This window comes from Myotis myotis, unplaced genomic scaffold (assembly GCF_014108235.1).
Source record: "Myotis myotis isolate mMyoMyo1 unplaced genomic scaffold, mMyoMyo1.p scaffold_m19_p_9, whole genome shotgun sequence".
NCBI lineage: Eukaryota > Metazoa > Chordata > Mammalia > Chiroptera > Vespertilionidae > Myotis > Myotis myotis.
This window is the reverse complement of record NW_023416401.1, coordinates 35,556,277-35,628,365: the sequence shown is the minus strand read 5'-3', so window position 1 is coordinate 35,628,365 and position 72,089 is coordinate 35,556,277. Positions and strand designations below refer to the sequence as shown.

Sequence of the window (72,089 nt, the reverse complement as noted above, 5' to 3'; positions counted from 1 at the left end):
TCCTATCTAATAATAGACAAACATGGTAATTAACCGTACCTCCAACACGCTTCCCATTGGCTAATCAGGGCAATATGCAAATTAACTGCCAGCCAAGATGGCGGCCGGCAGCCAGGCAGCTGAAGGGAACAGGAGGCTTGCTTGCTCCAGTGATGGAGGAAGCCAAGGTTCCCGCCTGCCGCTGCTGGGCTCTGAGCTTGCACTCTAAGAAACAATGTTGCAATTAAAGAAGCTAAACAAACCCCATGCTTTCAGCCAGCCAGCCGAGCTGGAGTTGCAACAGTGTTTCAATTATAGAAGCCAAACAAACCAAATACCTGCTTTCAGCAGCCGAGGTCTCAGAGCTGGAGCCGAGCCTCAGAGCTAAAGCCGGCTCTCAGTTCCAGTGACAGCCATAGAAAGTAAATAAATCCCAGAATAAAAAGAAAAAAAGGAGAGGTTGGGAGCTTCATTCACCTGCCAGCCTGAAAACAGCCCACAGCCCCTCACCCAGACTGGCCAGGCACCCCAGTGGGGACCCCCAACCTGAAGGGGGTGTGACCAGCTGCCAACAGCCATCATCCCCTCATCCAGGCTGGCCAGGCACCCCAGTGGGGACCCCCACCCTGAAGGGGGTGTGACCAGCTGCAAACAGCTATCATCCCCTCATCCAGGCTGGCCAGGCATCCAAGCGGAACCCCCACCCTGATCCAGGACACCCTTCAGGGCAAACCAGCCGGCCCCCACCTGTGCACCAGGCCTCTATCCTATATAGTAAAAGGGTAATATGCCTCCCAAACCCAGGATCAGCGGAGCCGCGAGGCCTCATGCACCGGGATCAGCGGAGCCTCCCAGCACCAGGATCAGCAGAGCAGCGAGGTCTCCCAGCACCAGAATTAGCAGAGCAGCGAGGCCTCCTGGCCCCTGGAGAAGTGTGACAGGGGGCAGCGCCCAAACCCCCTGATTGCCCTGCGGCTCTGGTGTGACAGGGTGTGGTGCCCCAACCCCCCCATCAGCCCTGCCCTGAGTGTGACAGGGGGTGGCGCCCCAACCCCCCAATCGGCCCTACCCTGAACATGACTGGGGGTGGCATCACAACCTCCGATCCGCCCTGCTCTGGGCATGACAGGGGGCGGTGCTCCAACTCCCCTATTGGCCCTGCTCTGAGCCCGACCAGGGGCTGCACCTAGGGATTGGGCCTGCCCTCTGCCACCCGGGAGCAGGCCTAAGCCAGCAGGTCGTTATATCCTGAGGGGTCCCGGACTGTGAGAGGGCACAAGTGGGGCTGAGGGACAACCCCCGCCCCCGCCAGTGCACAAATTTTTGTGCACTGGGCCTCTAGTATATATATAAAAGGCTAAGCAACTGGCCGACCAGCCAGTAGGTATGATGCATACTGACTATGAGGGTGTAGATGCTCAATGCAAGAGCTGCCAAGCTGTGGCGACTTGGCAGTGGCAGCTCTCAGGTGACATACCCTGGAACCACAGAGGAGGATGCCTGATTCCCACAGGACCACACGATTCTACCTTCAGCCATGGGTTATGTTGTTGCTAGGGTACTATCGGCCCCAAATCTGGTTTACTGCCGAGCTGTGGTGACTACAGATGCCCTTTGAGCCCTGATGCTTCCCCAGGTGTGGCTGGCCAGGGAGGGACCTTGGGAGGTTGGCTCCAGGGAGTGTTGTGCCCGTCTGGCCCAGTCCCGTCCCGCCACCCACCTTCTATTTAATTTCCTTTCAATGTGCATGAATCCACGTGCTAGGCCACTAGTTGAATATAATAAGGTAAGTTGCAAAAAAAGAGATCTCATTTTCTCTGAAAGGAAGATGATCCCATAAATCTGCAATGAAAGAGGAAAATACTTCAAATGTCTCTAAAATGATCATGTCTTGAGTAAACTATAACTAAATTAAAAGGCTATCATGGGAGAACAAATTTACAGCTCATCTCCATTAAGATTCAGTTGATCTGTTTCAAAATCAATTTAGTAATATGTGTTAAGATCTTTAAAATTGTGTATAACTTTTGACCTGATAATTCCATTCATAAGACTTTATCCTCAGGAAATAAGTTGAAGTAGAATAGAATAAAATTTAAGCACAAAGACACTCATTTCCCTGAGCAATTGGATTTAATCTTGTCCCAACAAGAGAGGCAAGCAAGCTGGTTGGGAAATGAGTACACCCATCAATGTCAAACTTAACCTAACCAATACAGCTCAACTTCCAATGATCTGGGCATGTACTAATCCTGACAAGCTCAAGGGAGGCCTGCATAGTGGGCCTTACAAACTCAGAAACTGAAAATAACCCCACAGGATGATCTGAACATAAAAATTCCTAACTAATCATGGTGGGTAATCAGCCTGAGGCCTGTAGCTTCCTTGACAAAGGTCAATCTTTAAATAAGCCACCTATTGTCTTCTTGAATCTACACTAATAAAAGAGAAACATGCAAATTGGTGTCACTCCACTACGCCCACCAGCCAATCAGAGCGACTATTCAAATTAACCCAACAAAGATGATGGTTAATTTGCATACACAGGCACAGAGCAAAGACTGAAGGCTCTGGCCCAAGTGAAGACTGAAGACTGAAAAGGCTTGGCTTCTCCGCTGTGGGTACAGCGGAGAAGCCAAGCCTTGATGCAGCCACAGCGGAAAAGCCAAGCCTCACTGCGGCCGGAGGGGAGAAGCCTAGCCTCGAGACTTGGCTTCTCAGCTGCAGCCAGACCAAAGGCCTGGGTCCTGGGTGCCAGAGTAAAACCGGTGCCAGCAGCCAGGGGAAGGAAGGCCTATTGCACGAATCTTCGTGCAACGTGCTTCTAGTCTATAATAATAGTCCCTTGAAATGTCAGAGTAACCCCCTTTTTCTAGGCACCTCAGGGGACAACTTATCACACCAGAACACGAGACCACAGGGCCCCTCATTATTATCTTGTTCCCCAAATACCATCCCTATGTGCTATGTTACTTGCTAACTGTCCTATACCCACCAATGTAAAAGAAGTATGTGTTTCCTCATTTTACTTTTATCCAATCTCAGAGATTTTCCCAGTTTTGCTTTCTCCCACCTCCTTAATCTGCCACCAATGAATTTCATGTAATTCTCCTTACATCTTCTTTGATTTCAATGTATAAAATAAGCTGTCAAATTGCTATTCTCCAGGGCATTTTCTCAATCCACTGAGATTTTGCTTTCTGGCAATAGTTGTCAGTTTGGCTCAGATAAACTCATACAAATTCCCCACAGATTTGGACGTTTCTTACATTTAATATCGACAGCCCTTTTGTACAGGAGACTCAACACCATCATTCTAATCATCTGATAGCCCAAGAAATCAATCACTTGTAGCAATCAACAGGGGATTCATGTAGCATGTGCCTTCTTATTGTGACCCTGAAGAAAGCTCTCTTCTCCGTAGATACAAACACACACCCTGAGAGAGAGGGCAGTACTTAACAAATAAAGACAAAGCAGTTGAACTTGGATTCAACCCTGCCCCACAAATCATCAAAATCATTCATAAGCGTGATTTTTGGAACTTCATGTTCATTATTTAATAGAAAACTAAAAGAACGTTTTGCTTATTTATTTATGCTGGGTGTTACAACTGAATTGAGACTTCTTAAACTTACGATACTATAGTACTTTCAGTTCAGGTTTTTTGGTTCCTTTGGTTGGTTAATTGGTTAGTTTCTCTTTGTTTATTTTGGTGTTTTGGGTTTGGGGGGGTTCTTTGTTTCCTAGTTTTAAATAATAAAGCAAGAGGGAACAAAAAATTAATATTTCAGAGGTTTTCTTTTTTTAAAAAAGTAGGCAAAACAGGACAGAAAGGTATTTATCTGGTTAAACCGGCCTAGTGGTGCTGTTACAGTGTAGTCATGGAGGAGGAAAAAAGAAGAAAGAATATAAGTATTCATCACTGAAGAGATTAGGCAGAAATTAAGCCTAAATGTCTATGCTGAAGAAGTTCCGTTTCTGAAGATGGCCTAATACTGCTTTCCAACAGCTAAAGTGACACCTAGTGTTGAGCAGGAGAAGTGAGTCGGTTCTCAAGTTTTAGTCACCGGACATTTCTTCACTTGCTTCACATCCTCTGTCAAAGGTTAGTTAGAACGGACCCTCTTTGGCTCCTTTCATCTTAGAAACATTAACAGGAAGTTGTAGGTAGAGCTGTACAAGTCACCAGCATTAATGACAACATAAAATTGGGTAAGAAAAAATACAGATAAATACCAAATGTATAAAATGTCACATTTCCTACTCATATATTCATCATCTCACTGCAATGGATCTATTTAAACATTCCCTTCTCTCCTCTTTGCAGTAAATTCTGGCTCTAAGTTGCCAGCTCACATCTTAGGGGATAGGAGCATATTGAAAATGGGTGAATCATATCACAGCAGGAAGTTATGAGGGCTGTGGGCTCTGAGAAAGGCATGCTCATTAGAAGGCATGAAAATCAAGTGCTTTAATATCCTTCCACTCCTGTTCATATGCATTGAAGGTAGGTGCCTCAGGCGTTAGACTGAGACCTCCCTAAAGTATTATGTTTAACTCACTATAGCCCTAGTGCTTAGTACCAGACCTTGCAGTGCAGAACACAGTTGCAGAGTGCATATTTGTCAAATGTTTCTACTGCTGTACTCCTTCCGCTTAGATATGCTGGGCAGCCATGGTCAACTGCTCACCTGGCCACATTTATGTGTTGACAGTACAGCCAGCACCTGGCTAAGTCTCTGGAACCTGGAGGCAACAGACTCAGACCTAGATACCAGCCCTGCCACTTTCTAGGGTCGTCTACAAATTTCTTAATTTGTTAAGCTTTAGCTTTCAACACTGTACAATGAGGATAATGATAATATTTAACTTGGTGGTGCTGAGGATTAAACAAAATTACACTTTGAAAATACCTGGAATAGCAGAAGCTTGGGAAATGAATGTTATTCCCTGTTATGTGGCTATACCTGGAGTTGGTGCTATGCCTTGTGTCATGTCTCCTACTAAGTAGGTTCACAAATGATTCCTGGTTAAAACTTGGGTCTGTATCCCACACCTCTGACTTCCCCACTTTCCCACCTGCTCCTTTCTCAGGTGTACCAGTCTCCTTCACTTCTATGCCTCGTCACTTCACACAGAACAGAACCCTCCAGGATAACAAGCTTCTAAATGTTCTGAAAGGAAAGTTTTCTTGATGGGTGATCATCAATCAGTATTTAGTATAGTGATAGGCCCACTACTCGGGGGCAACATTCTGGATTTGCTATACATCATGAACCTACCCTAAGCTGCTGGCTCTGAACTGTATTCCTCCAGGCTTCAGGCTCTAGGCTTCTCACTAATAAATGCCACTGAAGGCTGGCCCCTCTGTGGATGCTCTCAGCTCTGGTGTCTTTAGAGAAGCTCTGTCTTAAGAATTCACAGGTATCCTGGGTATGAACCTACTACCATTTATACAGGATATTTTCTGTTTTTAAGCCAGGTAATATTCAGCATCATATTAATTCTCCTTTTTATTTGGGAGTGAGGACACTAGCATGTTAAAAGAATGGGAAATTAATCTAAATGTATAAATTAATTTTTCAGAATAAAGTCTAGAAATGCTGCAGGGTTAAATTCATATTATGGCCTATCATGAGCAAAAATATTTAATTATTCAATGTGTATCTAAAGCACCAAAAGCCAATATATAAGTATTATATATTAGATTAAATTTGACACCATAATATTGTTTTACAGAATTGGTAATAAGCAGAAATAAAACTAACATGCAATTTTTTCTTTAAGAAGGAAAAGTATTAGAAAAGGCAAAACAAAGGTAAAAGGGGGAGGAAATTTCAAGAAACCAAGATATAAAAGGTAATTGTACCAGAGTAGCTTGTTGCTTTCAAAGACTTTAAATATCTAAACCAGAAGAATCATATCCAGAGACTTGAATATATGTTTACAGAACCATGGTATCAACAATCTTTAAGAAACCAAAACAAATGAAAAAGCTCTCAGGATTAAAATTGGCAAATGTTTCAAGTTTCAAAAAGTAGTCATTACAGATTGATGAACTTGATATCAATAACCGGCAATATTTTAGAACAGTTTGTTAAAGAGATAGTTTGTAAACACTTTTTAAAAAGCAATCACTAATTATCAAGCATGTGTTTCCTAAAAATAGCCACAACAACCACATTTTCTTTTCTTTTTGGTGAGAGTATCAGCTGTAATTGATGGGGAATCAATATCCTTGAGTTTGTGTGGCTGTGGATAAGTCACTCGATCTGGGACTAAATAACCCAACGTATGTTCCCTACAAGTCACTAACAGCTGTTTGGCTAGAAAGGGTCCATGGTGACATATACCACAGAAACAGTTAAACAAAGGTCAAGAGGTTTCCTTGCAGAACTTCTCAGTCTTTAATAAGTCTGTGTATGCCCTGACCGGTTTGGCTCAGTGGATAGAGCATCGGCCTGCAGACTGAAGGGTCCCAGGTTCGATTCTGGTCAAGGGCATGTACCTTGGTTGCGGGCATATCCCCAGTGGGGAGTGTGTGGGAGGCAGCTGGTCAATGTTTCTAGCTCTCTATCCCTCTCCCTTCCTCTCTGTAAAAAAATCAATAAAATATATTTTTTTAAAAATAAGTCTGTGTGCGTTGTCCGTTTCTGAGCATGAACTATGGTGTACAGTGTTTCTCAACTTGATTGCACAGAGGTGGGGGTGTTTGTTTGTTTTGTTTCTTTGTTTCTCAGAGTATCTTACAGACTAGGCTTCTGCAGAACTCTGAGAAATACTATTTTGAGAGTTTCCTTCAGTTTCAGTATTTTATGACCATACCATGGTTAATTACAAACTATTAAAGTCAATATAGTCACTATTGTTACAAGTAAATCCCATAGTTTAAAAATGTATAAAATATTTACCAAATAACACAAAAACAATTAAAAGCAAAATACACCATAGTTTTGAACTCTGGAACTTATGTATTAAGTTAAAGTGACTCAAAGCCCAATTTCAGACTAAACTTTTTTTTTTTTTAATATATTTTTTATTGATTAAGATATTACATATGTGTCCTTGTCCCCACGTTACCCTCTACCCCCCACCCCCGCTCATGCCCTCACCCCCCCGTTGTCCATGTCCATTGGTTAGGCCTATATGCTTGCATATAAGTCCTTTGGTTGATCTTTCCCCTTTACCCCCACCCTCCCCTACCTTCCCTCCAAGTCCCAACAGTCCAATCAATGCCTCTCTGTCTCTGGATCAGTCCTTGTTCATCAGCTTATGTTGTTCATTATATTCCACAAATGAGTGAGATCCTGTGGTATTTATCCGCTCTCAAGTTCCATCCATGCTGTGGCAAATGGTAAGAGTTCCTTTTTCTTCTTCCTCTTCTTAAAGAATACCTTTCAGCATTTCATATAATGCTGGTTTGGTGGTGATGAACTCCTTTAGCTTTTTCTTATCCGTGAAGCTCTTTATCTGACGTTCTATTCTGAATGATAGCTTTGCTGGATAAAGTAATCTTGGTTGCAGGTTCTTGCTATTCATCACTTTGAATATTTCTTGCCAGTCTCTTCTGGCCTGCATGGTTTCTGTTGAGAAATCAGCTGACAGTCGTATGGGTACTCCCTTGTAGGTAACTGACTGTCTTTCTCTTGCTGCTTTTAAGATTCTCTCTTTATCTTTTGCTCTTGGCATTTTAATTATGATGTGTCTTGGTGTGGTCCTCCTTGGATTCCTTTTGTTTGGGGTTCTCTGCGCTTCCTGGACTTGTAAGTCCATTTCTTTCACCAGGTAGGGGAAGTTTTCTGTCATTATTTCTTCAAAAAGGTTTTCAATATCTTGCCCTCTCTCTCCTTCTGGTACCCCTATAATTCTGATGTTGGTACGCTTGAAGTTGTCCCAGAGGTTCCTTACACTATCTTCATATTTTTGGAATCTCTTTTCTTTTTTCTTTTTCGGTTGGGTATTTTTTGTTTCTTTGTATTTCAAATCTTTGACTTGATTCTTGGGATCCTCTTTTCTGCTGCTGGATCTCTGTAAATTATTCTTTATTTCAGTCAGTGTATGCTTAATTTCTAGTTGGTCCTTTTTCATGTCCTCCATGGTCTCCCTATACTTATTGAGGGATTCATTAAATTTATCGGCGGTTTCCATAAAATTCTTGAAAAACCTTATAACCGTGGCCTTAAACTCTATATCCAATCGTTTGCTTTCCTCCATTTCTGCCATTTGTGACCTGTTTCTTTGTCTCCGCATTTTGGCAGCTTCCCTGTGTTGATAGAGTGGCCCTGTGCGCCAGGTGTCCTGTAGGGCCCAGTAGCTCAGCCTCCCCAGTTACCTGGGGTGGACACTCTTGGTGCACTCTTGGTGCCTTGGTTGTTGTAGAATCACTGGGAGGAATTGACCTCCAGGCCAATTGGCTGTGAGAATCAGCTGTGTCTAAAGTGGGAGAACTTCTGTGCTGAAGACACCCTTCTGGGGCAAGACTTGCTTCAGTGGGGCTTTGGTGCTCACTGAGTCTGCTCCCTGAGTGTGTCCCTTATGGATCTGAGGAGTTGCAGTCTGGATGGACCCCCTCTGACCACTGGGTACAGTGGCTCCTGGATCTAAGGAGGTGCTAATTCAGCCTCTGCCTGAGGCCACACAGCAGGAGCCACGAAGAGGCTCAGCTGTGAAGCAATGCAAGCCGCTGCGGGGCCTTGGGCCTTCTCTTGGAAGTTCCAGGTCTGCCTGGTTCGGCTGCAGTTAGGTACATTCACATGCAAAAGCCTCTGCCGCAGCCTGGGTGGGGCGGGGTCTCAGGGAGTCAGAGGGCGGAGAAAGCGGCCATGGCCGATTCTCCGCCCGGAGTCGCGCGTCTCAGTGTTCCGGTAAGGGCTGCAAGCACCTCTGAGGGAAAGCCGCCCTCAAGTTCGCTCGCTGCCGGACAGACCAGCTTCTCCCCGTGTGAGACCTGGGTCCCCAGAGACTTCCCGGAACCGGAGTTCAGAGCCGTCGGGAGTTTGTGATTCAAAAAGACAGCCGCGTCCTCAGGCGCCACCCCCTTTCCTCGCGCGCGCGCGCGCCGCCGTACCTCTGCACTTCACCTCCGCAGCGCCTCTGGCTCTCAGCGTGCTTTTCTTTCCTTCTAGTTGTGGAATTCACACTCAGCCAGCCTTCCTGTTGTTCTGGATGATGTTTGCTCAGTCCTTTGCGGTAATTTTCAATTGTTGTGTGAGGCAATAATTTCCCGGTGTTTACCTATGCCGCCATCTTAGTTGCTCTCTTCAGACTAAACTTTAAGGCCAATTGAGATTCAGTTAAACTTATTCACCTTTTTATTCCAGGAGCTATTAAAGTATATCTCCTGATGGGCTATAATTCATTCCATTTAAATTGCATGTTAATTCGCTTATAAAAGAAGCAGAAGGATAAGGGGTAGGGGCTGGAGAGAGATCAGCTCCTTATAATTCAGTTAGGTAATCCTGCATCCTTAATTAGATGAGAGAAACCTTTTAACTTTATCCCACATTTGAAAGGAACCCTGAGATATGTTCCAGATATAGCACAAAAGGAATAAGCTTTAGAAGACAGGATCATTCTGTACCTTAAAACATCCTCTAATCACATTTAAAATTACTAATATGCATTTTAAGTATCATTAACAAAATACTTTAATAGTATTAATCAAGACCTTCTAAGGCGAGTTAACATTTATAGTCTATACAAGTTCAGTATTCAGATTCTGCATATACCAATTTCTCTATTTAAAAAAGCAAAGGATTCTCTTCTTCCCACACCCTACTCCTGGGCCCTTGACTCTGACCAAGACTTCCAGGGAAATGCGCAGTCCTCAGGTTCGTCAGTTCAGTCAGCTCTGAGAGAAGGAGTTTATCCTGAGTAAACTGCCAACACCCCCTTCTTCGTTTATCTAGCATTTCAAAAATACATTATTTGCCAGGTACTTTATAATCACGTTGGCCTAAATCTAATCCTGACAGTAATCTGGCAAAAAGACAGGAAAGGGGTTGTCACCCTCCACATTTACAGTGAGGACAGCAGGGGGGAGGGGGGAGATTCAGGACCCTGTTTTCTGACTACCCATGGTGCTCCCTACTCCACCACCAGGCTCCACAATAGGCTGTGGTCACAACTGGCAAACAGCAAGGCGTTTTTCTTTAGGTCCTGGTCTCCCCATTTATTTAGGATGGCTTTGGCAAGTTATATAACTGCCCTACATCTCAATTTCCCAAACTGAAAAATGGGCATATTATGACACATGCTTTACAGAAGGATAAGGGTTTGTTTCATGCATGTCAGAAATCAACCATGGATTTCAGTATATAATAAATACTAATTCATCAATTTACTAAAGGTTCTATTAATTAATTTGTTTATTCATCCACAAAATATATATTGAGTACCCACTCTGTGCCAGACAAAGGAGTCATGGTCACTGCTCTGGTGGATTCTGTAGCTATTTTATTATTATTATAATTACAAGTCACATGAGCAAATTATGTTAAAAGACCAAAAAGCCGAAGACTAAGGGATAAATTAGAAGCAAGAGAAGAACCCCATGATAGGGAGATGGAGTATATCTAGGTGGGCCTAAGTAATCTAAAATAATAATAAGACATCAGAAAAATTAAGCTTATTGGTACTTTTCTAATAGCATTCATACCTCTGTTTTCCAAAACCTCCATTCATCTCTTCAGACTGATTTCTTGGTAGCAGAATTTTCATCATGCCACTTAGGTTTAAAGAATAACTAATTTAAACCACTGTCTTAAGTTCTCAATTAGAGAAAACAATTCAAGGGATATCCAAAAGCTTGGAAAAATATTCTATAGAAATCATAAGTAGTTTTTAGTTCTTGGGTACGCAGATAGTTTTTCTGAAGGATCCAACATACTCATTTTAATTCAGCTGCTGCTTGGTTTCTATTCTGAGGGCGTCTTACTATAAATCACAATTGAGTCTCTCTCCTGAGCAGTTTTCGCTTCCTGCTCTCCTCTTTGGTTTGGTAATGTTTCCAGTACCCTGAGGGCCAATATTTATGATAGAGGAATAGATGGGTATAGGTCTGAGCAGTACAGAAAAGGCTGACATTACTGGAAATTATTTTTTTTTAAAAAGTAGAAAAACTGTCAGAGCTGAGGATCTCCTTAACCCTCTCTGTGTGGCTGCTAAAGAATTGGAGTCAAGTCACTCTCAGCCAAAACGCATAAAAGTGATTCGTTTCTTTACCACAGACATAAACAGTGGCATTCTGCCTGAGAGTTCTCCGATTCATTGAATACTCCTTTGACATAAGTAATTTCTGTCACAAGATAATGTAAATCTTAGTCCTCATATACCTCTGAGTAGCTTCCAAAGAATTTTATAATTAGAGGTAATAATATCCCCTCACTTATTACATCACATGTGCAAAATAAACAAAGGCCAGACAGCGGGATCTCCCTTCACCTGTGCCCCATCCCTAAAATACAGCACAGCTCAGAATACACGCCAGAAAGTCTAAAAGTACAACTCAGCTCCACATTTACTGAGAACACACCCTATTCAAGGCGCTGTACTATGTCATGGGAATATAAGAATGATGAAGATGTGCCCCCTCCCCTTGAAAGGTTTATAAACTAGCAGGGGAGATGTCAGTGACAACCGCAAAAATACGTGGTAGATACTAAGACAGCCAGGGAGCTTCAGGCGCAAAGAAGAATGTGTTTAGTTAGACCATGCTCATTGGTTGAAGGAATGAAAGAGCAGAGGTATAAGAAAAACTTTCAGGAAAATAAGATGTTAGAGCTGATTCTTAAGAGTAAACAAAAGATTCCAAGATAAAAGAAGAGGAAGTGTTCTAGGCAAAGAGAATGCATGATCACAGACACAGAAGTGTGACGTCGGAGAAACTACAAGTATTTTAGGACATTAAAGCATACAGTGTTAGGTAGAAAGTGGGAGAAGGTAAAGCTGAACAAACAAAAGAAGGCCATAATTTACAAAGTATTTTTGGTATATGAAAAGTGTATTTTTTGAAATTAAAAAAAAAATTATGGTTATTTACAAAGCTTATTTAAACAATACATTTCTTCCCTTTTCTCCCATGTCTCTGGTTCATGAAGATTTCCACTGAAATATTATTTCATCCATGGAATCATTCCTGCCCTCCTTCGCTGTTTTGTGCCTATCTTAATAAATCTGTTGGTTTCTACTTTATATTATATGCATTTGCATAAATATTTTACCTCCCTTCCTTTTCCTACACTTTAAAACCATCTTGCCTATTAGGACTTTCACACAGTGCCTAGTATCATAGTTTCTCAACTAAATGAATCTGTGTGATACTTGGGGCTTTTCTAACTAAGCATACTCATTCACAAATGTGCTGAACGCATCGCATCCTCTGAAGTAAGTTAATAGCACACTTTTCCCTCTAGAGGGAGTGCGAGGCATTTCCTTTCACTCCAGCTCTAAAGAATTCTTGTGGGTCAAGGACAAAAGGAAACCTCCTAGATATATAACTCAATCATTAACCTTGGGATATACTTTTTAAGAGACTGGGTGTAGCATTTATGGATAGTATAATTAGATTTGTATTGGAGAAATATTTTATTTACTTGGAATTCTTTTCTGCATGGACCAACCTTTTGATGGTTCTCACCTTTCCATGTACATGTGATATGAAATGACTTTGCCAAGGTTTACCCCTATCCATGAAAGCCAAAGAAGAATGAAGGAGGGCTTAAGAAAAAAAAGGCAGGTGTACAGCAGGATACTTAGGCCTCCTACTGGTCTCGGTAAAAATGCTTATCCGACCTGTTTCACCAGGTTATGAAACCACATAGTGGTCTTGGCACTGATGTCGAGCAAGTATTAAGGATGTACTTGCTTCAAGAGTTTTCCATTCATTTTGTTCTTGGGACCCCACAGGACTGAATTTAATATCACCAACATTTGGACACCAATCATATACCAACATGACTAATAATAAGTGGAACTGGTATAATAAATGTCTTTCTCAGAAATAATGAAAACAAGCATCAGAAAAATAAACTCATTTGCTTAAGGTCACAAATCTAATTAGTTTCGAACTAGTTTTGAACAAATAGTAGCAGTGGTTTATAATAGTTCAATAAGCATATTATTTCAACATAAACCCTAATTTTCAACAAACTTTTAATTTAATAAAAATAAGTTGAGACAAATTAGGATATTAGGCTACCCCATAAGGAAAACAATTTTACGAACAGTATGGAGAGTATTTTTGCTGTGTGGGGTTTTTGTTATGTTTTGTTTTGTTTTTCTAAAATAATATTAGAAAAAGAGTGAAAAGTATCTACTTTTATGCAAATCATTTCTGTTTAATAGTTATGTGAATTGTTGTTACAAAATAGAACCAAGACAAAAAATAACTAACTTCATTCTAAATGTACATGTTTGGATTTAGGACACTAATCCATGTTAACATACACAAACATACATGTGTGTTCAGGTGGACATGCACATGCATGCATATTTGCACACTGAACATAAAATTTACTCCTTTCCTGACTCATTTTAGCCTTCTGTCTTTTTCCTTCTCTTTCTCACCTCTTCTTTCATAGTCAGATTCAAAATTGTTAAGAAATAGTGATGAAGCAGAAACTTGGAGGAGGTAGAGAAGAGAATTTTATCGAGGAGTGCAGGGCGATTTGCAGAAAGTTGGACAAAAATAATGAGATTAAAAGAGTTGTCAGTGAATAGCACAGGGTTCCTTTATTAAGGTTAAGTTTAAGTGACTATAATCCTATCAAAATTTCCTCACTGCAAACCACTGTGTATCAGAAAGCACATCAGTAGAGTAAGTAGCTACTCAAGTTTTGTTCTTATATTTTATCCCAATATCATAAATGTGATTTATAATTGGTATGATATCACCAGTACCAACATGGTCTGGTTTAATAATTTATAGAATCAGAGGATTTCTATTTCTCAGAAGGATATAACCCAAATTCTCCCAGTGCAGCAACTAGAAAAAAGACTGGAAACAACCCAATATTAAAAAAAAGAAAGGAAAAGAATCCAGTGAAAAAAAGGGCAGAGGACCTGAACAGACATTTCTCCAAAGAAGACATTCAGATTTCCAACAAACATATAAAAAGATGCTCGACTTCATTAATCATCAAGGAAATACAAATCAAAACCACAATGAGATATCACGTCACACCTGTCAGAATAGCTATTATCAAAATGTCAACAAGTGTTGGTGAGGATATAGAGAAAAGGGAACCCTCCTGCACTCACTGTTGGTTGGATTGTAAACTGGTGCAGTCACTATGGAAAATAGTATGGAGGACCCTCAAAATTAAAAATAGAACTACCATACAACCCATCAATTCCACTTCTGCATATTTATCCAAAGAACACAAAAACACTAATTCACAAAGATATATGCATATGCACAACCCCATGTCCACTGCAGCATTATTTACAATAGCCAAGATGTGGAAGTAACCTAGGTTTCATTGATAGATGAACGGATAAAGAAGATATGATTTTATGTATGTGCTAGAGGCCCGGTGCACGAAATTTATGCACTGGGGGAAGGTCCCTCAGCCCAGCCTGCACCTCTCCAATCTGGGACCCCTCGAGAAATGTCCCTCTCACAATCCAGGACTGTTGGCTCCCAACCGCTCGCCTGCCTGCCTGCCTGATTGCCTCTAACCACTTCTGCCCACCAGCCTGATCACCCCCTAACCACTCCCCTGCCAGCCTTATCAACGCCTAACTGCTCCCCTACCAGCCCGATCGCCCCCAACTACCCTCCCCTGCTGGCCTGGTCACCCCTAACTGCCCTACCCTGCCGGCCCGGTCACCCCCAACTGCCCTCCCCTGCAGTCCCAGTTGCCCCCAACTGCCCTCCCCTATAGGCCTGGTCGCCCCTAACAGCCCTCCCCTGCCGGCCTGATCACCCACAACTGCCCTTCCCTGCAGGCTATCTTGTGGCCACATGGGGGCAGCCATCTTGTGTGTTGGAATGATGGTCAATTTGCATATCACCTCTTTATTATATAGGACGTGTGTATATAGTATGTACACATACACACAATGGGATATTATTCAGCAATAAAAAGGAATAAAACCTTGCCATTTACAACAACATAAACGGATCTAAGTAAAATAAGACAAATACTATATGATTTCACTTATATGTGGACTTTAAAAATAAAATATAAACAAACTCATAGATACAGAGAACAAACTGATGGTTACCAGAGGGACAGGAATGGGTAAAAAAGATGAGAGGGAATAAAAGAGCAACCCTCCAGTTATATTAAAAAAAAAGTCACAGGAATGTAATTAATGTACAGCAAAGGGAACATAGTCAATATTAGCGTAATAACTTTGTACGGTAACAGATAGTTACTAAGCTTTTTGTGGTGATCACACCATTAGGAATATAAATATCAAATCACTATGTTGTACACCTGAAACTCATATAATATTGTATATCATTGTACTTTAATACAAAATAAATTTAAAACACACAAACATACAAAAAAGAGGAGATACATTACAAAAAACATACTTTACATACAGCAAAGTAACATGGTTGCAATGGGAACTAAATTAACTGGAATTCCAGATTAGGGAAAGTCTTTCCAGGGTGAGCTTCCCATCATCAACTGTTATCTTATGAAAGGGGGAGAGGGGTCTTGGCTAATTTGGGGTGAGGACTGTAGAAAAATGAAATCAGCAAGGATTCTAGCAGCTAGATCGACAGAATAGAAACTTGAAGTACCCAAAATTAGGACAGGTTTCCCCCACAAGGACTCTTGCTGAATTCTGGTACTACAAGTACAAGGTGGGAGAAATAAGGAATTTCAAAGACAGAGTGAGATTTCCCATAATTTCTCAATGCTTACGAAACAACGTCCCTTTAGAAGGCTAGGGTCTGGCTCAAACATATGACACCACTGGAATCCTCATATATTACTAGTAGAAGGATAAGTCAGTACTACCACATTGGAAACCTCCTTGCCAGAATCCAGTAAATTAAATATGTATATACTGTGACCCAGCAATTCCACTCCTGGGTATTTACCCAAGGGAGGTGGCATATAGCTACCTAAAAGCAAGAATAGGTATAACAGCTTTATTTGTATTAGCCCAAATTGAGGGGAAACTCTAGCCCAATTGAAAAGTATTGACATATTTATACAATATAATACACAGCAAATAAATGAACAAGTTCTCACTATTTGCACCAACATGAGTAAATCTCACAGACAAGTTGAGAGCAAAAAGACCAAAAAAGACTGCCCTGCATCTTTCCAATTATATGTAGTTCAAAAATAAGCAAAACAAATATATGATTATAAAGGTCAGAATAGTGATTAGTTTTGGGAAGGTATCAACTGGTAGAGGCATAAGGAAATATACTATATGGGTCTGGTGGCGCTTACTTGGCTACATACTTACATAAAAATTCATCAAGCTGTCTACTTCTGTGAAAGCTCAACAAAAATACAGAGCATACAAAATCATCTAATTTTAGAATTAGAAAGAAGCTTAATGACCCCCCCTTTGCCAACTTCTGTTGTTTTACAGATGAGAAACCAAGGTTCAGAAAAAATTACGATGCTTGTTAATGTCATGCAGGTAATTTGTTTGTTAGTTCAATAAGTAATGACTGGGCGTTTGCTCTTTGCTGAGAACCTATTAGTTTACAGGTCAAACAAGACAGATACATTACCTGCTTTCATAAGCTTGCAGTTTAGCTGTAGAAACAGATGTTAAACAAATAACCCAAAAATGAAACACAGCATTCCATTTTGTGACAAACGTGAAGGGCCTGTGCGGGGAGTTTTTCGCAATTGCACCTGGAGCTGGAACTTAGCTCACCTGGCTAACAAAGTAGTGTTCTTTTGACTCCAAAATACTGTCTTTCCCATAAACTTTGAACTTTTTAGAAACTAGAAGCAAATCATAGCCCTTCATGAATTTATTTCCCAAGTTTTCAAAGGGCGACCTTCACTTGTGAAGTATAAGCAAAACTATAAATAAATTTTAAATGACTTCCCAAGACTTGCCAAAAGCATTTAATTTCAGCAAGAAAAGTATTGCTAAAATTATTTGACTTAAAATTTGTTTCCTGTTTACTAAATAGCAATGATTTAGATTTATAAATTGTCTGACCATGCAGTCGTTTCTCAACCACTTTCTGATAACGGAGCAGCCGCTGGTGCCTGCTTATGTGATATTTGTGTGCATCCAGTGGTTATAAATCAGCCAACTTAGTCAACAGAACTGAAATAAATCAATCTCAAACCAACATATCCGTAATAAAATTAAAACACACAACACGTCTGAATTTTAGGCAACTCACAGTCTGTTACTCTGGGGACTTTTAAAAGATGCGGCTACTGCTCAGGGTCTGGCTGGGGCCAACTGTCTGCAGAAAGGCCGGTCCAGTTTTCCTGTAACAAAGACGTCATTAGTAACCTTGGATTTCTATAAGAAGCAACCGTAATACTACTGTCTTCAGTTTGGTTGGCTGAGAAGCAGATCCTGAGACAAACATTTGAGTAAAAATATTCATTTGGGAGCTCACCGTAGGAAGCACAGGTGGGAAGATGGCCACGTGAGAGAGAGACAGGAAGGGGTGTGCACACCTGGGACTCATCAGGCTGGGCCTAAGCCTAATGATCAAAGGAATCACTTTCTCAATGGAAGATCACCAGGGGTCTTCGTGTGGTGCAAAGGTCGTCCTGGCCAGCTTTATCAGAAGAATAAGTGAGCAGTGGTCCTTTATGGCATATGGGATTATATATATAAAAATTACATAGAGATTATATATATGCTCCTTAATTTATTTTTAATTTAACACAAGAAAAAACTGAATCTAAGTAACAAAATAAAATGATGAACAGAGCAGATCCAGAGACATGGAAGCATGGAACAGAGTGTGGGATCTCAGAGGGAAGGCTAGGAAGGAGGTAATCAACCAAAGACCTTGTATGCATATATGCAAAACCCATGAACACAGACAATAGGGGTGAAGGCCTGGGGCGGGGGTGGGGGCAGGCTGGAGGGCGTCAATAGGGGGGAAAGGAGGTATATGTAATACTTTGAACAATAAAGAATTATTTTTTAAAAAGAAAGAAGATTTTTTAAAAGAAAGCTCCCAAAGATGGCAGCATAGGCAAATGCCTGTACTCGCTGCCTCCCACAACCACATCATAATTACAACTAAAATACAGAAAAACCATCATCCAGAACCACCTGAAAGCTGGCTGAATGAAGCCCTACAAATAGGGAAATAAAGAAGAAAGCACACTGAGACTGGTAGGAGGTGCCGAGGCTCACAACGGGCTGGGCTGGCACCCACACAGGCCGCTTTTTAAATTGGGAGGGAGATTGTTTCTGCAGAGGCCGCCCGGAGGAGCAAGGGGCCCCAGCCCCACTCCAGACTCCCAGCCCAGGGTCTCAGAGCTGGGAGAAGAAGTTGCTATGGGCGGTAAGAACTATGGGCTGTGAAAATCAGTGCTGATTGGGGCTCAGTGACACAGAGGCTGCTGGAGACCCAGCTGTTCCTCTTAAAAGGCCGGCACCATGAACTGATTTTACAAGCTCCCACTTCCTCTAAGCTCCAGTGCCAGGCAAAGCTCTGGGGGACATAGACACATACAAGGAGGAACTGGATTGTTTGGCATCAGGGTAGGAACTTGGGAGCAGCTTTCTCCCAGACAGAGATCATTGTTCCTATGCTGGGACCTCCCGGTTGTAGGGCTGACTGGCAGCCATTTCTGTTTGTTCCGCCATGGTGATTCCCTAAGACCCTGCCTCATCCAATTTACAACCCCACCCAAGCTGTGTGCAGCAGCTTTTGCATATGAATGGCCCATCCTTCCTTGCTCAGGCTAAAATCTCAACAAGCGCAGCTGGGTCAGGGAGCCCCAAACCTATCAATAAAAAGCTCAAGACCCAGCACCAGCACCAACCTGCCTTGCTTCATAGCAGGGCCTCATCTAGGGACTTCCAAACCCCATACAAAGAGGAAGAATATGCAGATCTCTCTGGAGCTTCTGCTGGGTGGCCCCAGGCAATGGCTGACTTTGCACCTCCCTGGAGACCCAAAAGCCAGTGGACCCAGTGGCCAGTGTCAGACCATACCAGATTACAACTCTACACATCCATAAGCGACACACTGAAGGGGCAGACTCAGTGAGCATCAAAGCCCCACTGAAACAAGTCCTGCTCCATAGGGGTGTCTCCTGTACAGCAGTTCTACCACTGTAGTCGCAGCTGGTCCTCACAGCCAATTGGCCTGGTGGTCAATTCCTCCCAGTGACACCAACAGCAATCAAGTCTCAACTACAACAAGACTGTGCTCACAGCCCACAAAGGGGTGCACCCAGAGTGCCCAGCTCAGGTGACTGGGGAGGCTGAGCCACTGGGCCCTATAGAACACCTACTACACAAGGCCACTCTACCAACTCAAGGAGACATGGCAGCTCTACCCAACACAAAGAAACAAACACAGGGAAGCAGCCAAAATACAGAGACAAAGAAACATGTCACAAATGAAAGAACTGGAAGAAAGCAAACTACTGGATATAGAGTTCAAAACCATGGTTATAAGGTTACTCAAGAATCTTCTAGAAACCTCCAAAAAAATGGAAAAGGACCAGTCAGAAATTAAATATACACTGACTGAAATAAAGAATAATATACAGGGATTCAACAATAGAGGAGATGATTCTGAGAATCAAATCAACTATTTGAAATATGAGGAAGCAAAAAATACCCAATCAGAAGAGTAAGAAGAAAAAAGAATCCAAAAATATGAAGATAGTGTAAGGAGCCTCTGGGACAACTTCAAGTGTACCAACATTCTCTTTCCTCTAACAGATGAAATCATTTGCATGTTATTTCCCTTACCCCACCTCCTGATTTTTGTTAGTTGTGTTTTTATATTGTCAAAATATAACAATTTACATTTTTTTACATTAGCCTATTTTTCACACTTATGTACTATTCACTTTATATTTAAGTGAAGGCAGTGCTCCTCACCAGTCATTTTATTGGAGCTCCCACATTCATACGTTCTTTATTTTATTTATGTTTAAGTGGTCAAGCAGTTTTTTTAAGAAAGTCTGTTAAGTACTGCTAACCTTTAAGAAATTTTTTTTAATGTTTGCCTTTATTCTTGAGTGACATCTTGGCTGGAAATAATACACTTACTTCACACTTTCCTTCCTTCAGAGCTACTTTGCAGCCTTTTCTTTCCTACGTTACAGTGTTGAATGTTGCCATGAAGTAGTCTGATGTCAGCCTGAAGTTTCACCTTTGTAAATGACTCACTCTCAGACTAGAAGTTTCAAAATTTTTTATTTTATTCTGGAAATATTGCTGTTGAACATTTTGTGTCCATTTTCCTAGAATACAACGAGGGGATTTTTTTAAAGATGTACTTCCTTTCCTTTCACTCTTAGTTTTCTTTTCTTATTTCTGTAAGATGAGCCTATTACTTCTGAGAGAAATTTCTTTCCTATTTCACTTATTTCTTCCCAAAAGTCATTTCCATTACACTGTAGCCAGAAGACAAATGATAAAGTCACCCCCTCATTCATCTCTCTTGATACCTCTGTCAGGATTCGGTGGACTTACCTCCATGGCTTCTGAGGAGAAGAAAGAGAAGTGGCTACCTGCTCTGTGGTCTTCCATTTCATTCCCTTTGGAGTTTCCTGTTTTTCCTTTGCACTCACTTTTTTCAGGTAATGGATTAAGCCTTTTCTATTGATAATTATTTTTAAGGGGGCTCTTTAATGCTTTTGTTACCTCCCTTACACACAAAGATATTCTGTAAGGCAGTTTTATTCTTCCATCTAAATATAGATATTCCTATAACTTATAATCTCAAGCTCCCCTGATAATTCATATACTCACAAAGTTCAAGATCAGTGATTCATGGCTTCTTGTGCACAACAGTACTCACTTCTTACTACCTAGGATCTACAGGGTGGGACAATTGGTTTACAGTTGTGAGTATATGAAACAGTTTATTCTTGTATTATTATTCATTATATTATTTTTCATACGAACTGTAAATCTCCTTTTGTCATGCCCTATACTTATTCTCTGACTCAATGTGACTTCATCTGCAACAAGAGAATAAGATCTTCCTGGCTGCACTATTGTAAGGTGGTAGCCATGAGACAAATGAGGTAATGTATCTATAATAATAAACGTGTAATATGCTAATTAGACCGGACAGCCGAATGACCTTACAGACGTCCTTCTGGATGTCCTCCTGGACAACCTTCCAGATGAAACCGGGGCTGCGAGGGCCAAGGCAAGCTGCCATAGCTGCGAGGGCTGAGCCCCTTGCATGAATTTCATGCATCGGACCTCTAGTAGTAATATATTTCAGAAAACATTTTCACCCTTGAGAGAGAGGTTATTGTAGCTTCCACTTTCTCCTTACATGAACTGAGTCATGTACTCAAGTATTTATTCTTTACTGTTTGGGTAACATAATGGCAAAACTAGTTACCAGATTTTTCAGATTTCATTCTCTAGGATTGTATATTACTAGAATACCTATTACAGTGGATAAATTAAAAATTCCTTCTTTTTTTGGTGTTGTTTCTGCACAGAGACCTGACCTGTTCAAAATACCCTGAATGACATATATTCAATGATTTTTTTTTAAATGGTTGATTTATTCACTTGTAACCTGAAATCCCACCATAAGGGAAGACTAAGTAGCTTAAAAACAAACAAACAAACAAACAAACAAACAAACAAAATAAAACACTGAAGCCCAGAAAGCAATAAGTTCCTTTGTATATATTTATAATACTGTTCACATGATTACAGAAAAGCAAAGTAACAGAAAAGATTTCTTTCTTCAGTTCTACCCCAGCTGCGTGGAAAGTGAAAAGTGAACAGAAACATACAGCAGAGGCCATATGTGCTTTACCATGTAATCAGGAAGATAAAGGACATGAATAAGTGTTACCTCTAATTCTTAAAACCAAAGGCTCTATGCTGGTTTATGATAATAATCAGGGAAGCCCACCTTAATCCTATGTCAAGTGACATTCTGCCAGCCCCTTCAGAGTCCAATAACTTTATACTGATATACAAGTAAACCTTTAACATATGTATTGATTTTTATGACTGAGCTCCTTAAGATTCTGCCAATATGGCACCTTCCTCTGGAGTCCAGGGGTTGCTTAACTTTCTTCTTCCAAGAACTTGCCCACATCTCTGTTTCTTGCTGTAGACTTTCCATCTCAGAAAGACCATGAAAGACACGCAACTTTGCAGATACACTTACCTTCACTTTCTGAGATCAAAGGCCACTTCTTAGCAAATGCCCTTTTTCTGTTCACGCCCAACTCTCCTCAGACAGTCACAGTGAAGGCCCATTGAAGAAGCACTTTTCCAGGTCATGATATTTAGGAACTTGAAACAGTGTTGGGACACCTCGTGGTGCCATATGAACGTAAGATTCATGTGCAAAATGAGCCATAACAGTAGGACATAGGAAACTTTTGTTTAAAATGACAACATATTTGAAAGTTGGGTGTATTTTATTTACAAGTAACATTTAGATACAGAGGTTAATCAGATGCTTCCAAAGATCCCCACTATATTAGCAAAGACACATCAGAGAGGGAATATAGCGAGTTCATGTGTTTCCGCCATGTGACAGCAAGATCCAAGGCTGGTTATATCCAGAAGGCTTAGTAGACATAGTGCCAGATTACTTGCAAACTACAAGCATTGGGGTTTATACTTGATTTATGAATACTCCTAAATAATGTTCCTTAGTACCTTCATTCCTACCATCTACACTGTAGTGCTGTCACATCAATGATATGCCTTCAGCTCAACTTAAACTCATTATTTGATTGTCATGAGTTCTGCTGAAAAAAGTTTATGAATAAACCTTATTTAAATTGTAACCCCTCTGCTTTCTCCAACAGCTATTCTCCTGTGAATTTATTCCAGGTGTGCATTGTGTGAGACAGTCTAGCAGAGCTTCTAAGAGATTGCTGTCATTCATGTACACTATCAATAGTATCCATTATGAAAAATGTTACACTGGAATTTTATAAATATATCTTAGTATCAGTCATACTTTATATGTAAATACTTGGCTTTTTTAAAAAATCACTACCAAATATAGCCATTGATACTCTGAAACCAAAAGGTTTTTTACACAGGTAAAATTCTTCCTCTTTTCCCAGAAAATAGAATTCTAAAACTCCAGGAAGATCTGAATTATCCACTTGGGGATGAAGCAGCAGTCATACTGTTGCAATAGAGAGCTTTATTCATATACACACGTGTTACTCATTCCTGATGTGCATGGTTTTCATTATCTCAAGAAAATGATTCTAATTTATGGATGGGAAAAGGGAAGTTCTTATTAGTAAGGAACTAGTGCAAATGCATAGCCTAATGGCAATGCCGCATTTATAGGCCCCAGAGATCCTTTCAAGAGCACTGCACCTAGAGTCAGACCCTAGGGTATGTCCAGGATGAAATCTACAATTCTAGTTGCTATTCATGGGGCTACTAAAGAACTGAGTCAATGACAACTTATGCATATAGATGTAATTGTCTTAATTTTGAAATGAAAAGAAGAGAAATCCACATTTCCAAAGGATTTCTGCACAGAGAATAAACACCAGCTATCAAACAACTGAAACCAAAAGACTGAGATCTTAAAAAGTTTACCTGCTCCTTTTATAAAATATATATATGTCTTCATAAGATCCTGAGGGACTCAGTCTTAGAATTTGCCTTTGCTCAATTTGACCTTCAATTCCATATTGAAGATTGAAACTCCAATCTTTCCCCTTTCCAGCAAGTCTTTTTAAACTATAATGAACACAGAAATTACTCAATATTACAGCAAAAGGACTATTGGTTAAGTTCACAGAAAGAATGCATAATAGACAGAATTATGTTTTTAAAAATAAATTGTGCTGCAAAACTACTTTTGCAATTACAATATCGGGTTTGGCCCCACAATGTTTAAGAGGCACTGCATTAATATAAACAGAATCATCTAATGCACTTTTTCAAAACAGTGCTTCTCAGCCAGGGCTCGTATGAATTCATTCTGCCGCTGGGTGCCAATGGCACTTTTGGTTTGCTTTACTGGCAACATGTTGGCAACGCATCCTATACTAAGAGAAAGGCTGAAAGACGAGCATATGACAAGAGCCAAATCCACCATGTTACTTCTTTTCATGCTTCTTGGTTAATTGCCCCACGCCCAGCTGGAAGCTGCCCCGGTTGTCACCGTCTCTCTCTTCCCTCTGCCGACTCTCCTGGGAGACTTGTCGCACAGCCTGCAGGATGGCATTCTGCACAATCTGTTTACTGGCATTCTGCAGCCTCACCTCTTCAGGCTCGTTTCCAGTTTTCTCGCCTAGACAAAAATATGAAAGGGAGGTGAAAACAACAAAATCAATTTCAGAAACTGTGACAGGAAGGAGCAGGTAGAAAAGGTGAAAGCGGAGGGGAGACTAAGAACATAATAGGGTGGCCCAGCTAATTGTGAGGAGCTCTCTGTAGCACATACCACTCTTGCCTCCCTTTCTCCCTTTCCAATAGAATCTGCATTTGTTTGCCCCAGCAATGCACCCAATTTATATTCTCACCATCCCAGAATCCTCTGCTGCTAGCAGGGTAATGAGTCATAGTCTTGGCCAAGGAAACACCTGGGAAAGTTTTTGGAAAGCGAGAGGCTCATAGCCCCTTTGGCCTTTGGCACCTCCCCTGGATGCAGACATACTGCTTGTAGGTGCTGTAACCATCTAACAATAAGCATGGAGAGGAAAGCCAACATTCTGGGCATCGTTGGGAGACAAAAGGAGCCAGTTCTGAAGGCATCAATGAGCATCTGCACCAGCCCTGGACCATGTACTTTAGGATGTGTTTACGTGTGAGATCAATAAACCCCTTTTTGTTAAGTCCGCCACTAGTCAGGTTTTATGTTGCTAGCACCCAAAAATATGCCTAATATATGTGAGCTCACTGGGGCTGAAAAATAGCTTGTGACTGAATTCATATTAAACACAACCCTGCTCCTGTAATAGCATCCCAAAGAATGAAGCTATTCATTCATCAGAATCTGTTCTCCATGATCTAGAACAGGGGTGGGCAAACTTTTTCTATAGAGGACCAGATAGGGAATATTTGGGGCTGCTGGCCATACCACCTCTCTAAAAACCATTCAACTCTACTACTGTATCATGAGATCAGCTATAGACAATACATCAGTGAATGCGTATGGCTTTGTTCCAGTAACTCTTTATTGACAAGAAAAGTAAAAAACTACGTTGCAGATTTGGCCCATGGACCAGGTTGCCAACCCATGACTCAGAATGGTGGGAATTTTCTAATTAGAAAGGCAAGGCAATATACCCAATATTGACTCTTCCCCTTCTTCCTTAGTTAAAAACACATCAAAACCTTAATTTTATTTGACCAGCTATATAACTAGGTACAGGTAAGTTCCAATGGGTGGGAGTTTGTTTAGTGAAAATTCCGTAAAAGGTCTTTAAAAGGGAAGAGGCAGATAAAGGCCCTTTACCCTCTCCCTTCCTGCTGCCTGCAGCTCAGACACATGGTTGTCTTTCCAGGGGCTCTGGCTGACCATGAGCGAACCTTTAGAATGGAAGCCATTTTCATGGATTTGGAAGGAAAAAGTTAGAAAGGGCCTAAGATTCTAATGGCCATATAAGACTATATTAGTCCTTAATTGCTAATCTCTAGGCCTCTTTTATATTAGAATAAATATATATAATTTAAGGCAGTGTTATTTTGGATTTATTTTACTGTGCATCAAACTTATTACCAATTCATATATAACAGAATGATCACGAATCTAACATTTGACTAAAGTGCAATCCTGAAAATGTTAAAGCCCACCTGTTTATATTTATAGTGACAAATAAAATGGGCATCATTCCTTGTTCGAAATCATCTTTTCGGATGTTCCTTCTATTTAAATACTCTGCTACCATGCAAATGTATTTTAAATTGGCAAAGGATGGTTTTCACCAGAATTGATTCATGAACAACAGAATTTATGCACCCATAAGAACATCGCATAAGAGAATATTGAGTCATTCTAGAAGGCCAGACAGCTCTTATCCCTTTAGACATATAACTGTCATTTATTCAGCATTTGCATCACTAGCACCCCCTCCTGAGGGATTTACAGACCAATAAACAAGGCAAGATGAATCTATCCAAAACTAAAAAACAATACTCATTCTCCACCCCCTTCCAAAAAAAAAAAAAAAAAACAGGATAAAATCAGCAATCTACACCAAACCAAACAAAGGAGTCCAGAGCTATGATATATGGCAGATTAAAACTCTAAAAGCAGCAGAGAAGAATTATTTAAATATTTTCTGAAGAAAAAGAATGAATAGTAATATTAAGAGACATGAGGGCACAGCAATTAAGAATGTGCATTTTAAATACTTTAGAGTTAAGTTCAAGTTATTTTTTGTATATAGAGATTTTTATTGATTTTAGGAAGGGACAGAGAGAGAGAGAGAGAGAGAGAGAGAGAGAGAGAGAGAGAGGAAGAGAAACATCAATGATGAGAGAGAATCATTGATCGGCTGCCTCCTACATGCCCCACACTGGGAATTGAGCCCACAACCCAGGCACGTACCCTGACCAGAAATTCAACCATGACCTCCTGGTTCATAGGTCGACACTCAACCACTGAGCAACACTGTCTGAGCAAGAGTTCAAGCCCTGACCAGTTTGGCTCAGTGGATAGAGCGTCAGTCTGCGGACTGAGGGGTCCCAGGTTCGATTCCGTCAAGTGGTCGCGGGCACATCCCCAGTAGGGGGTGTGCAGGAGGCAGCTGATTGATGTTTCTCTCTCATCAATGTTTCTAACTCTCTGTCCCTCTCCCTTTCTCTCTGTAAACAATCAATAAAATATATACATATTTAAAAAGAGTTCAAGTTCCTTCTGTCACTTATAGCCATGTGATCTCGCTCTCTAAGCCTGTTTGCACACCTGCAAGAAGGGCAAGCAGTACCTATTAGGATGGTTGCTAGAGAATTAAGTGACATAACAACTGTTCCGCACTTAGTGCAGTTCCTGAGCACTTAGTATCCGCCATTGTGTATTGGTTGGGTTACAGATTAGGCTGTTGTAACAGAGAAACAGAACTAGAGCAGCTCACTCCCGGGAGAGATATTTATTGCCCTCTGCATAACAGCTCAGAGGTGCCCCAGTGTGTAGGGGGCTGTGCTCCACCAGGTTATCTAAGGGCTCAACTCCCTTCCATCTTCCTGCTCTGCCATTTCCTACTCTACCGGCCTTAACTGCGTGAGTAGAGCTGGTTAACTAATATGCCATTTGGGGCTGGAAGGAAGCCAAAGAGAAAATGGAAGGCAAGCAATTTCCCTCTAAAGAGTTGTCATAGAAATTGCAAGCATCACTCTGCTCATTTGCTACTGGGGGAAACTGAGTCATGTGGTGGTCACATCTAGCCACATGGGAGGCTAGCCACAGACTGCAATGCCTGTGGTTCAGTGTGGGCCAGTCACCTGGGGCCTGAGAGGCTGGATCAAGACGTAAGAGCTCAGTCATTTAGGAGGAGGAAACCGCCCGGCCCCTGTCCTGGGAAGGCACGGCGGGCAGACCACGCATCGTCAGGACTGACGTTGTCCACCATAATAACCGACTGGTGCTCCTATGGCATTCATTTTAAAGGAAAAGGCATTTGCGAACGCCCTGGTGGAGACCCTTAATATAAGTACAGTGTGCAAAAGTGCATTACAGCCGACAGAAGGCAGAGCCAGCCACAGAAATCCTGCGTTTTGCCATTTACTTACATGTACTACATTTATTTGAAATTAATAAATCTAGGCCAATTGCCTAGTTTTAAAAGATGCAAATGTCCTCCAGCCTAATTAGCATTTACAAGATCGTACTGGTATTTCACAAAAGATGATGAATTGATGTAATTAGCTTTAAACTCTAAATGCCCAATATAAATGCATTGAAGTCAAGATTGTGAAGTAACTAAATTTGCCTTCTGTGTCTTTCCACCTCAAATCATTACCCTCCTTTCCCCTCCCAACACCACACATGCAGGCCGCCCTGGGGTCATGCTTCCCTGTGACACCCAGCCCACCCATGGGGCCAGCCTGCCACAGACTCCCCTGAGCTCCGTGCCCTCTCCTTACCCTTCCCAGCCTGCTGTTTCAGGTGCCATCCTTACCAGCCCAGTGGAAAGGGTCTGGGGAACTCAATTGCAATGTGGTTAATAATTGGTCTTAAGTCCTTATTTATATCATTAAAATTGTGCTGCTATTGACCATAGGAAGATCCTCCTGATAAAAATTTACATTGTTTTTCCCCTAAGAATCTAAGTGCCACTTGCCTCTATTACATTAACCCTATTACATTCCAGTGAGGTGGGTTTTAGAAAAAGTTAGCATTCCCACTGTGAGGCAGAATCCGATTAGTGATTTTTTTCCCTGGATCACACAGAGAATGTGGCAGAGGTTTTGTCATACGCACTGTCTCTCCCCATTGGGTCACTAAATATGCAAGTGCCTCTTAGGGCTCCGCCACCACTGACTGTCCACACTCTCCAACACATGGTGCTGCTGATGGGGACCACGGAGCATATTTTTATCTTCCCTGCTGATTGCTTGAAACTATAAAGACATATTATCATTCATCAATGACTAGCCTATGGAACGCAGAGAACAAGAACTAATTCTGGTCCCTTAATTAATGGAATGATAGTCTATTTTCCAGCTCTGTAACTACAGGAATTTTTCATGAAGGACCAGATGTTAGATCTCATTCATCTACGCCGATAGCTAATAAAGCCATCCTGCTTGCCCTGCTGTGTCACTGAGCAAGCTCAAGTGATGTGACTTCCCAGCAACAGAGAGTCACAGCTCTGAGTCCCAATAAAACTTGAAAAGGAAAAGACAATTATAATCTAGAAATCAAGTTTTGAATATTTTGGCTAAGAAGAGCAGAGGTAATTTTGAAAGAGAACAAGTAGGGAGGACCTAATTTAGCAGCTTTCGATACCAGCCATAAAGCTGTAGTGCAGTCACGCACCACTTAACGATGGGAATGCGGTCTGAGAAAAGCATCATCAGGGAATTTCGTCCTTGTGCAAACATTGTGGAGTGACTGACACAAACCTAGACGGCAGGTCCTAGTACACACAGAGACTATATGGCATAGCCGAGTGCGACAAGTCTGCACCTGCGGTACAGACTAAATCAAGCACAGGAGAAAACGATGCAACAGCCATTGCGAAAAAATTTGATAAATCAGGCTACATTAAAGTAAGTGTGTATTGTCATGGAAACACACCACACACACACACACACACACACACACAGTTAAAAGGCTTATCATTTGAGAAAATTGAGGCAGGAGAAATGCTATCTGGGGAACGTTTTAAGAATTTCTTTTCTGAACACTCAGATAACAACTCCATCAAGACTGGGTTACGAGTTCAGAGACACCCAAAAGAATGTTTTGATGACCTTGCAGGTTTCTGCAAAATTTAGCTGCAGGTTTTTCTCCTTTCGTCCTGAAAGACTCGGGAAATCTAACTCCTCCCAGGTCCTAGTTTCTTGCTTCAGAATTTCCATGAAGAAGGATTTAGGAATGGCAATCAGAAAAGGGAAACCAAGAATTTGTTCTGAAACTGGGGTGTGCATGACACTTTACGCAGGGCTGATAAAATGCCTATTTTTCATATCCAACAGGGGGTGGGATGGGGATGAGGCCATTGCCCGTCTTCTGACCTTCTCTAATCGCTCACTTCTTCACAGTGGCCCTGTCACCCAGTGTCCACCCTCCCCTCCCAAAGCCACCAAGCAAACCTGGCTGGCCCAAACTGTGGGCTCCTGCGTTCCTGCCCCAGGGATATGCCAGAAAGGAGTCTGGAAATCAGAAGTCAGGTATTTAAGCGACAGCAAATGTAGGCACCGTGTGAGCCTGTGTATTAAAGAGGCCATACTAGACCTGAAGAGAACACAGAACAAACCCTGGGACCCTGAGGGTGACGTACTCTTCCCACTCTCGGAGCCAGGTCTTTACCCCGACACCACCTCCCCCTCAGAGCTCTGCTGCCAGACCACCACCGCCCAGGCTGCGCCCCTGCCCGGTTCTGCAGCCTCTGCTGCCCCTTGGTGGCCACTCCTAGGGTTGCCACCGACTCAGGGACAGGACGTCCTTTGGCAGAAAGTGGGCAGCCCTGATTCCTGGAATGGGTAGCGTGTCTGTGTGTGTGTTTTTTCTGTGTGTGTGTGTGTGTGTGTGTGTGTGTGTGTGTGTGTGTGTGAATGTGTGAGTGTATGAGTGTGTGTGAATGTGTGGCTGTGTCAGTGTGTAAATACGTGTGTTACTATAGGAGAAATCCTTGAAATCTCCATGAGACAAAGGTGTGGTTTTATCAAACACACTTAGCACAACTAGTTCACCATGGTACTTGCTGTCTGACCATAAAACCTCACACTGACCTTTATAGCTATGTCCTCCCAAGAGTTCAGGGGCAGCTGGGAATATAGTCCAGAGGTTTCCTGTCTCAATTCAGATGAAAATTGCTTGACCAAAGTATTTAATATCTCTTAAATGTTTAACGAAATATTCTGAGTTCCTGGGCAAAACTAGCCACGTGCTCTCCCTTCCTATCCACTATGGAGAGGGAGGGAGGGAGGGAGGAATTAATATTAGCTTTTTGAGTGATTTTAAATAAATGCTATAAAAAATCCTCTCACATTGTCCTCCCTACACTGAAGAGCACAGCCTTCACCATCATCATCTTTCGGCTAAAGTCAGAATCAAATACCAGCTGCGACAAGTCAGCAGAGAGTACACATCTACATCTTAACTACGTGGTGCCTCAAAGCACAGCCATCATCCCTGGAGGATGTGAGTACAAAGCAAAATTCTCAGGAGGAGATTATGCTCTGACATAAAGTAAAACCTTTTCTACTCTCCTTGAAGAGCAGCTCCCCACCTTTTGAAAACGACTCCTTTGTAATGTCAAAATATTTCACCTATCCCCTCATGACACAATGACAAAAAGAGGCTATGAATTCAGTGATGCTTTTAGATAAATCTGAATGGTATTCATCACGACAGCCTCCACCTACATTTGAAAATTGCATGAGTTAGAGAGATGGCATTTCCAACCACCACAGTGTGGTGGAACCCGGCGTCCCTGTCCCTTAAAACAGCCCCATGGCTCCCAGGGTCTTTCTTGCTCCCACACCAGACTGCAGGTGTAGAAGAATGAAAACCAGGTAGATGTTTTAAACTAATGCCTGACGATGGAACGCAGGCAGCAGCCAGGTGCGGTGTGGAGCAAGAACTTTTCCACCAGCTAGCCTCAAATTCTACCCCTACTCCTAGTCACCCATGAAGCATTTACTAAATGCCTCAGTGTGACGGGTTTGCACAAGATAGCCAAATCAAACTGTCACCTTCCGGAAGGATATAATGCCTAAGATTTTGCACAGTTTTAAGTACGATAAACTATTTTAAGGCTTTAAAAGTTTAGCAGAGAAGATAAAGTATCAGCCCTCTCAATTTTTCAAGGGGCTCAAATATTGCAGGGAGTCACTCACGTGGGATCCTTCTACTCAGTAAGTCCAGAGCTGGGGTAGAACTGCATGCTCAGGAGTCCTTCCCAGGACCCCCTCCTGCTGATGCCTGGTGTTCCGGCAGGCGAGGAGCTGGCAGCTAGTAACAGAGCCCAGAGATGATTTCCTTCTCTGCCCCAAATGGGAAATAAGTAAATGAATGCCACGCCCTCACTTGCTTCCTAAGTGATTTTCATATTAAATCACTGTCTTGTTATTACATCTTCTATTTGTCCTTCCACTTGCTGCCCTGACAGCAGCCCGAGTAACGTTTTTTCAATGGAAATCCAATATGTCACCCGATGGTTCAAAACCTTCCTTGGCGAGAATATCAGAAAGGCTGCTCCAATTTCTAGGCCACATAACTAGGCCAATTACCAGTTTTTAAATTTACATTATTTATATCTCTCATTTCCTATCTTCCTGGTTTTCTCCATTCTCTCCTTTTGCGTCCCTGTCAGTCCCTCTGATGATCAGTTCTTAGCTCTCTCGCATAGGTTTCAAATACTTTTCAGAACAGGGTGGTGTGAAAACAAGCCCCTTCACTTAGGTCCAGTGACGTCCCCTGGTGGTTTGTTCCATTGGCCAACCGTTTCCCATGAACACACTCCCCAGGCATTGCCGGGAGCCGGTCCATGCTTGCTGTTTCACAGAACTTAGAATACAGAACCAAGAGAGACGGAACCTAGGCACAGAACCGACACAGAACGTTCTCTAGAGACAGAAGAACTTCGCTGGAGAGAACATGGCAAAAGTTCCTGGACAGAAACTGGCCTCAGAACCTAGAGACAGAACCTAGCGAGAGAACATGGCAGAGATCCTGGATGAACCTGACTACAGAAATTGGCAAGAGAACCTGACTAGAACCTGGTAACTGAACCTGGCTGGAGAACCTGGACAGAACTTGGCTGGAGAACCTAGCGAGGGAACTTGGCTACAGAACCTGGCTGGAGAACCTGGAGAACCTGGCTGGAGAACCTAGCAAGACAACATGGATACAGAACCTGGCTGGAGATCCTAAGCAGAACCTCTCTGGAGATCCAGACCAGAACTTGGCTGGAGATCCTGGCTGGAGATCCTGGCTAGGCCGCTGATCAACTGAACGCTGTCTCCGTGTCCTTCCTTCTTCGCCGACTCCATCCACACCTTTGGGGACCCCTGGACCTGCTGGGGTTGGACCCCGGCAAGGCTTTTATAAACTCTCTGAACCCACAACTCTCAGGGGCTGAGAAGGCCCCTGTCCCAGAGGCTCTGCATGTGAACCTCTGGGCCTTTCAAGTTCAAGGCCTGCACAAGCCTCAGCTTTCCCTCCGATCACACAGGAAAACATATTCAACCAGTTTGTTTAAAGCAGAGGAATGAGATGACAAGTCCATGTTGCTTCATCTACAGATTGGACAAAGAAATACAAAACTCCTTCTTCAACCATGAGTTTCCTCGGGCAAAATTCTAGTATAGAAGATAAAGATAAAGGCTTTTCTGTTATTATACCTTTTTTATATAACCATGAGGATCTTGGCTCCCTCTGCTGTGTTGGGGTTAATTAGAAAAAGAGCACAGGTGGCTGGAAATAGAAAAGGAAGTGAAGAACAGGATCAGATGTTTTATGGGAGTTTCTTTCAGTGATATTTCAGAAGGGAAAAGAAACTGAAGGAAAATAAACCCACACTTTAGAAGCGTCTGTTACAGCTATGCAATAGGAGAGTAATTTCACCTGTCTCAACCTCTGTCTTAGAGCTTTGGCTGCCAGCATCAAAACTCCAAGTAAGAGCACAGCAAGTGCACTGTGCATTTGCTCTAAGAGTCAGATATGGAAAAAGAAATAAGGGAGGGAAGGAGAGATGGAGGCAGGGAGGAAAAGAGAAACAGTATCTCTGAGAATGCAAATTAAAATCTAATTGCATGCATCTAATTAACAGGGTAATCGTGCCTTTAAAAGTTCCTAGCAAGCAAGCTATAATAAATATAAATTCTTTATACAAGACACGTTATAAGCAGTTTAAGATGCAAAATTTACATTGATATACTCTTTAGAGTGACAGGTGGGTCTCATCTCCAGGGGATCAGGATTCACAGCAATCTAGGCAACCCCCTGCTCTGAGTGCTCTCTCTGCCCTTGTCCTGGAGGGCGGGGCCTGCCAGAGAAGACACATGATACATGGAGTCATTCAAATGTTTATTGAGCATCTACTATGTCCAGCCAATGTGCTAGGCATTAGGGGTACCGAGATAATTCACATCTCCTGGTCTTCACGACGTTCACAGAAGGCACAGGATATGATATGCTTCTATGAGCCTCTTAACACCCTAGCCTACTTTAATCATCTTTCAAATCACAATAGTAAATCCTTCCAAGGTATATCTTATAGGATTAATATAAGGATAAAAATTTATAAGAAATATTCAAATGCTATGAAGAGTTGAATCTGATATATACATATTTATATAATTCCATGAGTTCAAAATTCTCATTTCACACACATTTCTCTTTAGAAAGACCTGACATCAGCACTATTAACTTCTAGGGTGTAAAGAGGGAAGGGCTCGTCTGTCACAGCACAGGCGGTAGAGAGCAGAGAACAAGGGAAAAAGCAATAAAGAGGATGATCTGTTACAGGAAAGGTGGGATCTTCGTGACAGAGCTCAGGCAGGTCATTGAGCATCTGGTTAGTTTGTGGTTCTCAACATCTGGCATCATAAGAACCACTGAGGATCCAGAGTGACAATGAAGACTGCATAGGAAGCGGCTCTGGAATGTACATATTTAGCTGTGGCCGCAGATAATTCTGATGCATGTTTCAGATGGGCCGCCCTTTTATTTAAAACTCACCTTCGGTCTATACCCACCGAGCATGAGGAAATTCAGTGACTAAGTGACCATTTCAGTTTATTTAATTAATGGGACAATCAAGCAAATGATTCAAGCCACAAAGTGCAAGGTGCACCTCCTCCATTTACTGAATTAGCTAATTGCTAAATCTGACTATACTCTGGGAAACACTAATCAGCCATTAATCTTCAGCAAGGTTTTAACCATTCACTTTAAATTCTGGCTGTTACTTCATCTACCCGCTCTCCCGGTCGCAAACCTGGAGATGATACTATGGAGACTAGTATCATTTCCAGGGTCTTCCTCTTTCATTATATAGTTAAATCTGTCGAAGGACTCAGGTTTGTGGACAATATAAGAAACAACCTTTTGTTGAGGGGAAATGGAAATGAGAAGTTCTTACCGGTGGAAAAACTTCCTCTCTTATAAGTGCTTTTTAATTCTCTGTATGCTAAAGACGTGCTGTATTCTTGGCAGCCTTCAAGCTATTTTTTTTCAATACTTGATTGCAGTTAATAGGTGTGAATTCCAGGAAGTAAGAAAATTAGAAGATACACTTCTAAATCTCACAAGGCATTAACAGGTAGAACATTTGCAATGATGAAAAAGAAATGTTGGCAGTTAATGTTATCAGTATGTGTGTTCAGAAGACTGAACAATATGATCCATCTGGTATACTTATGCGAGTCACATAATGTACTAGGCAGTTTATTTTAAAAATTCAATAATACAACAATTATCCCTTTTTAGAAAACTGGGGGGGGGGGGCTGCAATTCAATCATCACACATTTGAAAATACATCATAGGCAAATATTGTGCCTGTATTTGGAAAATATTCTTTGTTTGCAGAAAATCTAGAGCAAGGTGAAAAAAAGGGACAGTGAAAATAAAACCCAGATCATATTTGAATTTAAAATGCACATGAAAATAATTTGATATAAAATCATGTAACCCCAGGGGAAGCAATAAATTAATTCATAGCAAGATGATAAAGGATGAAAAATATGGTCTATTGTTCCCACTATTATTACAAAGTTCATTTGCTTTAACAGACTGGAATTCAGTGAAGTAGAGGAATAAGCAATACACTGCTTGTGATTTGAGGTAGGGTTAACATAATTTAGAGCCACTAGTGGATTGCAGACATATGACAATTTTGTATTTATTTTTTCAAATGAATTTTTTATTAACGGAATAAAATACCTCAGGGAAAAGCGAGTAAGAAGTGTGTATCTAACTTCAACTTTATTATCTCCAATCCAATAAACTCAACTGCTTCACACAGAGATAAGAAGGTCAAGGTCATATAATATGATGAGCCAGAAGGCCCCATTCCTGCCAGGAACACAGATACATCTCTCAGCCATGTAAGCTTTCTTCAATGTATCCCCAATGGCCATAGGGAAAGGGGTATTTGAAGGTAAGTAGTATAACAAAACTTCACCACATTTGAAAACATTTACAGCACCTGCCTTCCAAGTAATACATAGTACATTAGTCTCATCCTTTGTACAAAGGACAGCTCATAACATTTATATCACCCATGTATAAAATACAACTTGGTACAATATGCATTCCCAGTGGTGATGTAAAGGTAAATTGCTACATCACTGGTCTTTTGGATAGATATTAAAGAGTTGGAGTAAAAATCACTAATTTTTATTCTATTATGTCTAAAGATAACAAAATTTTTGAGTCAATTTTCACCTTTCTAGCCTGTTCATTGAATGATTTTCAATTCACCTTTTCATTTCTGGTTGTATACAACTGGTGTCTCTCTTGTTTACTCCAATCTGCCAGCCAGATAGGTTGTAGAGCATGAAAACTAACGAGAAAATATGAGTCAGTACAAGTGCCCATTAGAAAAGAAAGATGAACCCAGCAAAACATCAAAACATTCTATTAAAATGTTGCACCCTGTGTGTTCTGCTTATCAAGGGAGATGTCATCCGAGGCTTTAACTGGTGCCTGTAAAGGCAGATAAAATGGGCCATCAGCTGCTGGTTTTATCTCACACTCAGCTCATAACAGGAGATACTAAGGCCTGCTTGGCAGACACCTGTCGACACTCCAAGGGTGGTAGGAAATGATGAGAAAAAAAGGTGCAAAAAATAACAGCAGCCAGGACAAAGCACTTCACTTCATGAGCTCTGTCTCCTCTCTGCAATTGTAATGAACTTAAACCCCTAAAGTCAGTATGAGAATAACAACACTCTGGGCTCACACCCAGTTTTCAAAGAAAGCAGAAATGAGACTTTTTGAAGACACTTGGAACGCCAAGTGTTCTGATCTGTGCACTTGTGCTACCTTCATGTTGTCCCTAAATTGGGTAAAAGTGAGCTCTACCTACACTGAGTGGAACCCTGCAAAGATAAGAATAGATGCAAACGGGCCTCTCTAAGTGAGCGAGGTGTAACACAAGAAGAACAGACATAGGCCTCATGTCTCACCATTCCTCTTTCTAAGACCAGCACTGCCAGCCCTCCCTGTGACTTGTGAGGTTGGCTACCAACCCTCAGGAACCTTCACCACACAGTGCTCCAAGCGGCCTTTGCCAGTCGTCCTCATAGAAAGCATTTTGCGGTTCCCAGATGGCAGACCCACATTGGGCTTGGGTAAAGGTCTGGACTTGCAGCCAGCTTCACCCTAATCTACTAAGTAACTTCGAAAAATCACTTGACCTGTCTGGCTTCAAGCTTCCTTTTCTAAAAAGAAAAATTCCTCTAATATTCAATGTTCTATAAAGTGCTTATCATTATTATGATAAGCTATTATTTTCAAAGCTTTTAAACTATCTGATGTCAGCAAATTAACTAAAATATAGACAATACCCAGAAAGATGATAGGCATCTACCAGTGAGAAGGTTCCCTGAACTAAATATAAATTACCTAAGTGTCATGTGTTCGTCAATGTGTAAACCCCCCTCTAATTCATTATTGTAGTACTGATTATGGGTAGGACTTAAAATGCTCACATCTTATAGCAATACATTTGGATCCCCTATTCGGTGCTGCTTCATGGAACAAGGCACCATTTTGTGTCCCAAAATCTGATTCTCAGGACCAGCACAATATTTCTACATATTTCATCAAATAAGAACCATATTCAAACCACATGCCAAGATAAACACACACAAAAAGACAAACACTGTTGATAAAAATTAATTCCAGATAAACTGTTTAACATGGATAGAAAGAGGGTGAGAACCTGATTACATTCTTGGCTCCTATTTCATCAATTCTCAGAATGACATTTGAAATTGTTTTCTCACAAGTTGACAGCACAACTTAAGGTGGCAAGAATTAATTACAGTAGGCATCTTGAGTAATTCTAAACCAGAGTTCACAAAAACATGTGAGCATCTGTTTCCTTTGAATATGCTTCTGCTCCTAAAGACACATCTTCCATAATGTCTTACACCATCTGCAAAACACTGCACATGATTGGCTTGGGGGACAGGGACTAGCAATTGGCTCCGCTAACATCCATAGATGTGCTAATTATTAAAAATGCCCCCCTTGGCTATCATATTTAAAAAGGAAACGAATTAAGTGATACAGAAAGAACATTACATATGATTTTCATTCCTGCAGAGTAAAATGTTTTTAAAATTATGTAACAACTAAGGCAGTGTGACCCTAGCACAGAAAAACAGACAGATGGACAAATGGAACAGGTTAGAAAGGGTGGTACCTCGCATTTGATGAAGATGATAGTTCAAAAGGTACTGAGGAAATTAGATGTCTTTTAAAAATTTTTAATCTCTAACTCCAGATGGAGAAAAAAATGGTGAATGTTTTTCAAAATAAAGAACATGCACTAGATACACTAAAATAAATGTATAAGGCTGGAGAGAAAAGTGGCACTGAGGCTGAAGGGTGAAAGAACAAAATTAACAAAATAACAAACAGGGACTCTGCATGGACCAGTGATGATAGCGTGCCATGAACTGAGAAATGTTATTAGTTAAATTCAGCACATTTGAGTCCAAAAAGAAAGAAAAAAAGAAGAAAGGGAGGAAAAGAGAATGAAAAATATATAGTGAATGTGTATCTGGTCTTGGAGAGAAAAAGTCCATCAAATAGCACCAATTATCACAAAAGTCCACAAAGAAGATGATAAAATTTACTACACTACAATAAAATCTTCAGTACATCAAATAAAACACAAATAATTTTTAAAAGGCAATCAACTAGGAAAAATATTTGCTATATATTTGAAAAAGGGTTATCTTAATATATAGATATGTCTTTCAAATTGATAATAGCCCCCAATATAAACATGAGTTCATTATAATGAACACTTTATAAAAGAAATAGTCATAATGATCAACTAAGCACAAGCATTAACCTGTGTACCTTCCACTGTATAAATATCCAAAAAGGAATAAACCCACAGCCATGACAAGAAAAAAAAATGGGACAAAGGGAACCAATGAAGAGAGATATCTACAAATTTCTGGAAGAAAAAAATCACATAGGATTGAGTAGACATAGGAAATAAAAAAAGCCACAGCCTGGAATATACTAGAAAGTGGCATTCAGTCAGCCTAAGAGAACAGAGAGACTCTGGGATCAGAATCTGCTGTATTGTGGAGCAGATGTAAGAAGCAGGATTCAACTCAGGTAGGATGTTCAAAGGCAAGAGTAATATGTGTTCATCCTCCTTTTTCAAGATAAAAACTATCCTCATCCAGAATACAAAAAAAAAAAAAAGATAGGATGCCTTCCACCCCAGGCAAAAGTAAGCCAATAATAATAATAATAAATTGATGGCTATTCTCTCCCTCATGGCCACAAAATGTCTGCAATAGATTCAGGCATCACATCCTCATAAAACAGAACATGGACTCCTTCTTCCTTGTGACTGTTTCTAAGAGCTAGAAATGTCTTTGTCAATTTTAAGGAATTAGCTCACATGATTGTGGGAGCTGGGAAGTCAGAAATCTACAGGCAGGCAGCAGGCTAGAAACCTGGGGAAGAGTTGATGTTGCAGCATTGAGTCCAAAGGCAGACTAGAGAAAGAATTCCTTTTTCATCAGGGAACCTCCATCTTTTCTTTTAAGGCCTTCTACTGATTAGATGAGGCCCACTCATATTATGGAGCATTATTTGCTATATTCAAAGTGTACTGATTTAAAAGTTAATCACACCTAAAAAAAATACTTTTCCAGAAACATCTAGACTAGTGTCTAACCAAAATTGAGTCAGCATTGCCTGGCGAAGTTGACAGAGAATTAATCATCACAGGAGGGTTAGGTGAAATTCACAGAGGGATGGAAAAAATATAAAGTTTTATAATAAACTATATACATAATTCTATAGGAAAGAAGTGAATACACTCTCGTGAAAACCTGCTGAATTGACTATATACCATGACAGGCAATGCCCAGCAATTACAGTTACTCTTCACCTCAGCCTCTCGGTCCTGTACTGGCCCAGAATTCTATTACCTGTAACCATTTGAAATTTTACATGAGCACAATTATAGTTGTATACAAGACTGTCACACATTCTGTATTACTAATTCGCACATTTGGGATATTAAAAAATATTCTAATTTTTAACAAAAATAGTGCTTATTTTGCATTATGTGGTAAATATGTAGTACTAGCAATTTGGGCAGAATTCAATCTGATCCGATTAATTACAAAGGCAAAAAACACAACTGAACACAAACATGCTACAAGTTAGAGAAAAGACCTGTTTCCTTTTATAGTCAGGTCTATAGTCAAATAAGGTTCCAAGGACCTCTGGAGACAGAGCATTCATTACTCGACTTAATTAACTATTTAGAGGTCTATTTCCCTGCTTGCCCACTCTGTAAGTTTCCATACTTCAGAGTCTGACCTTAAGTGACATCACAGTTCTCTCACTGGATGGCTGAGCAAGTTAACCTCTTGTTTTCTATTTCCTTATGTTTAAATTAGAGGTTCAATTGGCAACTCTTGAATACTGAGTCTGCTAATCACAGTATCCGTACAGTCCCCTAGCATATTTTAAATGTTCAATCGTAACAACAGCACACTCATATTTAAACATTTTATGTATGAAATGACTCATTTAATCATCATGAAAACCATATTAAGTAGAAACTTGTATCTGTTCTTATCCCATGTCCTCAGAACCTTGCATCACTCATCAAGTTGTGTGAGCATTTGTGACTGCCTCATTAATAGAATATGGTAGAGGGGGCGTGACATGACTTCCAAGTTTAGGCATACAGATTCCACTGGTGTTTTCTCCCTTAGGGCAGTCATCTCAGAACCCAGCCACCATACTGTAAGGAGACTCAAGCCACAAGGAGAGGCTACATGTAGTGTTCCAACTGACAGCACCCAGTGGAGATCTTATCTAACAGCTAGAATCAACCAACAGTTATGAAAGTGAATGGGCCTTCAGATGATTTCAGCCCCCAGCATTCAAGTAATTCCCGCTGATGCCAAGTGGAACAGAGACCAGCTAACCTTGCCACGCAGCCCCACCTCAAATTGAAGAATCATGGCAAAATACAAGCCACTAAGTTTTGTGGTGGTTTGTTCTGTAGTAATAGATAATCAGAACAAGGTTAGTAGTGTTTTATCCTCATTTTATCCATGGGGAAACTGAGGCAAAGCGAGACTATGTAAACTGCCCAAGGTCACACAGCGTGGAAGCAGAATTGGAACCCAGCAGTCTAACTCCAGGGAGTGAGCCCTTGGACACTATGCTATACTCCATTTAATAAGCAACTGACAGAATTATTAGTCCTTGATTCACAGCCCTGCTTATTCCTTGTGATATTTCATAGTACGTCTTACCTAACTAAATTATTTAATACTAGAGGCCCGGTGCACAAAAATTTGTGCACTCGGGGGGGTGGGGGGGGTCCCTCAGCCCGGCCTGTGCCCTCTCGCAGTCTGGGACCCCTCGGGAGATAATGACCTGCTGGCTTAGGCCTGCTCCCGGGTGGCAGAGGGCAGGCCCAATCCCTAGGTGCAGCCCCTGGTCAGGCTCAGAGCAGGGCCGATTGGGGAGTTGGGGCGCCGCCCCGTCATGCACAGAGCAGGGCAGATTGGGAGGTTGTGATGCCACCCTCAGTCACGCTCAGGGTAGGGCCAATTGGGGGGTTGGGGCACCGTCCCCTGTCACATTCAAGGCAGGGTCGATGGGGAGGTTGCGGCGCCACCCCCTGTCACGCACAGAGCAGGGCCAATCAGGGGGTTGGGGCACCGCCCTCTATCACCCACAGAGCAGGGCCGATCAGGGGGTTGGGGCGCCGCCACTCTCACACTCAGGGCAGGGCCGATGGGGAGGTTATGGCTCTACCCCATCACACACACAGCAGGGCCCGTGGGGGGTGGGGGGTTGGGGAGCTCCCCCGTCAGGCACAGAGCAGGGCTGCTCAGGGGGTTGGGGCCCCGCCCCGTCACACACAGAGCCGCAGGGCGATCAGGGGGTTTGGGCGCTGCCCCCTGTCACACTGATCCCGGTGCCGGGAGGCATATTACCCTTTTACTATATAGGGTAGAGGCCTGGTGCATGGGTGGGGCCGGCTGGTTTGCCCTGAAGGGTGTCCTGGATCAGGGTGGGGGTCCCCACTGGGGTGCCTGGCCAGTCTGGGTGAGGGGCTGAGGGCTGTTTTCAGGATGGGAGTGACTGAAGTTCCCAACCGCTCCTTTTGTTCTTTTTTTTTTTATTCTGGGCCAGCTTTACCTTGAGGCTTGGCTCCAGCTCTTAGGCCTCCCGAGGCTGAAAGTAGGTTTCTGGCCTTTGCTTACAATGTTGCGAATCTACTGGCTGAAGTCCGGCGGTATTTGTTACAATGTTTCTTAAACTGTCCGCTCAGAGGCCTGCAGCCGCAGGCGGGGAACGTTGGTTTCCTCCAACGATCCTCCGCCACTGAGGCAAGCAAGCCTCATGTTAGTTTCAAGCTGCCTGGCTGCCTGCCGCCATCTTGGCTGACAGTTAATTTGCATATCTCACTGATTAGCCAATGAAAAGGGTAGCGGTCGTACACCAATTGCCATGTTTCTCTTTTATTAGTGTAGATGTTGTATATTTTATATAATTGGTATATCATTATACGTATTTTCCCCCCAAGAAGTCATGCTACCACCCAGCCGGCATGGCTCAGTGGTTGAGCATCTACCTATGAACCAGAAGGTTGTAGTTCGATTCCCCATCAGGGCATATACCCAGGTTGCGAGCTTGATCCCCAGTGTGGGGTGTGCAGAAGGCTGCCTATCGATGAGTCTCTCTCATCATTGATGTTTCTGTCTCTCTCCCTCTCCCTTCCTCTCTGAAATCAATAAAAAATATTTTTTAAAGAAATCATGTGCCCTAACCGGTTTGGCTCAGTGGATAGAGCATCGACCTGCGGACTCAAAGGTCCCAGGTTCGATTCCGGTCAAGGGCATGTACCTTGGTTGCGGGCACATCCCCAGTAGGGATTGATGTTTCTCTCTCATCGATGTTTCTAACTCTCTATCCCTCTCCCTTCCTCTCTATAAAAAATAAAATATATTTAAAAAAAAAAAAAAGAAATCATGCTACCAAAGGCTAAAATGATTGATAACATTTTAGGGAAAACAAAACCTTACATCAGAAAAGAGTTTCTCTTAGCCTCTTCTATTTATACTTCCAAGAAGTTAAGAAATTGAAATTTTACTGCTGGGAGAAGCAATTTCTAGGGAGGCTGACTCAATTCATTTATACCATATCTATAAAACTCCCTCTGAGGAACATATTAAGACTACAAAGATCAATGTCCTGCCAATGGAAAAAGAGTTATGATGGGAGAAAATGAGGGTGGCATCTAAATTACACACTTTCTGTTTTACAGTTTACAGCATAATTAGCTATTTTAAAGCAAGATAAGTGATTTGGCAAAAAGTCTTATTTAAACATTGAGTTATAATGCAAGAGAAATGTTTCCATTCACAACTGGTTAAAAATTATTTGATCATTACAATCCTGCAAATTGACATTATTATGTGCAAAATAAAGAGCTTAAAAAACCATTCTAATTATTACTAATCATGATAATGCTCAGATCTTTTCTAAGGAGAGAACTTGCTTTTACTGACCATAACACTGTACATAATATATGTAAATTTTCTCAGGACTAAGTGGACACATTGCTGAAAGCCTTTTGTAGAATTAAACAAAAAAATTTAAATATCAAATTTGTGACACTGTAGGGTTTTTTTGTGTGTGTTTATTGTATTATATTTTATAGCTTTCCCAATGTCTTTATATATTTTGTTTTCCAATCACTGATTCAAAAGAACAACATATTCCCCATGTCCAAAAAGAAGAACAGCCATCAGCGATATGAAAGCCCAACAGAGCAGCTGGCAACTCTACTGTAAGCCAAATCAGAAAGGAGGGGTTGACTTCTGTTATATTCTAGTTGGAATAAAATTACATATTTTTTTTTTTGGAGGAGAAAACATAGTCAAGACAACTGGCAGGTGTTGTTTTCCTGGCCTTTGTACCTAATCGTGCTACACCCACTAAGGACTGGGGTCACACTGGTCTAGCACTAGTCCAGGGAAGGTGCCTAATGTTTGCCTAATGAATATTTAATTAACATGAACCAAGCTCTGCTATAGATACTGGGAATTCAGAGATAAGTTTCAAAGACTCTTCTTGAACTCTAGGAGTAAAGAACCATAGTGGGGTTGGTGATCACTGAACACTTGACCACACTGATGGTAGTAAGCAGTGACAGCAAGTGTTATGAGAGCACCTGTCCCACCTGGTTCTTTTCTGGTAGGATCCCCACCCCCACCACCATCTGCTGTGCGTGGTTAAAAACCCAGAAACAGAATTCCAGCCAGGAAAGGGGGCTGAGGGATTAATTCCGCACTGAGATCTTTGCTCACTCACCCTCAGCACTCCTCCTGGCACGTGAACACCAAAATCCAAGGAAGATGCTCTGAGCACGTGCCCAGAGCTCTCCCCATGCACTCATTCCACACCTGCTGTTCGCTCTCTGCCCGAGGTTTCCTGGCTGCCCAGCCAGATTTTCTCCCACAAACATCTTCTTTTTTAACTTTCAGACCCATAGGAAGTTTGCAATCGTGCTGGGGACTCTGGTGTTAGAGATAATCCAGGCTGGCTAGCGCAACCCTGGGAACCATCGCATCAGGAGGTCCAAGCTCTTGAGGGCCACCTGTCCTAATGCCCTGCCCTGTGGGAGGGGCAGTGCCCCTGAGGATTCCCTTTCAAGGGGACAGTGCCTACGGAGACCCTAATGTCTACATAACACTTGCAGGTGAGGTCAAGACCCATCTTGGAAACCTTGTCTGGCCTCATCAGCAAACTGACAGCAAAGAGCAGTAAGCAAAACTGCCCACTCAAATGAAGCACTGAGAGGCCAGACCACTGCAGCGTAAAGTGCCTCAAAGAGCAGAAAGCGGTTGTCTCAGGCGGAGTGACCATGACATTGTGGAACAGAGCAGGCCCCACCACGAGAACAATTCTTCAGAGAGGCAGAGAACCAGCCTTGTGTACAGGCCTCAGATGCTCTTCAGAGACAGAATACCACCATTTGCAGCAGTGCCTTTGATGGGGGGGGGCGGGGGGTCTGTGCTGGGTACTGTGGGATGTTTAGCAGCATCCCTAGTTTCTAGCGACTAGATGTCAGAAACCAGGACCAGCTTCATGGGCATGCGCCTGGTGCAGTCATACGTAGCCCCACATTCAGAAGGACCCTGTGCTTGGTTTTTGGTTTTTTAGATTTTAGGGAGTTTTTCTGTTTTGTTTGGTTTTGGTTTTTGCTCTGCTGTTGCCATCTTGAAATTCTTAATAATTGTATCTTTCAACTTGAGTTTTGTAAGTGAAGTTCAATGGGACAATGGAACAGACACTGAAGATGCGTGCAGCATGCCATTTCTTGCCGCCCCAAGTACAAGGAAACAAGGATGCTACCTGCCTGTTGTGCTTGCCCTTTGAAGTCAGATCAGTGGTTCTCAGCCCAAATGCACAGTCAACCACCTGGAGAGCTTTTAACAAACACTCATGCTTAGGGCACACCACTAGAGATTTTTATTTTACCAGCCTGGGTTGGACCCGGAACAATGATATATTTTAGAAGCTTCCCAGGTGATTTTAATATGTAGCCAGCACTGAGAACCCCTGAGCTATGACACAGATACAAATGGAGTGAGGGGAGAAAGGGATCAAGAAGTTAAAAAAAAAATCTATGATCACATCAAAATCTTGACCTTTTTAATTATTTTATGCTAATTTCTGTTGAGTTCTCCCTTAGTATTTAATAAATGTCCACCTTCCCTATACTTAGAGAAACAGGAAAAGACACATCTACCTATGCTCCAGGCAATTCCTCAAAGGGAGCACAGCATTCCCTGTCCTGTCCTGGTGGCGGCCATGGTCACTAAAGGGAAATAATCAAGCAGAAGATAAACTTCAGGGGCCAGATTCAGGCCTACATCAAATACATCTGCTCCCCTTAGAGAGTCTCCTTTCAGGTCTTTAATATGGTTCTGAGGGCATTTTATTGTCATTTAAAGGTAACAGAGATAATTTTTATTAAATTGATTGGGGTGACATTGGTTAATAAAATTATGTAGGTTTCAAGTGTACAATTCTATAATTGTACATGTACATCACCTGTACATTGCATTGTATGTTCATTATCCAAAGTCAGATCTCCTTCCATCACCATGTATTTGACCCCCTTTACCTTTTATTACTTCCTCCCATTCCCTGTCCCTCAGGTAATCACCATACCTCGCACGCAGTAGGTCTTCTACAAATGTAGCTCCTTTGCCTTTTCTTACATTTGTCTCCTCTGTCCAATAAATCTCTGTAACTGAGAACTACAATAATAAACATCTAGGATGCTGAGGATGACTAGAAAATGACTGAGAGAGAGGCACGGAAGCCAATGAACTAATTCAAAATCACACAGCAAGTGAGGAAAACTTTTGACGAAAAACTCAGCCCCTCTCCTAATCTCTAGTTAGTAACTATGTGGCTGTTTCTTTATCAAAAGAGAAAAGCTTTCTTCCTGAGAAGGTTCAAGTAGGACCAAAGAGGATGTTCCAAGAATAGTATCTGAGGATGTGTGTGTGGCTGTGACATAAGTCACAGAATTCGGGCTTATGTCTCCAAGAAAAAAAAAAAAAAAGGTATAGAGATTGTGAAACAATATCTCAAATCCCAAAAGACAAATCTGCCTTAACTAAAAATTAAATATTAAAAACATAATGAATTATACCCTCACCAGAAAATCATTCAGCTTTCAAATTTAGACAAGATCAGAATTATTCAGATCAGCGAGATGCCCATCTGCTTTCAAGCATGCAGCTGCTAGCCTTTAAACAGCAACTTTCCATGATTCATAACTTATTCATCGCAGGATGGACTCAGACATCTGCTCTATCATAAATTCAGCTTGCCACAGCATTTTGCTTTAAAGTTTCATAACCTCTACCTAGGTAACATACAAGGGTGGGCAAAAGTAGGTTTATAGTTGTGAGGTAGCAAAGCAGAGTTTATTCTTATATTATTATTTATTAATTTTTGTATTATTTTTCATATGAACAACTATAAACTTACTTTTGCCCACCCCTGGAGTGAACCAGTAAGTCAGTCTTCTTCCACAGAAAGAAGCAACTATATAACTCCCAAAATGGATGGTCCAATCTTGAAATCATATATGCGCATATGGACATTAAAAACACATTATTCTGGGGGGTAGAAGAGGCCGGGGGAATGTCGGGGGGGGGGGGGAGGAGACATATGTAATACTCTTTGTAATACTTTAAGCATTAAAACAAAATAGAAAAAAAAACCACATTATTGGTTGTTCCCTTTTAAAATAGTAACATCGGTAATAGCAACCATTTAGCCTACTGTGGACCAGATACTTCATCTTTATCTTCGTTACCACTCTAGAAAATAGATATTATGACCTTCCTTTTTTACATGAGCAAATCAGCTAGACTAGATGATTACCCAACTCCAATAATTGTAGATACGGCAAAGGCGAGCAGTTTGATCCCAGACCTATCTGTCCTCAAACCCATGCTCCTACAGCAACCAAGTTTGCCTAATATTTGCATTGCTATGGAATAACTGAAATATTACTATCGGTTGTATAGAGGAGAGATTATACTTAGTCCAATGCCATTTATTCTCAACTCAAAAAATATCTTACATATGACACCTAGTTCATATAAATGCCTTAAGAATTATAAAGGACTGTGTAAATTTGTTGGATCTTTTTATTCTCCTGATAAACTTTTGGCAATCCTAACTGTCCATTCTTTCCCTCTCCATTACTAAGAGCAACAGCCTGGAGAAGATGAAGGATCCAGAAACTGTGAAAGGACAGAGCCCATTTCTGTATGGTTGAAAGAACCCCTTATATAGTCTAACTTGGAAGAAGAGGTATTAATACACAGATTTCTTCCAAATGGGATAAATTTTATCTTTTCTTTGTCCATAATTCTAGTTTTCAAATTGTTGGATTCTTGCTTTTATTTAAAAACTATGTTGTGTGTAGAAAAGTGGATCTAATGTCAAATCTTGGTTATAAAATTGTCAGGCATTCTGAGCTTTACTTTTATCATCTATAAAAATGAAAATTCACATTTAACTTCCTGCAAACCTCTGGTCACAACATTTTTGTCAACTGAAAAATACATAACCTTGTTTTTAACACTGGTCAGGGCTTGTGTAGAAGGCAACCAGTCAACATCAGTGTTTCTCTCTGTCTTTCCCTCTATCTTCCACTCTCCCTAAAATTCAATGAAAAAATATCCTCAGGTGAGAATCAACAAGAAAATAAATAAATAAACAAACAAACAAACAAACAAATAAATAAATAAATAAATAAATAATAAACCAAAAGGAAAATCTAAAATTTTTGCTAGAGGCTTCAGTACCCAACTTTTAGCAATCAGTAGACCAAGGAGGCTGAATATGAGTTAGGATATAGAAGAAATGAACACTATCAGCCAACTGTATCAAAATGACATTTAAATAGCACCAACTTTTTAAAAAAAGAACAGAATACGTACTCTTTTTAGTGCACATGGAAGATTCACCAAGATAGACCATATTCTAAAAACAGTATTGATGTTTCTCAAAAGATTAAAAATGGACCTGCCTTATGACCCAGCAATTCCACTTCTGGGATTTATCTAAAGGAACTCAAAACACTAATTCAAAAGATTATGTGTATCCCTATGTTTATTGCAGCATTATTTACAATAGCCAAAATATGGAAGCAACTAAGTGCTCATCGAAAGATGAGCAGATAAAAAAGACAAACCTATGGTACATATATATGTAATGGAATATTACTCAGCCATAAAAAAGAATGAAATCTTTCCATTTGCAACAGCATGGATGAACCTAGAGGGCATTATACTAAGTGAAATAAGTCAGACAGAGAAAGACAAATATCATATGGTCTCACTTATATGTGTAATCTAAAGAAGAAAATAAACAAAGCTAAAATAGACTCTTAGACACAGCCAGCAGACTCAGTGATTGCCAGAGGGGGTTAAAGACTTACTAGTATAAATATAAGTCATGAAGCCATAAAAATCCTAGAAGAAATTATAGGCAGTAAAATCTCAGAAATTATAGGCAGTAAAATCTTATAGCAATTTTTTTTTCAGACATATCTCCTCAGGCAAGGGGAGAAAAACAAAAAATAAACAAATGGGACTACACCAAACTAAAAAGCTTTTTGTATAGCAACGGAAATCATCAACAAAATGAAAAGACAACCCACTGAATGGAAGAAGATATTTTCCAATGATACATCTGATCAGGGGTCAATTTGCAAAATTTATAAAGAACTTACACAACTCAACACTAAATAAATAAATAAATAAATAAATAAATAAATAAATAAATAAATAAATAAATAAATCACAATTAAATAATGGCCAAAGGACCTGAATAGACACTTCTCTGAAGAGGACATACAGATGGCCAACAGTCATGTAAAAATATGAGCAGCATCACTAATCATCGGAGAAATGCAAATTAAAACCTCATGCCTGTCAGGATAACTATCATCCATAAATCAACAAACAAGAGTTGGGAGGATGTGGAGAAAAGGGACCCCTCCTGCACTGTTGGTAGGAATGCAGACTGGTGCAGCCATTATGGAAAACAGTATGGGGTTTCTTCAATTAATTTTTTATTTTTACTGGAACTGCCTTTTGACCCTGTGATCCCACTTCTAGGAATATATCAGAAGAAACCTGAAACACTAATTCTAAAGACTATATGCACCCCTATGTTCATTGTCGTGTTATTTACAATGGCCAAGATTTGGAAGCAGCCCAAGTGCCCAGCAGTACCTGAGTAGCTAAAAAGGCTGTGGTACATTTACACAGTGGAATACCACTCAGCTGTAAAAAAGAAGGAAATCTAACCTTTTGTAACAGCATGGATGGTCCTGGAGAGTATTTTGCTAAATGAAGTAAGTGTTCAGATAAAGACAAATATCATATGACTTCATTTATATGTGGAATCTAATTAACAAAATAAGTTAACAAACAAAATAGAAACAGACTCATAGATACATAGAACAGACTGACAGCTATCAGAGGGGAGAGAGGTTGGGGCACTGGGTGAAAAGGTGAAGGGATTAAGACATAGGCAACAGTATGGTGATTGCCAGAAGGAAAGGGGATTGGAGGAGGTAGAAGAGGGCAAAGGGAAAATAAATAGTGGTATCCATATGTTAAAATTCATAGAACTGTATACCAAAAGAGTCAACTTAACTGGATATAATTTTTAAATAATAAATTAATAAAAGTAAAAAATACCTTAGAGTTAAGACAATCTGCTATATAATTTACAGATTGATTTTTCAGGAATTGGTTTACATAAATAAATACCAGTAAAAGCTGTCCTAGCTAGTTTGGCTCAGTAAATAGAGCGTCAGTCTGCAGACCAAAGGGCTTCGGGTTGGATTCTGGTCAAGGGCACATACCTCAGTTGGGTTGTAGGCTCCTCCCTTGCCCGGCCCTGGCCCTTGTCAGGGCACATGCAGGAGGCAACCAATAGATATGTTTCTCTCACATTGATATTTCTCTCTGTCTTTCCCTCTCTCTTCCACTGTCTCTAAAAATCAATGCAAAAATATCCTCGGGTGAGGATGCAAAAATAAGTAAATACTATAATTAACTTATAATAAATAAGATTTTCTTAAATATTTTGATAACACTCTCTAGAACTATTGTTTTAATCTTAGAAGTCAAGATACTGGCTGTCTAATTCCTTACAATTACACCATTTTTATTCCCCATGAATTCCCTACAAAACCATAGCATGGAATGAGAAGTCCAGACATCTTCTTCCAGAACTTTTTGTTTCTCCCAAATGGAATTTTTTGTACAGCCACAGACTAACATGGGTCAATTTAGTGTTATGCACAGAGCTAAAATATTTTTCCATATTGGTTGTGTCATCTACTTCCTTTAGCTATGTTGGTATGTTTCTAAATCTTCTCATATTGCTCTAGAAAGAAAGATTTCACCTTCAGATTGGGGCTGAGGAAAGGAAGGAGGAATAGAAAAGAGACTTAGAAAAAGAGACTTAGGAAAGGAAGTAGAAAGGAGACTTAGGACAAGGGGTCTTTTTGCCTCAGACATGTGCCCCAGCTTAGTTTATTTAATCAGTATTTAGGAATATATCATACTTATAGAGAAATTAATGTATTTATACTTTATTCCTCACTTAACTCTTATTAATTTTGTATAATTCCTTTACAGGAAAGAAGAAATGAGTGATAGGCTCCCAGTAACTGAATCCTTAAATGATTAGTCTTCATGACCCTTCACCATTAAGGTTTTTAAAAATTGGTGTGCACAAAATTAAAATCCTCTAAAATTACAAAGTCTATGAATGATATAAGAAGGGGGGAAAGTGTAGAACTGAATTGTCTGCCCTGTGCAAACTGAGAAACCACCCAAAGACTCTGCCCAGCTTAAGCCCTGTAGTTGACAATGTGTAAACTAACCTAAACACGAGAATGTAAGAATATGTCATACCATATGATAAGAGTGAATTCTAGCTAGAGTTATATAAAGCCCTCTTCCATTCCGTCCTCATTCCATTGTGCTTCTGGACTGAAACTTACTCCATGAATCTCTGTACTTTTTATTTTTGCTTTAATATAAGCAAAAAGGCAGCAGAACCATTCAAAGGATGAACAATCAGTGAGGCAAGACCAGAACCAGACCTCAAGGTTCTTATTCCCCTTTGCTAAAATTCATAAAGCTACACTGGGTTTTGAAGTGCACAGTATCCATTGACTCAATTTTATAAACAGCTCATTGTTAATTTATCATTTTATTCAGCTTGGATTATCAAACACATTTTATGACTTTTGGAGTGATCACTACATATTCCCTTCCTGGGCATTAGGCTGGCTTGGACAAAGAAGTGGGGGTATTTCCCTTGTCTAGTACAAAACAACTGGATCCCCAGATATAGAGGTTGTAATGCTGAAAAGCTGGCAGAGTTCAAACACAGTTCATTGTTCTGATTTTCTCTCAGAACAATATCACTGAGTTAGGAGACATATGATCAGTAGATGAGAAAATAAGTTGACATTTATATCACCCCTTTCCTATTGCCCCCAAATGCTTGTGATTTTTCAAGAGAAACTCAATAACGAAGTAATTACTCAAAAAAGTGTTTCACATATCTTATCCAGGTCAATTTATGCCATCTCTGACAGTTATGAATAACTTATACTTTCTCCATAGGGGGGAAAAAAACTAATACAAAACTTAGAAGAAAAATGGAAAAGTAAAGCCCAATCCAAATAGTGGGCTACTTTTAAGCCAAATCAATCAACTCCAGAAATTCCCCACTGCTCATTACACAATCCTTCACCCACAATGCTTTTAGAAAATGCCAAGTTAGCATCATCCAATAACCCTAACTCTGGACACCAGCCCATCCCCCACCTTGGAAATGGAAGGATACTTCCCCTTGGCTACATCTGACCTTGAGCCAAAAAGCAGCTATCCCTGGGTCTGGTGAGACATTTTTTTCAGGGAGATAGGCTTTGAGGTATAGGAATCTGAGGTCAGTAAACGCCAGCTGAGGCTGGCAAAACTATCTGGAATCAGCCTCCCTGAGGGTAGTAAAATAGGGGTGATATTGTTTACTCCAGAGGGTAATATAAAGATCAAATGAGTTAAGGGCATGAAAGTGCTTTATGAAGTGCTAAGTAATTTACATATGTATCAAAGAGCTGTTGTTTTCCAGCTTCACAGAACCTGGGTTGATTGAATGTCCCTCACTAAGCAGAACACTTTCTTCCCTTTATTTATTTATTTATTTTTTTGGGAGGGGGGGGCAGGGCGGAGAGATGCTCTGGGCTTTTCTCTAAGTCATTTGTTCTTCTGAGTCACAGATGTGGTGAGTATCAAAACTGACAGAAACTCATCCCTGCCTTCCCAGCTAACATCCTAATTTGTGGGGTAGGGATTGCAACTTCCTCTGCTCAGTTTTCCTAAGGAATTTTTTGAAGCCCAGACTCAATTCTTCCCTTTTAAAAATACCTTCCCTCCCCAGATCTCTGAGGTCCATGGCCACAGCAAATGCAAACCAACCTTTCAGATTAAACTATGACACAGTTAAAGAGTTCCAGGCCCCTCTTATCTTTCCCCTACTCTCCCTTTTCCCCCAGCAATCTTTAATGAAGTGGAGGCTGGAATTTAAGAAGGGGGGTGGGGGAGACTTTGTATCTACCCCTAGAGAGGGCTTCCTACGTTAACAAGGGCCAAGCTTTCCCTAACTCCTCCTGACCTCATCTGAAACACACATCCACGACTTCATACACACACGCACATGCTGGTAAACCAGCCCAACGCAGACAAATCTGACTTCCCCAACTTGTAGCACAAATAGCAGCAAAGAGACCAAAGTCTTTCACCGTCAGCTTCCAAAAGACACTGCAACCGCCCGCGACGCCGCAATAGCAGCCTCTGTGCTGCAGCCTTCCGCTGGCCATGGAGCATTGCTCTTCTGCCCGGCGCCCCACTCCCCTGCGCTTCACCCACTTCTCTCCTCAGGAGGTCAGGAGGAACCGGGTCACTTTGCACTTCTATGGAGAGGGAAGTTCAGTGAAGGAGATTCCCACCGAAGTAGCCCGAAGCCCGCTACTCTTTGCCCCCGGTCTCCACCCTCCTGCCCACGCAGGCGCCTGTGCGGCGGACGAAGGTGCCAGTTCTCAAGGTGCCTGAGCTCGCATGGGATGTGCAGGAGCTAAGCAGGAAGAACAGAGACGGGACGATGGCTGGAGATAGTTAGAGGATAAATGGGGCAGGACTGGGGAGAGGGACGAAGACTCCGCACAGGGGCACTCTCTCGCCCCGCTCTCACAGACTGTAACTCCGAAACGCGCAGATGGGCATTAAGGTAAAGGCCTTCCCTCCCTACTCTCTCCCTTCGCTTCCCCACTCCCAGCCTGGACGCCTAGTGGAAAAGCAAGGTGCGGGTGTACCTGGAGCGAACACCATGATTTCCTCCAGCCGTTACGCCCCTAGGTAAAGAGAGACACGAAGGCCAGGACTTGGAGGGGTCCGGTGCAGGTGCGCGTGCAGGGCGCGGACCGGCTGCGGGCCGGGGCGATCAGCACTTCGGACAGCTCCCTGCCGCGCGATCCCGGGCTGCAGGTCCAGCCGCTGCGGCGCGCTCAGCCTCCACAATGCACTGCTCCGCCAGCGGCCACAGCCGCGGCGGGAGGAGGAGACGGGATCCCTGCTCAGTTCATCCCTCATTCCTGTGCCAGCTCAGCATACGTAGCAGTTTAGAGAGCAAAGCACTCCTACAGCTTCTACGGGAGAAGGACCGAAGAGGAGAGAAAAAGGTAATTGCCCGGCGTCCCGGCAGGGGGACAGCTAATTGCTTCTAATTACCTGCTGTCACTAGTCCCGGTGGATATAGGACTGACATTTAGAATGGGTTTGTCCTTTCTTTTTCTTTTTTCTTTTTTTTTTTTTTTAACGCAAAAGCTTTACTGACTAAGTTCTTCGAGTTGGGCTGGCTCTGAACAGAGGGGTGGGACCGCCAAGTTAATCAGTCTTGGGCCCAGAGTCCCAGTCTTGTGCTACTATAAAAAGACAGCAGGAGGGAAGGACAGGGTGACCATGAAGGCATGAGAAGGGCGTCGCTATCAGGCCCTGCTCCCAGGCAGCCGATCTGGCTCTAAAAGCTCCTAGGCTTGGAGACCCTCAAGGTCATCACTTTAGAGAAAGCAGGGCCCCACAAGGAATTGGAAAGAGACCTCGTAAAGCTGGTCTCCTCCGTGGACAAACTCACACATCCTACGAAAGGATGAGTCAAGAGTCCCTTTCAAGTGTGAAAACAGCCCTGAAACCCATCAAGAAGCATTACTGCTTCCCCTGCCTTTACCCAACTGAAAACTATGCCCCCCATGTATACACCCAGTTCTACTCTAAGATACTGAGACATAACACCGCACTCCATGTGTCTAATCCTTGCTCATTTTAAAGCACTATCCAGTTCCCCCAAGAAATGCTTGTAACATCGGCCAAACTAGATGTTACCCAGCTTGAAACAAGTCCATCTGGGTTAAAACCTCAGTGCTAAAAATGATACAGGATCCTCCAGCCTCAAAGCAGATGTCAGTTGCTTTGGGTTTAATCCTCTATCTTTGCAGTTGAATGGAGTTTTACAAGAACAAAGGGTGATCAGAGTCATCTCCAGTGTTTTATAGGTTTTCTTCACTTGTACTTCTCCCTGGAAAATAGAGCTATTCTGAAAATACAGTATTTCTTAATAATTTGATTGGTGGCCATCAGCTCAACACTCTTTTGGAAAATATAAAGCATTCAAATAGCCTTATTGGGACTGGTTTTGTTCCAAGCCATCTGATAGATTGAAATGGCAAATAGTTTTACAGCTCTTGAACCACAGTTTGCCTGGAGGCATATGAACAGCCTCAACATAACATAATCATTACTGCTCTTAGCACCTGGCTCAACACAGGCTTGAACAGATGGGACCTGCCTCAGCAGTAACAAGATGCAAGTCAATTGATGGACAGATGAAGTGTGGGCATAACAAGATTCAGTCTGCTCATTTTCCCAAGTTATACCAAAAGCCAGGGACAAATGATGCTTATCACCATAAGTGTGAAACACTATTTGAAATAATCTTTGAATGAATGAAAGATCTCCTTCTTTTAACACACTCAATAGGGCTCTCCTCTACAATGTATTTTGTAATGAGCTTTATTTTCCTAATGTATGAACAATCACTCATGATTAAGCTCAAGAAAAAAGCAACAGAGTGTAGGGAAAGAAAAAATACATGGAAACCAGTCACACTCAGGTATAACTTCTTCACCATGTACTAGTTGTATGATCTTAGATAAATTACTTCCCTGTCTCACCTGCAATATAAGGATGAATGTATCTCCAAGGTTTGTTGTTGGGATTAAATGTAATAATAGATTAAGTAAGAGACAGCACAACCTCAATTAAACTCATTCCAGGAAATTACTGAAACTCTGGGAATAGATGACACCCTATAAGAATATGGTAGAGCAATACTTCTCAAACATTAATGTGCATGTGACTCCCACTGAAGATCTTGTTAAAATGCAGATTATGGTTCAGTAGAGCAGGGTGGGGCCTGAGCTTCTGCATTTCTAACCAGTTCCCAGGTGATGTCCATGCTGCAGCTTCTGCTTGTTCACAGACTATATTTTGAGGAGCAAGGTATTAGATGTATCAGCATTTAAAAAGAAATAAATTACATCTCCTTCAACCTCAGAGTGCATCTTTCTGTGATGTAAGAAAAGAATCCAGATGGATTCCCATAGAATTCCAAGCTAGACAGAGGCCTAGATAATAGAAGGGAGGAAAAAAAATGCCTAAAAATGGTCCCAGAGCTCCTTTGATGAGTCTACTATGGCAACAGGAGGTAATATGAACTAGTAAAACCAGTTCAACAGGTCAAGGACAGAAGAGAAAACTGTCTGTAAGGCCCATCCTCACTTCTTCTCTGACCTTCCATCATCACTTCCTCCCATCATCTCTTCATTTGCTCTACCCAACACACCGCTGCTACTCAGCCAAAGGACAGTATCCTCTTAACTCAGCTTTTCCTTATTTATATTTTAGTAAGAACAATTAATTTTACTCCCAATAAAATCAAGGCACATTAATGATTTTTTAATTTACAGATATTATATCAGTAAATATTATATTCAACAATATTATCTCTTAAGTTTTACTACTACTGGAGTCATTATTCTGTTGGTCTAGTAATGCTATTAAATTGTTATATCTTAATGTAAATGATCAATTTAGTAATAGAATGCTTCATAGGAAAATAAAAATTCCCTTTTATTCTACCATATAATCCAGATTCTTTGATATATCATTTATTCAGTCTTAGCCCACAATGGAGGCTTATGTTCCTAATGTAGACTCACTGTCTCTGTTTAAACACCTTCACTCAAGGCAACTCACTCTCTACTCAAGCCGTTGCATTTTGAGATAGCCATCTATCAGAGAGGCAGCCACGGTCGCTGCTGCTGCCGCCACCACCACCACCACCAGTACCACCACCACCACCACCACCAACCTCATTCTAGCACCATCATTCCCAGGCAATGATGGAAATAGTGATAGAAAGCAAGATGGTAAACAAGTTGAACTAGGTGCCCCAACCTTCCTACTCTTGTGCTGAACTTATCAAACTAGGCATTCCTATCCCTACTGACACTTAAACAAGATGAAATTGGAAAACACCGAGGGGGGGGGCAGGGGGGGGGTGAGTCACCTAATAGGCCCAGCTATTTTACTTGGAGACCTAGGAGAATATCTACACTAATAAAAGACAAACATGCAAATTGACCGTACCTTTGCTATGCCTTAAGCCATGCCCACCAGCCAATCAGAGTGACTATATGCAAATTAACCCAACCAAGATAGTGGCCGGCAGCCACGGAGCTGGAGCAAGCAGGAGGCTTGGTTGCCCCAGTGATGGAGGAAGCCAAGCTTCCTGCTTGCTGCTGTGGGCTCTGAGCTCCACTCAAAGGAACAAAGTTTCAATTATAGATGATAAATAAACCCCAGATACCTGCTTTCAGCCGGCCATGGCCACAGAGCTGGAGCGATCAGGAGGCTTCCCTCCCGCCCGCCCTGGCCGGCTCTGAGCTCCTCTCAAGACTACAAAGTTTCAATTATAGAAGGTAAATAAATCCCAGAATAAAAAAAAAAGAAAAAAAGGAGAGGCTGGGAGCTTCTGTCGCCGGGGGGAGGGGGGCTTGGCCAGCCTGAAAACAGCCCTCAGCCCCTAACCCAGGCTGGCCAAACCTCCATGGGGTGAGGGTCCCCACTGGGAGGGGCTTGACCAGCCTGCAAACAGCCATCAGCCCCTCACCCAGGCTGGCCAGGCACCCCAGTGGTGACCCCCACCCTGAAGGGGGTGTGACCAGCTGCAAACAGCCATCAGCCCCTCACTCAGGCTGGCTAGGCACCCCAGTGGTGACCCCCACCCTGATCTTGGACACCCTTCAGGGCAAATCAGCCGGCCCCCACCCATGCACCAGGCCTCTATCCTATATAATAAAAGGGTAATATGCAAACTGACCCTAACAGCAGAAAGACTGGGAATGACTAGTCACTATGACACACACTGACCACCAGGGGGCAGATGCTCAATGCAGGAGCTGCCCCCTGGTGGTCAGTGCACTCCCACAAGGGGAGCTCTGCTCAGCCACAAGCCAGGCTGATGGCTGCCAGTACAGCGGTGGTGGTGGGAGCCTCTCCCACCTCCTCAGCAGTACTAAGGATGTCCGACTGCAGCTTAATATTAATTTCAGGTGTACAACATAGAGATTAGACATTTATATATCTTATAAAGTGACTATCCCAATAAGTCTTATGCTTATCTGACACCACACATACTTATTACAATACTAGAGACCCGGTGCATGAATTTGTGCACATTGAAAGGAAATTAATTAAAAGAAATATTTTAGAGGCCAGGTAGGGACTGCAGGAGGGCTCCAGGGTTTGTCCGGCCCATCTCGTCCAGTCCTGATCAGTGAGACCCCAGCAGCAACCTAACCTACCGGTCGGAGCATCTGCCCCCTGGTGATCAGTGCGCATCACAGCGACTGGTTGAGTAGTCGACTAAACAGTTGACTGATCAGTAGGACACTTAGCATATTAGGCTTTTATATATATAGATTACTGACTATATTCCCTATGCTGTACTTTACATCCCCATGACTATTCTTATAACTGACAATTTGTACTTTCACCTTTTCAGCCATCTCCCCAAACTCCTACTATCTAGTGACCATCAATTTGTTCTCTGTATCTATGAGTTTGTTTCTGTTTTGTTTGTTCACTTATTTTGCTTTCATATTCCATATATAAATGAAATCATATGGTTTTTATCTATTCTGTCTAATGTATTTTTCTAGGTCAATCCACATTGTAATAATTGGCAACATTTCATTCCTTTTTATAGCTGAGTAATAATCCATTACATATATTTACCACTTCTTTTTTTTTAAGTGTTTTTTAAAATATATTTTTATTGATTTCAGCGAGGAAGGGAGAGAGAGAAAAAGAGAGATAGATAGAAACATCAAAGATGAGAGAGAATAATTGATCAGCTGCCTCTTGCACATCCCACACTGGGTACTGAGCCATTTAGTATGGGTTCCATTACAAAATAAAGCCCATTCTAGGAGGCAAAAGAACGGTCTCCCAAGGACATCTGCAAGAAAAATATACCCATTTTAAAGTGCTATTTCAATCCCATAGATTATATGTTCATCAAGCCTCTGTAGCTTATGAATCTCACAAGTCTTTTTAGTGTGACACCAGGGAGACTCTTACTTCCTGACTCACAGTTTGAGTCACTGTAAATGATCCCCCAATGAGAGCCAGCAAGTGATAAAGGGTAGATCCTGGACAACAAAAACAACCATTTACTTGAGAGGCACACTGTCCTTTGTCATAATTGCATTTAGCAATTGCAAATATATTCTGACTAACTCCCCACTGATAGAGGCATGGTTATTCATTTGCTTGCCTAAAGAAGTAGCTGTCTTGAAATATTCCTGATTTAATTTGTTTTCTAAAAGAATTTTAAGTCAAATAAAAAATAACATTCAATGAGTTCTCATAAATGCCAGCTTCTGTTTAGACCATCTCTGTTAATATCTTCAACTACTATTCTAAAATTATCAAATGTCTGATGAGAATGGAAAAGGTGGTGTTTTAGAAGGTGTGTTGGAAAGGCAAACCTACTTCTGCCTTCCAATTTCTGCATGTTTATTCACTCATTCAAGAGAACTTACAATGTGAAAAAAAGGAATAGCCTTAATTTTGAAATATTAGAAGCTCAATTTAAGGCATGCCACTGCAGGATCATATTTTTTTTTAAGCTAAGCCTCTCTGTTGGCATTGTCTATCATTGCATTGGTGATCCAAGCTCAGAGGTGTGTAGAGTTAACAGAAGGTGTAGGATGTCCTCAGAAACATTCCAAGATAAGTGGTAGATGTTTGACCTGGCAAGAGCTCATAACCAAGTGTTTAACTGAATATTCATCCAACAAGTGTTCTAAACCAACTGTTTAGACGTTGAAATGGATTGTTTCTGGGCTAACTGCATGGCAACTGAAACGTGGTTACTACAGAATAACCCACCTTCCAACAATTTCTGAAACTGTTCCTTAATTGAAATATTACAGGAACAAAAACGCTTCTCTGAAGCTATTCTCCACAATCCTGAAGTATGTATTGCATCACAACTAGATTAGCATTGATGTTCTCAAATTTGGGAAAACTGCCTAATTAACATTATGCTGCAGTGGAATTATGTTTAAATTTGAATTCATCTGAGGCATACAAACAAAACCAAGACCATAATGTGAAATGTTAATGACAAGTCTGAGGGAATAAACTGTGAATCTTTATTTCTAGCATTGATCCAACTTTTTATATTGGGTCACCATATTTAGTTGGTATTAAAAATGGTAACCTACTTTATTTAAATTTTATGGGACAGGAACTGGTTGTAGGGGGCCCAGGCAGTGGAAATGGAGGACATCTATAATACTCTCAACAGTAAAAATAAATTTTAAAAAATTTAAATTTTAAATTATGAGGTTTGTATCAAAGCCAACATTTCACAAATGCATGGGTTTTTTGTTTTTGTTTTTTTTTTTTATCTTCTCCTGAGGATATGTTTTTATTGATGTCAGAGAGAAAGAAAGAAAGAGAGAAAGAAACCTCAATGGGAGAGAGCAACATCAATCAGTTGCCTCCTGTATGTGCCCTGACCGCGCCCTGACTGGGATCAAAGCTGCAACCTAGGCATGTGCCCTGACTGGTGCACAGGGGAACACTCCAAATACCTGAGCCAACCAGCCAGGGCCACATATGCACTTTTAAGACATAATATGGCTCACTATTTTAAGCAGTGAAAATGGCTTCTTGGCACTCATAATACAAGTAGTAGATTATCCAAAGATGTGGACTTTATTGCTACATGGGAATTACATTTAAATTTTATATAAAGCAGAGAACCAAGATGGCGGCATAGGTTAACGCCGGAGTTAGCTGCTTTGAACAACTACTTCAAAAGTGAAACCAAAAAACGGAAGGGACATCACCCAGAACCACAGGAACGCTGGCTGAGTGGAAGTCCTACAACTAGGAGGAAAGAGAAACGCATACGGACACTCAGCGAGGCGCAGTGCTGAAGTCAAATTCTGAGGTGCGGAGTGCGCGAGCGGGCTGGCGGCGGAGGGCGCGGTTGGAGTTTTCAATCGGGAGGGAGTCGCAGACTCTGAGCTCCAGATCCGGGAGAGTCTTTAGGGACCCAGACTCAAACGGGAGAAGCGGGACTGTCTGGCTTCGGTCAGAGCGAGTGCAGCTTTCTCTCCGAGCTTTGCAGCGGGTGCTGGGACTCAGAGAGGCAGAGCCCCTGGGGACAGGACTGAGAGCCGCCATAACTGCTCTCTCCGGCCCACCCGTTGATCCTGTGCGACCCGCCCCGCCCAAGCCCTGCACAGAGGCTTTTGCCGGATAGCCTCAGGCAAAGGCTAGATTAGCACCTCCCTAGAGGACAGAAGTTCTCTCACTGCTGACACAGCTGATTCTCATAGCCACTTGGCCTGGAGGTCAAACCCTCCCTGGAATTAGCTACAACAATCAAGATTTAACTATAAGACTTTGAACAAAGACCACTAGGGGGTGCACCAAGGAAGCATAACAAAATGCGGAGACAAAGAAACAGGACAAAATTGTCAATGGAAGATATAGAGTTCAGAACCACACTTTTAAGGTCTCTCAAGAACTGTTTAGAAGCCGCCGATAAACTTAATGAGATCTACAAGAAAACTAATAAGACCCTCGATCTTATATTGGGGAACCAACTAGAAATTAAGCATACACGGACTGAAATAACGAATATTATACAGACTCCCGACAGCAGACCAGAGGAGCGCAAGAATCAAGTCAATGATTTGAAATGCGAGGAAGCAAAAAACACCCAACCGGAAAAGCAAAATGAAAAAAGAATCCAAAAATGCGAGGATAGTGTAAGGAGCCTCTGGGACAGCTTCAAGCGTACCAACATCAGAATTATAGGGGTGCCAGAAGATGAGAGAGAGCAAGATATTGAAAACCTATTTGAAGAAATAATGACAGAAAACTTCCCCCACCTGGTGAAAGAAATGGACTTACAGGTCCAAGAAGCGCGGAGAACCCCAAACAAAAGGAATCCAAAGAGGACCACACCAAGACACATCATAATTAAAATGCCAAGAGCAAAAGATAAAGAGAGAATCTTAAAAACAGCAAGAGAAAGAAACTCAGTTACCTACAAGGGAATACCCATACGACTGTCAGCTGATTTCTCAACAGAAACTTTGCAGGCCAGAAGGGAGTGGCAAGAAATATTCAAAGTGATGAATACCAAGAACCTACAACCAAGATTACTTTCTCCAGCAAAGCTATCATTCAGAATTGAAGGTCAGATAAAGAGCTTCACAGATAAGGAAAAGCTAAAGGAGTTCATCACCACCAAACCAGGATTATATGAAATGCTGAAAGGTATCCTTTAAGAAGAGGAAGAGGAAGAAAAAGGTAAAATACAAATTATGAACAACAAATATGCATCTATCAACAAGTGAATCTAAGAATCAAGTGAATAAATAATCTGATGAACAGAATGAACTGTTGATTATAATAGAATCAGGGACATAGAAAGGGAATGGACTGACTATTCCTGGGGGGGAAAGGGGTGTGGGAGATGCGGGAAGAGACTGGACAAAAATCGTGCACCTATGGATGAGGACAGTGGGTGGGGAGTGAGGGCGGAGGGTGGGGCGGGAACTGGGAGGAGGGGAGTTATGAGGGGAAAAAAAAGAGGAACAAGTGTAATAATCTGAACAATAAAGATTTAATTAAAAAAAAAAAAAAAAAAAAAAAAAAAAAATTTTATATAAAGCAAAAGAACACCTGTTGTTTGTTGATTTATTAATGGTAGCCATTCTGGGAGGTGTGTGATAATATTTCATTGTGGTTTTAATTTGCATCTCTCTAATGATTAGTGCCATTGAGCATTTTTTTTTTCATGTTTATTGGCCATCAATCCTCTTTGGAGAAGTGTTTATTCAGGTCCTTTGCCCATTTTTTAATTTGATTATTTGGTGTGGGGGGTTTTTTGGTGTTGACTTTAATAAATCCTTTAAAATTTCTGAATATTAACCCCTTATCAGATATATCATTGATGAATATGTTCTCCCATACAGTGGGTTCTCTTTTCATTTTGTTGATGGTTTATTTGTTTGTTTGTTTGTTTTGCTGTGCAGAAGCTTTTTAGTTTGATGTAGTCCCATTTGTTTATTTTTCCTTTGTTTTCGTTGCCCTAGGAAATATACCAGCAAAAATATTACAATAGATGTCTGAGATTTTACTGCCTGTTTTCTTCTAGGGTTTTTATGGTTTCACAACTTAAATTTAAGTCCTTTATCCATTTTGAGTGTATTCTTGTGTGTGGTGCAATTGGTGGTCTAGTTTCATTTTTTTGCATGGACCTGTCCAATTTTCCCACCATTTACTAGACTGTCTTTATTCCATTCTATGCTCTTGCCTCCTTTGTCAAATATTAACCCTAAAGATGTGATTTGGTATTATGATTCCCTCCAACTTTGTTCTTCTTTCTCAAGATCGCTGAGGCTATTCAGGGTCTTTGGGGGTTTTATATAAATTTTTGGAATACTTGTTCCAGATCTGTGAAATAAGCCATTGATATTTTAATAAGAATTGTTTCGAATCTATAGATTGCTTTGGGTAGTATGGTCATTTTAATTATGTTAATTCTTCCAATCCATGAACACAGTATATGCTTCCACTTATTTGTATCTTACTCAGTTTCTTTCTTCAATGTCCTATAGTTTTTCAAGTACAGGTCTTTTACCTCTTTGGTTAAATTTATTCCAAGGTACCTCACTTTTTTGTTATTGTTGCAATAGTAAATGGGATTGTTTCCTTAGTTACCTTTTCTGATCATTATTGGTGTATAAAAATGCTACTAGTTTTTGGATATTGATTGTGTATCCTGCTATTTTGCAGAATTCATTAGATCTAGTAGTTCCTTGGTGGAAGTCTTTAGGGTTTTCTATGGACAATATCATGTCATCTGCAAATAATGAGTTTTACTTCCTCCTTTCCAATTAGCTTGCCTTTTATTTCTTCTTATTGTCTGATCACTATGGCTAGAACTTCCAGTACTATGTTGAATAAGAGTGGTGAAGGACATCCCTGTCACATTCCTGATCTTAAGGGAAACACTTTTAGTTTTTGCTCATTGAATCTGATGTTGGCGTAGGTTTTTCATATACAGCCTTTTTTTATGTTGAGGTATGATCCCTCTATTCCCACTTTGCTAAGAGTTTTTATCATAAATGGGGGTGCTGGCTTTTTATCAAGTGCTTTTTCTGCATCTATTGATATATCGTGTGATTTTTATCATTGATTTTGTCTATGTGATATATCACATTTACTGATTTGCAAATATTGTACCAACTTTGCAACCCAGAATAAATCCCACTTGATCATGGTATATACTCTTTTAAATGTTTTGCTGGACTGATTTTGCTAATATTTTGTTGAGGGTTTTAGCATCTATGTACATTAGGGATATTGGCTTGTAATATTCTTTCTTTGTAGTGTCTTTACCTGGTTTTAGAAATAGGAAAATGTTGACCTCATAAAAAGAGCTTGAAGTCTTCCCTCGTCTTGAATTTTTTGGAATAGGTGTTAGTTCTTCTTTGAATGTTTCATTAAACTCACCTGTGAAGATATCCAATCCAGGACTTTTGCTTGCTGGGAGTTTTTTTTATTAGTGCTTCCATGTCATTAGTTGTTATCAATCTATTCAGATTTTGATTCAGTATTGGAAGGTTGTATGTTTCTAGGAATTTGTCAATTTCACCCTTGTTTTCCAATTTGTTGGCACATAGTTGTTTTAATATTTTCTTACAATCCTTTATATTTCTGTGATGTCAATCATACTTCTCTTTCATTTCTGATTTTGTTTATTTGGGTCCTCTCTCTTTGCTTCTTAATGAGTCTAGTTAAAGGTTCATCAACCTTGTTTATTTTTTCAAAGAACTAGCTCTTGGTTTCATTGATTTTTGTATTTTTTTAAAATTTCTATGTCATTTATTTCTGTTCTGAGCTTTATTATTTCCTTCCTTCTACTTACTCTGGTTTTTTCCTATTGTTCTTTTTCTAGTTCTTTTAGGTATAGGGTCAGATTGTTTACTTGAGATTTTTCTTGCTTCTTGAACTTCCCTCTCAGGACTGCTTTCATTGGGTCCTAGAGATTTTGGCTTGTTGTGTGTTTATTTTCATTTGTTTCCAGGAAGTTTTTTTATTACTTCCTTGATCTCATTGGTAACCCATTTATTGTTTACTAACATGCTATTTAGCCTCCATGTGTTTGAATGTCTTTGAGATTTTTATTGTGGTTGATTTCTAGTTTCATTCTTTTGTAAGAACTGCCTTTTTATCCAGGAATCCCACTTCTTGGACTATATCGTAAAAATCCTGAAACACCAATCAGAAAGAATATATGCACCCCTATGCTCATAGCAGCATCATTTACAATAGCCAAGATCTGGAAGCAGTCCAAGTACCCATCAGTAGATGAGTGGATATAAAAGCTGTGGTCATTTACACAGTGGAATACTACTCGGCTGTAAAAAAAGAAGTAACTCTTACCCTTTGTGACAGCATGATGGACCCAGAGATTATTATGCTAAGCAAAATAAGCCAGTCAGAAGAAGACAAATACCATATGATCTCATTTACATGCAGAATCTAATAAACAAAATAAACTGATGAACAAAATATAATCAGAGGCATGGACACATGGAACAGACTGACAGATCCCAGAGGGGAGGTTGGTGGGGGCGACTGGATAAAGGAAGTTGAAGAGATTAGCCAAAGAACATACATGCATAGCCTATGGACACAGACACAGTGTAATGAAGGCCACGGTAATGGGGTGGGTGGTGGGGGACTAAGTGGAGGTGGACAAAGTGGGGGAAAATGTTGGGTATCTGTAATAGTGAACAACAACAACAAAAAAAGTAAAGCTATGTGTACTTGCAGATGACATGATCTTATATATAGAAAACTCCAAAGAATACACACACACACACACAATATATATATATATATATATATATATATATATATATATATATATATATATGTGTATATATATATATATATATATATATATATATAATAGCTAATCAATTTAGCAAAGTTAGAGGGTACAGGAATCAATTGTATTTCTAGATACCAGAAATCAACAAGCCAAAAAAAAAAAATTAAAAGAAAATGCATTCTAAACCACAAAATACTTAGGAATAAGTTTAAGCAAGCACACAGCACACTGAAAACTACAAAACATTGCTGAAAGACATTAAAGACCCACATGAATGGAATGCTGCCCCTCGTTCTGGATCTGAAGACATACTATTGTTAAGGTGACTAGCCAAAGTGATCTACAGACTCGATGCCATCTCTGTAAACGGTGCTGAACTGAAGCAGATGTTATCTGTTCCCTTCGTCAGTACAAACATCAGTGGCATTAATGTAGACCTGGTCCTCTCCTATCTACAAACTGCCCCCCACCTGAAATGTTAAGTTCCTCTTCAAAGACCTGGCACTCAAGGAGCATTCTCCCACTGTCCCACCGACTTTGTAGCCCCCGTAAGTGTATATACTGTCTGAGCTGACTTTTGTCGTCAGGAAAAAAACGCACATGGGCTTTGGAGGAGGGCGGGGTGGGGGGCGCGGAGAGGAGGCCTCGATAAGATTCTATACCAGTGGTTCTCAACCTTCTGGCCCTTTAAATACAGTTCCTCATGTTGTGACCTAACCATAAAGTTATTTTCGTTGCTACTTCATAACTGTCATGTTGCTACTGTTATGAATCATAATGTAAATATCTGATATGCAGAATGGTCTTAGGCGACCCCTGTGAAAGGGTCGTTCGACCGCCAAAGGGGTCGTGACCCACAGGTTGAGAACCGCTGTTCTATTCGGCACCAGCGTGCTGTCAGGCGGGAAGCCCACGGGATAGTCAACTCTGGAGGCGCCGAGCACTTCATTAGAACTGCCCCCTCGCAGCCGTGAGGACCTGGGCATAATGTGTGAGGGGTCAGAATATGGAACACAAACAGTTGGCCTACCCGGACCTCGGAGGGGAGCGGAGGGAAGCGCAGCGTTCACTTTAAGCACCTGCGGGCCCGCCCCGCGCCGGCGCCGGAAGTCCGTGAGCGCTGCCACGCAGTCAGATTCCTCCGCCCAGTCGCTGCGGAGTGCCGCGGGGTCTGCCCCTGCCTCTGACTCCTGCCTCTTCCTCCGCCGCTTCCGGCCTGTTGGCTGTCGCTTCTCCGGCCCATAGTCCCGGCGACTCTGCCCGCCGTGCGCGGACCTAGGCCCGGCCTGTCTGCGGAGACCGCGCCGCCGCCGCGGGAGGGACGGAGCCCGAGGGGAGCGGGGCGCGCGGCGGCGGGATGGACGCGCTGGCGGTCCTGCCGCAGGACCTCCCGACCCAGAAGCCTGCCCTGCGCAGGGAGAGCCACGAGCTCGCGGAGCAGGTGCGGCGGGTGCTTTGCGAAGGCCCACCTGCTGCCCGGGTGCGTCCGCCGGCTTGCACCGCGGCTTTCCCCGAAACGTTTGGAGGCGTCTCCGCCCGCCTTCCCTAGTTTTTGCGGCAAGTGGTTTCGTACATGAGGTTCTTGGAGGCCAGAGCCTCCAGCGACAGCCTAAGGGTGGCATTTTTAACCCGCCGCCTGTCGGGGGTGGCCGGGGAGCGGGTGGCCCCCTGCATCCGGAGGGCGAGCCCCATCCTAGCTCATTCGGGGGGCTTCGTGGACGCACTGAAGCCGGCCTGCGGCAGGGATGGGCGGAAAGCCACCGGCCCTGCGTGACTTTGGTTCGGAAAGAGCCCCCCCAGTCCCGCTACGGGCCCCCAGCCCTGCCAGAGAGGCGGCTGCTGCCTGTGCTTGCCACCCGCTCCGCTTCGCACTCCGCCCAGCAGCACAGCCGCTTGCTGAGAACCTGTCAGAAGTTAATGGGCCATCCAGGACCACGGCCCTGCATCTCTGAGGACTGTTGCTGACCGCCATTCAATCAGGGCCACCCTAGAAAGTGCCCGAGGTTGCCACAACCCCCGTGGACACTGATGTGGGTCGCTCAGGGCCAGAGATAGCTTTCATGATTACTTTTCCTGGCAGCCAACTTTTTTAAATAATATTTTTATTGCTTTCAGAGAGGAAGGGAGAGAGAGAAGCATCAATGATGAGAAGGACTCATCCATCGGCTGCCTCCTGTAAATCCCACGCTGGGGATCGAGCCCTGCAAAGGGCATGTGTCCTTGACCGGAATCGAACCCGGGACCCTTCAGTCCACAGGCCAACGCTCTATCCACTGAGCCAAACCAGCTAGGGCCTGGCAGCCAAATTTTGACATTTCTACCCGAAGAACCAATTTTTCACATCCTCCATTTCTGTTCTGAAAAACACAAGAGTCTCAAAGATAGTGCCTTTTAGAGAAATACAAGCACTGGACACTACACGGAAAAAGTACTTTTAAAATTAAAATACAGCTTACATTACTATATGCCTAGTACTGTACTTAGAAACACCAAGACAAAATACATGTCCTCAGAAACAATTATGTTCTGAGAAAAAATTTAAAGTGCATGTTCTGATGTCTGGTAAAATAATGCTTTTGTGTATAAAGAATGGCATATTTGATTTTTCGGTGGCCTTTTTTTTCTTTGCCCCATAGTTTAAACACATGCAGCTTACAGAGGAGACAGAAAACCCACCTGAACAGTTTTTATGTTTGCTGCCAAATCAGGCGAAGATGTTATTTTTAAAAATGCATGTAACAGTAAAAAAAAAAAAAAAAAAAAAAGGAATGGTGCATTCTTTGAACTGTATGCACTTGGCTTCATTCTTTTTTATTAAATGATTTAGCTCCCTCGTTTCTTGTAAATTACTTTGCTTTTTGGCCTCAGTTTTTCTTCTGTAATTAAAGGCATTATTTGATCATTTGTTTCAGAATTCTGTGATTCTCTTATGAGGCCAAAGAAAGAAAAGATCTGAGCCTTCCTATTAAACAAAGGGGTTCTTTAAACCCCGAAGGAGGAAAATCCGTAACTGCCTTTCCTTGAAAGTCCATAGATTTTGTTATTCTGGTAATGAATATAGTTTCACTGAAGTGTCTTCTTGAGTTTTTGGTTAGACATCTTCATATTAGGAAAAACTCATCACTGCCACCTTCGTGGACAATTTACCCGAGGACCATAGGAAAAACTTCTAATTATATTTTTGCAAGATGTGATTAATGATGGATTATAGCAATTATTTTATCATTGCTGGTTAGCATTACAAGAATTCATAAGGAGACTTCATATATATATGAGGTACTAACAAAATAAACTGAATCTTGGGTGTACTGGCTGTTAATTTCAAAGCAATGTTTTCCCATAGTAACAAAAATTTACAGTCCTGGCCTGTGTGCTCAGTGGTTAGAGAGTTGGCCTGCTTACAGGAGGGTTGCTGGTTCTATTCTCATTCTCAGTAAAGGCAAATGCCTGGGTTGCAGGTCTGATCTCTGCCCCAGTCAGGGCTCCTGTGGGGGGCAACCAATTACTGTGTCTGTCTCTCTCCCCTTTCCCCCCTTTTCTCCCACTCTCTAAAAATCAGTGGAAAAAATATCCTCACTCCTTGGATGAGTTTAAAAAAAAAAGTTACTGCCCTGACTGGTTTGGCCCAGTGGATAGAGCGTCGGCCTGCGGACTGAAGGGTCCCAGGTTCGATTCCGGTCAAGGGCATGTACATTGGTTGCGGGCACACCCCCAGTGGGAGGTGTGCAGGAGGCAGCTGATCGATGTTTCTCTCTCATCAATGTTTCTAACTCTCTGTCCCTCTCCCTTCCTCTCTGTAAAAAATCAAAATATATTAAAAAAAAAAAAGTTACAGGATATAGCACCAAAAACAAATATTTTTTTCAGTAACCCTCACAAGAGCACATATTTGATAGCATACAAAAATTTTCTAATGAAAGATAAGTATCATCATTTAATAAGTCAGAAAGAGCATCAAAAATGTAACTGTAGCCTAACCGGTTTGACTCAGTGGATAGAGCATCGGTCTATGGACTGAAGGGTCCCAGGTTCCATTCTGGTCAAGAGCATGTACCTTGGTTTCAGGCACATCCCCAGTAGGAGGTGTGCAGGAGGCAACTGATTGATGTTTCTCTCATGATGTTTCTCTCTCATCGATGATTCTAACTTTCTATCCCTCTCTGTAAAAAATGAATGAAATATATTTTTTTAAAATGTAACTATAAAGTCAAAATATCACTTAATTTTTTATAGCTATCTCTTATTGTTGAGGATCACTTAGATCTCCACCAAAAGGGGGCGGAAATAAAGTACAGGCGGCTTGCTTACAGACAGTTACACAGAAAGTAGCCAGGAGAGAAGGGTCACTGGTCAATGACTTCCACGTCAGATTTTTCCACCTCTGAAATCAGGTCATAACAGGTTATGATCAGTTTGTTGTAGTCTTTGGTCTTCTGCGGAATGATCTCCAGGGAATGGTTCCTCATCTGGCCCTTTGTTAGGATCACCTAGATGGCCACAGGCCACTTGAACTTTCCTATGGACTTGAGCAATTTCCTCATCTGCTACATTGAGTTTCTCTTCTGTGCGGGCCTATAATTCTCGCATCTTTGGCCTTCCATTTGCATTCATAATTCAGTGATTCTATATTCTTGGAATGGCCTTTAATCACCTCTCATATCCCTTGAAAAGGCCAGAGAAAGATGTGTTCATGGAGTTCATATCTGTAATAAGTTGACCTTTTCCTTTCAGACCTGTATTTCAGCTTTGGCAATCTCCTTTTGTTTCTGAGCCTCCTCCATCTCCTGGGGTACAGTCCCTGAAAATGCACCCATAAGTTTTCTCATCTTCAGGTATTTCAGGTGGAGCTCCTCATACTTGCTTTTCAATTCCAGGTTTTCCATTTACATGGCTTTAATCATCATGTCCAGGTTCTTCTGGCTGACCTGCAGTACATCCATGATGGGACCAATGGATAGAGGCAGGCCCACAGCCCAAGGGTGCATGGAGGAAAGTCAGTCACAGGAATATCCAGAGCTTATAAGAAATCAAATGCCACCAGCCTTGCTTTAGGTAGACTTCCTCAAGAAGACTTGGCATCATGAATGCTGTTTGTCTCAATGGCCACAGAAACCAATTTATTCGAGAGCTGTCTTTCAGTTGTGGGTCAAATCTGAGGTACAAAAAACTGTTTCCTCAAAGCAGATTCCTTAAATGAGGATGGTCCAGACTGCTCCAGATGACCCATCGCAGTGTTGGTGCCTAGAATTTCAACTGGGGCTCTGATGCTCTTCTATTTGAGGTCCGCCACATGCTGTGACCTGTGCCCAGAAAGATCAGGGCTCAGTGCCTGGACTGCTTGTGTGAACAATGTACCCAAAGAATCCACTGTTCCTTCCTCACTCGCTGCTATCAGAGTCTCCCCTGAGAGTATCTTTTTATCCTCAAGTGATTCCAATTTAAGTGCAAAATTGAGGGGCACTGGTAAAGGATAGATTAGTCCCAGAAGAGAGGCAGGTGAACTTAAGAAGGGGTACATGTGAAAAAAAAAAAAGTACACTTTTCTCGTTCCTCTTGACTTAGACTTCTATGGCTTTACCTGATTTGGGCATTTTGTGATTTGCTAGAAAGGCAACTCTTTATATATTTAAAATTAGGGAATGGCCGAAACCGGTTTGGCTCAGTGGATAGAGCATCGGCCTGCGGACTGAAGGGTCCCAGGTTCGATTCCGGTCAAGGGCATGTACCTGGGTTGCGAGCACATCCCCAGTGGGAGATGTGCAGGAGACGGCTGACCGATGTTTCTCTCTCATCGATGTTTCTGACTCTCTATCTCTCTCCCTTCCTCTCTGTAGAAAATCAATAAAATGTATATAAAAAAAAAAAAAATTAGGGAATGCACTCACT

At 41.6% G+C, this 72,089-nt stretch overlaps 1 protein-coding gene and 1 pseudogene across 1 annotated transcript; one reads left to right on the top strand and one right to left on the bottom strand.

The window, feature by feature from the left end:
• Positions 1–21,777: 21,777 nt before the first annotated feature.
• AKAIN1 (A-kinase anchor inhibitor 1) lies at positions 21,778–54,424 on the bottom strand. Its single transcript, XM_036323426.1, has 2 exons — positions 53,962–54,424; positions 21,778–24,394 (listed from the first exon to the last, which is right to left on the bottom strand). The coding sequence occupies exons 1-2, from the start codon at positions 53,975–53,977 to the stop codon at positions 24,201–24,203; spliced, it is 210 nt and encodes a 69-aa protein (XP_036179319.1). The 5' UTR covers positions 53,978–54,424; the 3' UTR covers positions 21,778–24,200.
• A 5,284-nt stretch (positions 54,425–59,708) lies between these two features.
• LOC118663618 lies at positions 59,709–60,190 on the top strand (annotated as a pseudogene).
• Positions 60,191–72,089: the final 11,899 nt, after the last annotated feature.